Source organism: Chiloscyllium punctatum, chromosome 28 (genome assembly GCF_047496795.1).
Source record: "Chiloscyllium punctatum isolate Juve2018m chromosome 28, sChiPun1.3, whole genome shotgun sequence".
NCBI classification, from domain to species: Eukaryota; Metazoa; Chordata; class Chondrichthyes; order Orectolobiformes; family Hemiscylliidae; genus Chiloscyllium; species Chiloscyllium punctatum.
The window spans coordinates 21,689,330-21,761,418 of record NC_092766.1 but is presented as its reverse complement, the minus strand read 5'-3'; positions in this window follow the sequence as shown (position 1 = coordinate 21,761,418).

Below are 72,089 nucleotides of genomic sequence, written 5' to 3'. Positions count from 1 at the left end.
TGAAAAATCCATTCAGGTTTGTAGCCCAAAATACTATTTCTGTTGTGTTTCAGGTTCCATTCCTGGCGCGACTTCTGGCACTGCACATATTTTTAGTTTCCGCGCTGTTCGAAGCGTGTTTCTGGAATCTTCCAATTGTCAGTACACGGGAGTGTGACTGCAGTCATCTGCGTCATAACTAGTCGTATATTGCTGCTTTTGTGCTTTGCTTTTGATTTGTGCAACACAAATACAGTGAGTTGTTGTTGTAGTGATGAGGAAAGAAGTCACCAGTGGATGTTACAGACAAGCTCACTAACAGGAATCACAATGTGAACGCAAACGTACAAAATAGAATTGAGGAAAACAGATAAAGGATCGTAGTAGTCATAAGTGACCTGAGTTCCACTCCCCAGCTCTCCCAATTCCCACACTTGGCTCCACTGTAAAAAATTGTTTGAGAACTATAAACATAAACACCGACAGGTTTTGGCAACCAATCACCACTGATCATCCGTCCTGCCATCTTCTGCTGCCATTCAACATTACTCCCATTTGATACTATGCTGGCCTCATCTACTCCTACACTCAATTGCTGCATCAGCCTTCAGGCAGTAGAATCCAGCTCTGGCACTGCTTTCGACATTAATAACTCCCTGATGCCCCTGACCATGAGAAGCCGCATCATGGCCAACTGTCTCCCCACTACCGTGATCTCCCCCTTCATGACCATGAACCAATGAGCAAACAACTAACAGAAAGAAAAAGAAAAACAAGAGAAGACAAAACAAAGAAAAAGAAACACAAGCAGTCAGAGTGACTAGCTATGGTGAGGACCCTATTCTGCTGCCATTTTGGATGAAGAATTGCACCCTGTAATGAGGGAAGGACTGCTTGGGTTTGGGTAGGATTGTTTGTTGTCTATTCTCTTTATAACATTTCCAATGGGAAGCACTTGCAGTTCATCGATACCACCCAGATAACTCAGCAAGATCTACCAGAAATCACTTCACTCCCCAGCATCTCAGGGGCATCAGCCTTTCATCATACAAGTTAACACGTTTATCAATTTCGTCTACAGGAAACGATTTCCGAGATCAACGTCATTGGAAAAAAAAACTGCAAGAAGAATAAATCATGTGCGGAACAGCCCAGAAATATGTTTATGTGTACCACATCGAAGAATGAGCGTCTGGAACTTTCTGGTAGCATAATGCAGATTGACCCACTGATTACTGAATTCGAGAGTTATATTATGAGCAGTGCTGGCAGAAAGTAATCTTCAATTCGTTCTGGAACATAAAGAAGTTAATTCGGTGATGTCATCGATGTCAATTGTCTGCAATAATTCGGTCATCCTTCACCAAAGTTGTGCAAAGTTAGTTCTGCTAAATCTCATAATTTTTTAAACTTGCTACTTCCCTTTATTTCTACTCTGGGGGATGAAAAAGAACTTCAGTCCCTCTGGATCTCTGGTTGCTGAATTGTTCAGAACATGCTCACTACAAGATTAAAAGGTTCCAGGTTTCCCCAGAAATGTTTGGACAGCATGTTAACGGAACGGTTAGACCTGGTGCCTCACAGTAACAGTAGCTTTGATATCATTCCAAATTTTTGCAAATGTCTGTATGAAATTTCAATGTTTCCCTGTATATGCGTAGCTTTCATCTGGGTGTTCTTATTTCAGGTCATAATCCAATGATGTGCAAGATAGATCTATTGGAAATACAAATAAAATACCCCACAGTATCCAGGGGAGCTTTGGTTAGCTGGTTATCAATGGTTAAAATCATATGCTGGCATGGGGGGAGGGGAATGAGGGAGCCTATGTGGGTGGCATGTTGTTCAGATGGTCGACGCTTCGTTATGGACTACAGGGTTTCTTTGAGTTTTAACTTACCCATATTGGAGATCGTTGTGCCTAATGCACTTCCTAGCCTTTTACAACTAACATAAATCACTTAGATGAAGGCTGAAGATTGCGAAAGATGGACAGAAAATTCTACGATCTTGAAGAGAAGAGGTTGCAGACACACAGATAGAATTACTGACTCATTGGGCATGGAAACGGATCCTCAGGTCCAACCTGTCCTTGGCAGCAGTAGATTATCCCGTCTGCATGAATTTGGCCTATATCCCTCCTCATTCTTCTTATTCATGTACAAATGCCTATTAAATATTGTAACTGTATTCGCATTCAACACTTCCTTTGGTACTTCACTCTCTGGTCCAAAAAAATGCCCCTCATGTCTATTCATAATTTCTCTCGTCTGATCTTAAAAATTCCCCTTAGTTTACATCCCTCATATCCAGAGAAATGCACGTGTCAATGACCTTTTCGAGACGTCTAATTATTATATGAACATTTGGAAAGATTAATCTTCAAGTTCCTACGCTTCAGTGAAAAGAAGTCTCAGAACATCCCGGTACACTTAGATTACTAATGCTCACTCAATAACATGATGACAAGAATTAGACACAGAACTCCATAAGATGCCTCACCAACTTTCATACAAACTCATCATGACATCCCAACTTCAACACTCAAAGGACTGAGCAGTGAAAGCAATCCTTAGCCATCCAATCCACGTGTGACAGAAACTGCGACGAATTACGTACCTGAGACCCGAGAGCCTACTGTCCAAGAGCTTACTGTAAACTGTACATGTCCTAACTTTTTTCCTCAAAATGCATTCCTTTGGATTTATCTGAATTATACTCCATCTGCCACACCTCAGCCTATTGACGGAGTTGAGGAGTATGTTTTTGTAATCTTCGATAACCTTCAGTGTTCACTGTCCCACCAATATTGATACAATCCGCAAGCTTACAGGTCGGGCCTATTATCATCTCATTGAATCATTTATAAAAATGACAAACACAAGTAAACGAAAGCAATCTCTATGGAATACCGCTGGCAATACGATTCGAATTTGAAAAAAATACAATTATCCACCACCATAAACTGTCTCCTGTGATGAAGTCTGTTTTGTATCCAACTTGCAAACTCATCCTTAATCCCACTTAATCTTTCGTAATTAATTAGCTTTCCATTCGGAAACTAATCGAATGCTTTAATAAGGCCCAAATATCAACTTTTATTGCTCTGCCATCGTCAACCTTCTAGTTTTCTTCCCCAAAAAGCTCAACTACGTTTATCAGTCATGAGTTCCCTTGCACAAAACCATGTTGTATATGCCTAATCATTCGTTGGCTCTCTAAATATGCAAAAATCCAATGTTTCAAAATCACTTACAAAATGTATCTCATCACTATTTCAGAGTCACACGTCTATTGCTCCAGGGTATCGCCTTACATCCTTCCTTTGACAAATACCACACTCTAATCATCTGGCACCTCTAGCGGAATTATTGAAACTACAACTATTTCTGGAAGAGGCCTTACAATTTCCCACCTAACTTCCCACAAATTACTGGGATGCACTGGATCAGATCCAGGAGAATTATTCATCCTGACATTTTCGAAGAACTTCCGCACTTCTTCATCTATTATGTCAATTGTCTTCAAAACATCAATAACTTCTCTAACCTGTACTTCTTCCTCCACTGTGAAAGTTGACACGAAATATTTATCTAATATTTTACCCATCCCCTAAGGTTTAGTATAACGATTACCTCTTTTTGCTTTAAGAGACTAAACTCAATAATTGATCTCTTCCTTCTAATTTACTTTTGGCGTGTCTGTAGATTATCCACAATCTTATTTGCCAAGACGATCTCATAACCTCTCTACTCCCTGATTTCCTTGTTATGAATGTCATTGCACGTTTCATCATGTTCAAAAAATACATTTGAACCAATGCTTTCTATCTCATATGTGAGTCCTTTTTTTTGTGAGGCAAGCCCTGCATCCTTGCAATCAATCGACTAAAACTACATTGGACATGCCCAAAAGCAGCACTCGAGCCTTGGTGGCTCACAGGTTAGCTCTCCTGCGTTACAATAGTAACAGACCCAAATTGGATTCCAACTTCAGGCGACAGTCTGTGTGGATTTTGCATATTCTACCCGTGTCTGCTTGGGCTTACTCAAGCCTCTTCCCACAATGATATACATGGTAGGTGAATTGCTCACGGTAACTTGCACAGTAGTCAGAGTTAAAACGTTCAGATTGGGTTACTTTTCAGAGGGTTTAGATTAGTTACAGAATGGAAACAGGCCCTTCTGCCCAACAACTCCACACTGACCCCCCAGAGTGCAAACCACCCAGAACCATTTCCCTAACACTACTGGCAATTTAGCATGGTCAATTCACCTAACCTGCACATTTTTTGATTGTGGGAGGTAACCCATGCAGACAAGGGAAGAATGCGCAAGTTCCCCACAGTCAGTCCCCTGAAACGGGATTTGAACCCAGATCGCTGTTCCTGTGAGACAGCAGTACGAACCACTGTGCCACCGTGCCGCCCGTTGATGAGGGCTTGTTGGGCCAAATGACCTCTTTCCAGTATTGAGGGTCTCATCTAAATCCTTCCTGTCGATTATGGTACTTAACCCAGGGAAATGTATGGAGGAGTGGCACAGTGGCACTCACAACACCAAGGACCCGGGTTCGGTTCCAGCGTCAGCTGAAAGTTGGCACATTCTTCCCATGTCTGCATGGGTTTCCACCCGGCGATCCGGTTTTTTCCCATGGTCCATATATATGCAGGTCATGTGAATTTGCCATGCTAAATTGCCAATAGTGTTCAGGGATATATTGATTAGATGCATTAGTCAGGGTTGAATATAAAATAATAGTGTAGGGAAATGAATCTGCGTGGATTGCTCTTCAGAGTCTCGGTGTAGGCTGAAGGGGCTGTTTCCATACTGCAGAGAATCTCGACTGATTTCACGAAAATTAAACATTTTAATAGATGCAGAGCCCTAAAGTACTCCTCTTATTCGAAATTTGTGTGCCATTCAGTGGAAAATTACAGAACAACAAAAAGGTTTAATTTGACCTAATAAGATCATAGAAACAGAAGGGGATTTGATTAGATCAGGGATGAGTTCTTACTAGGTGACCACGGGTCAAGAAATTGCGGTTTTGCATTGGCAAAACAAAATGAGATTGATTAGGGCATGATGATTTCTTAGCGGCTAATTTTAGGACAAGAACACTGTTTTTCTATTGCCATAGAAAATGCTTTTGCTGAATAAACTCACACTTCTTTAGAAATTCACTTTGCTATGGACAGAAGATAGAGTTACATCCAAAAGCACAAAAAAAAACAAGGATAGTAGAATATGAGCCGTGATTGCACACACACGAAGCAGGTACCAACGATGCTGTTGCATCTAATTTTTAACATGGAAGCATTTGTCGTATGACATCTATGCAACTGCTTTATACCATTTCTGAGCTGTCACTTTTTTTTAACCGTCCATGTAATTTCTACACTAATGTAATAAAGACTGTAAAAAGCTTGTGTGGAGTTTCTATGCCTGTTTACTCCTAATAATGGGGAAAAAAAACGAGTACCAACAATTCTGGCGTTGGTGGCAGGATTGCAACAGGATAACAGAGCAGGAAACTACTCTAATTGGTGTTTAGAGGTAAGGACTCATCTTTTGTTAGAAGTCCTCGAGTACAATTGACAGTCCGAAAATTTCCACGTGACGTGATCTGAAACTGTTAGCACAGCAAAGCGGGTCTTTGTCTATGAAAAGTAGAGGCTTTATTTCGTCTCAAATCTCGATGGAAAGCCAGACATAATGTCTATGTCGGAACTACCTACCACAGTCAAAATTGGGGAAAGACCACTTACCATATTCGAAGATGCAATCTTGCAGATATTCAGTGAACATATTGAGCAGTAATTCGATCTGTTTTCTCCTTCACAAAAATCCGTGGAAAGTCTGAATTCTCCACGGGATTGCGGTCTCTGGGTCATATAAAATGAGTTTTTAGAAGGAGTAATCGTCTGAAAGGTAACGAATGTTTCCGATTTTCACTGCGTATAATACAACAGCTTAGACAGCGACAGGAAAGAAAAATAATAAAAATCGAATCATGATAGAGAAGTGAACAAGCTAAATGTACAATTTGAAACAGTTTGTACAGAACTGAAAACTACTAAGATGGAATTGAATACAGCCACGAAGGAAGTAGAACATATCAAAAATACCTCACCCATTCCACCACCCGATCCAAATGTCCCATTGGTATTTACTTCTATACTCGAAACAGTCTCTCCAGACATGGGCCTGGTCAGAATATGCGCGTCATGTAGTGCTCAGTTCTGAGTGGTGCTTGAAGGCATCGAACAGATGAAAAGGTCATAAGGATTCCCTTGTTCCCATGAGAACAGCATGTAGAAAGCCAGGAAAACAAACATTCAAGAATAAGTGACCATGGGAGCCAGATCCGAATACACTCATGAAAAATTCATGAGCCCCTGACCTAAATTTAGTTGAGACATGGGCTAAGGAATTGTCCCATCTGAAGAAGGAAGGGATGAGAGCATGCAAAATTTTCGAAGGAAACCTCAACCCCATATGCCTTATGCCACATGGACAGAGTTCACATACTGCCTGCCATAGTGAGTGGCGATGCCAGAGAAATAAAACGCACATTTCAGAGTTAAGTACCGTATCCGACAGGAAGGAATTAGATGAGATCCCCTATTGTGTGGATGATGTTTGTCCTTCAAATATTTGACTGTGAACTCATCCAGAAAGTTCCCAATGATTTCCCTGTCCTGGGAGTATCCAGCATAGATACTGTCGGGACAGGTTGCCATTGCATACAACCCAGTTCTTCACCTCTTCTGCGAGGTTTAGGTGAGGCATTTTGTTCATTTTGAATACGCATGCCCCGAAGTGTTGTTAGATTTGAATACTAGCAATGTACCGTGAATTTTGATGACAGACAAAGTCAGTGTAGAGACCTGGATAAAAGGGAGAGAATGGGTATGACATTGAGAGTCACTCAATGAAATGGACTCCGGAGTCCTTCTCTTTCCTGAATTCCTAGATTTATGAAGTCAATGTCATTCCTGTGCTAACATGAAGGGGCTGCTCTGGAAAAAAAAAAATAAAAGATCTGTTTGTCTGAGATCTGCTCAATTTTTAACCATTCATACATTTCTGAATTGCAATTTTTGCAGTTGTTGGATATCGAGAACTCTGTTATAACGGTTCTGCAAGTTACAATTGATTAAGATGCAAATTCCAGAATCTGCTTTACGTTATGCCCTGGGATAATTTAGCATCCACAGCAGTGTCTGTCTAAATTTCAAAACTTCAAACAGGCAACATGGTAGGAGTGAACAGAAGGTGACATATCACGTCACAGACTGACTTGTAGCTGTGAGGAATTGGCCAGAATTTGTCTCAGAGTTTCAACATGTCATTAGGTTGTTTTTAATAAAAATTGTGGAACTTATAAAATGCTACATTTAACTCGTGCGACACAAGTTTTGTGTGTTTATATAATATATAATGTATCTGCAATTAAGCAAAAGGCGTGGAAGGAATTATTGCATTCCAATTTGTACGTTTGTTTGTATGTGCGAGAGAGAGAGTGTGAGTATGCACAAGGGAGTGTGAGTGCGAGAGTGTTTGTGTCAATACGTGGGGTAAACACTACAGCTCAATTTAACGTAGCAAAACAAAAAATATTTATCCCGTGCAGTAATCTGTGAAAATTAAACATGCCAAGAATGATGTAAATTTTTTAAAAAACTTTATTTCCTGATGCATAACAGACAGCAATTGAATAACAACTATTTACAACCGCTTACTCTAACATATCGTTTCCCTGCCCCTTCCACAATATTCGACGGACAAAATTTCCAAATAAGACTTACAAAATAAAACTCCTTATCTCAAAATCAGGCAGTGTTCTATTGTCTCTAAATTCCTGTCTTTTTTTCCTTCGTCAGATTCTGCTTCACAGGGTACGGATGGTTAAAGATACTCGGAAGAGAGGTATTTTTCAGGCATCCTTTAAATGCTGGTATCTTGGCAGTTCTCCTCTCCACTGTTCAGCTTTCCCGAACCTTTTACCACAGACCATTATATTGTGACAATGACTTTTAAGATTGCCAAGACATTAAATTTAAACTGTGTTGGTGTTTGGTATTTATTGGGATATACTTTAAAATGATTGGGCTAATTGGGTCTGTTTTGTATTTTCCAGGCAGTCAAGCCACTCTCGCCTTCGACTCAGTGTTCGTGTTCCCTTATTGGCAACAATTGGTGCAGCCATGTATTTTTTCGAACGTTTAACTCCCTCAAAGATACAGTGCTGAAGTACACAACTGCTGAAGAAAGTGTGTGTTAAAAAGTGAGTATTTGAGGAAGAATGAGGGGAAGAAAGAGAGAGGGAATATGAAAGAGTGTGTGAGAGTGAGTGAAAGTTAATGTGTGTGTGGTTGCGTGAGAGTGTATGTGTAAGAAACTCTGTTTGAGTATATATGTGTGTGCGAGTGACTGTTAGTGTGTGTGAGACGGTGAGCATTCTGTTCATTGTACTAACCCATGACAGGAGATGAATGTGACTGTATATCATTGGAATATGAAGAGAGTATCATCACAAAGCTTGTCCCTTTTTTAAAAAAAAAGGTTCGTTTTCTCAAGGATACTGTGTCCTTCATTGTTTTCAGAGGTGTAATGAAATAACTCAAACTCTGAATCGATTGAGGTGGCACAAAAATGAAAGAGTTTGCTGAGAGGCCTTTGTTTATACGCAGACAAATGAGTCTTCATGCGAAAGTCTATATGGTTGAGAAGTAACCTGTCTAAAGAAAAGGGCGTGGTCATTCCAAGAAAATGAATTATTGCTGTAGTCAGTTCAGCAGTTTTGTGTGTGAAGAAAAGCTACTGGGGTAAATCAGTGATACTGCAACATCTGTCTCTCTTCAATCCTTCTAATATGGACGTGTAAGCTTTTTTTTAACTCCATGTTAAGCGGTTTGTTTATTGCAACTTTTGCACGCATTTTCGAAGTAGCATTATTGAGCCCAGTTTTGAAAGACTGAGGTCTGTGGATATTCTGTGTTCTTTTCTTTGTGTTTCATTCCGTAACTTTGTGAACACATTTTGCCTGTCTCAAAACTTGGTTGTCAAACGAGCAAATTTAATCCAAGTAATTTTAACTGTGCACTCACCGAAACAAACACAAAATTGCGGTCTGGGCGGCCTGCTTAAAAAAGTTTTCAGTGGTCTGATCTCGTCCATAACTGACTGGATGCTCTTTGTGCGTTTTAAATATCAAGAGGTAGGTGCTAGAGTGTTTACTTTGTATATCGCTTTCATTTCGTTGACAAACCTAGGATTAAAACTGGCACTTTCCATCACCAAGTGTTTCCTCGAGGTGAGCGAGGTGACTTTGTAGGTTTTAGACAAGATGAATAAGACCAAGCTGCAGGAATTATTAATGAAACAGGAGTCGAAGCTACCTTCTGATGTAAGGAAAAGTGAGATAGTTGCAGCAGGAGCTAAGCATTTACATTTGCTGGGGAAGCCATCAGAATCTGTAGATATGGCAATAGTTCAATTGCAATTGACACAGTTTGAATTAGATGCGAGACATTAGGAAATTGCAGAAGAAATGAAACATTTTGAGTTACAGTTAAAAGCAGAGCAGAAATAAATAAGAGCGAATATATTCAGCAGAAGAGAATTAAAATGAATAAAAGCATTCAGCACAAAACAAAGAAAAAGAGAGAGATTTTGAACGGCAAAAACTGACTCTTAGAAATGGAAGTCAGCTTAAAGGTCTGGAAATAAAGGCTGAGTTAAGCTTAGTGCAGAAGTGCAGGGAGATTCTGAGGTTAGTGGCTGATAATTATGGACTGGTCCATAAAACATGGCTTGGCTGGAAGAATCAATTTCAGTCGATGAGGGATAGAAATTGGGGCAAAGAGAAAGCCTCAGGTGGAAAGTGAAAGATTGATATCAGTGAAGAACATCAGGAGAACTTAACACGGCGTAAAATGAAAACACTTGAAGGGGCCAGAGAAGGTTAAAAATCTCAGCTGTTTTCATTTTAATGAATTGGGCAACACTGAGTCGAAGGCAAGATTGGCTTGACTGCCTGGAAAATACAAAACAGACCATATTAGCCCAATCATTTGAAATCACACTGTTGATAGACTAGGAGAAAGCCAGACGGAAGAAAACAGGACAAGCCTAAGAGCTTTGTTGGACTCGTACCAAACATCACAAGGGAAGTTATACAATTGCCTCGGAGTGTACAAGATGACTGGAGGTTGGTGAATGAGGGCGTGCTGATTTGCTTCAAATATATACATGCAAGCATCATGTTGTTTTCACATAGCCCAAACTTAGCAGATAATGAGGCTACAACATTAAGGGAGACAGGATCCGCTCAGTCTCTGATGTTGAAGGATGCTTAGATGTGTACTCCGGAAGGACCGTTGTCAGAAAACGTACTGGTAACGGGAATTCACAGTGAGACAAAAAGTGCTCAATTATGTAAAGTGAGTCTAGCATTTCCAGAAAAGTGTGGTGAATTTGTCGTAGGACAAATTCTCCACCCCAGAAATAGAAGGTGTCCCTGCAAATAATATAGCTGATTCTCCCTTAGGCGTGTTACCTACTCTAGTCGAAAAGCCAAAAGAGACGCAGCAAATGAAGCAATGCAGGATGTTGAACGAGGAATCCTACCAGATTGTGTCTAAACGAGATCGCAGAGCCATAAGGTGAAGCAGGGGAGATCAAAAGGCATAGATTTGAAAGCTGAAACAGCAATATCAGAGACACTTTTTCTAGATAGCTGGGACAATGCAAAAGTCAACTGTCAAAAATGCAAACATCTTTGGAGTTGCTAAACTTCTTGAGTTACAACGGAACGATGAGAAATTAAAAGAATTGTGTCAAAAGGTGGATACACGATGACAGTAGAGGCATCCCGATGTGCTATTACTTTACAAATGATGTCTGAATCAGGAAATGGAGACCTTCATAAATTGAAGGAGATGAGCAATGAGTAGTAGTTCATCAGATTGTTTTTTCACCAAGGAAGAGAAAGGATGCGCGGCAAGTGGCACATGAGCTATCACTTAGAGGTCATGCAGGATTAGGGAAAACTCAGCTTAATATACACAGACAGTTGTACTACACAAAGATGTAGTTGAATTTTTTGAATGGTGTCATCCATGTCACCTAATCGGAAAATTACAGCCAGTAATAAAACAATGCACCTTAGATATCTATTCCAGCATTTCAGGAACCTTTCGCAAGTTTCTTGATTGATTTTGTAAGTTTCTGACCTTAAACTAAAAGGGTGAATCAGTATTAGCTGCAAGAATAGATGTATCAATTTCGCAAGGCATTCTCATTATGCAATTTTACAGCTAAAAAGGAGATTTTTTTTACTACATACGGATTACAAATAGAGATACAGTCAGATCACGTGTCCAACTTCACATTCATACTGTTAAAGGAGATCATGAATAGCGTTGGAATAACACAATTCAAACTTAAAGGATACCATCCAGCATTGCAGGGAGTGCTGATAAAGTGGCATTAAGTATTAAAGAACATTTTGAAGGCATATGGTCAGCACTATCCAGATATTTGGGAGATGCTTGGAATAAGAGATTTCAGTTTGTGTTTTTTGCGATCAGAGATGCACCGAATGAATCAACCGAATTTAGTCCAATTTGGGGCATTAATTAAGAAAAGCATTGAAATTCATTGAGGAGAGATTAATACGCCAGTATTCAGAGACTGACCATTTGGGCCCTGTGTCAAATTTCAGAAAACGAACAAATATAAATGGGGAGTTGTCTAAACAGTATTTGAAAGTATTGCAGTATGCAATTAAAGAGGAAGTGTGGAAGAATTCAAAGATTCACAGTTTTGTCATTGGGAATAAGGTATTACTTCCAACAATAGTTTCACCTCTAAAAGCTAGGTTTGGTAGGCCTTAACAATTTGAGAGGAAATTGAGTGAGGGAACGACTTGATCGGGATTGCAGACATGAAGAAATCTCGCCGATCTTCTCATGCGAATATGCTCAAAAGGTATTATGACTGAGAAGGAAAGCAAGAGAAAAAGGTGTTAATGATTATGACCAACAAGGAAGAACTCAGTTCAGACGAAACTGAATTGGACATGTCTCAAATGAAATTGATCAATGAAGCAGTTATCCAAAATTGGGAAAAATTATTGAGTTAACTTCTGCAAGAAAACTGAAATGACCTGTGATCGTTATTGCGAACACATAGGTTGATAGGCAGAACTAAACTAGGAAGTATTAACATAATTGTGTATGATGCTGCTCCGATTAAGCAAAATCCCGACAGGCAGAACCTTCCAAAGTTGGCACAGTTCAGAAGGAGATAGCGAGAATTCTTTAAAGTGACACAATCGAAGTGAATTACAGTGACTGGAGCTCACCCATTGTCATGGTGCCGAATCCATTTGGTACCCAACGGTTATGTATGGACTATCACAACTTCAATGCTGTTACAAAAACTGATGCACATCTAATTCCACGGTTGGAGTACTGAGTTGGAAAGGTGGAAAAAGCAAATTACATTTCTCAGTTGGAGTCAGTCAGACGTTTCTGGCAGGTACCTTTGTCAGGAAGAGAAAAGTCAGTTTCGGGTTTTTTAACAGTTACATTTGGTACGAAAAACTGTACAGCCATATTTCAGCGTCGAACGAATGAGATCATTCCTGCTTAACCAACCTTGTGTCATATATTGATAGCCGGTGATATTCAGTCACTCTTGGAAGGAATATTTACAGCGTGTATCGGACTTGTTCTGTCAACTTGGGAAGACAGGCTTGGTGGTTAGCCTAGATAAAAGTTAATTTGCCAAAGCCTAAGTCACTGTTTGGGGCATGTTATTGGACACTGAAAAATTGCCCCACGGAATGCGAAAACGAAAGTCATTGAGGAATGTTCCAACACTGTCGACGAAAAGAGCAGTACTACGGTTCGTGGGAGGGAATGGATTTAACGAAATGCTTTTGCCAAATTTTAACAGATTTGCTGCTCTGCTCACTGAACAATTAAAAACGGTCAAGCAGATTCAATGGACAGCAGACTGCTAAAAGTCATTGGACAGCCTAAAAAAATTGTGTTAGACACTGCTGCAGTGTTAGCTACACCTGATTGTGTGAAGCTTTTCACTGTAGCTATCGTTGCTAGCCATGTGAGTGTCCATGCCGTGCTCCTGCAGGAAGAGAACAGGGCAATAGAAAGACCCATCAGGTCCTTTTCCTGAAAGTTCAACGTTCACCAACAGAAATAATCGACAGTAGAGAAAGAGACTTTGAGCTTGATGTTGGCGTTGCAAATTTTAGCGGTTACTTTACCAGCAACGCATCTGAGACGTCCATAAACAATGACCATAGCTCATTGACATCTGTGTAGAAACTTAAGGACAAAAAACCCCAGACTGTTTAGATCGAGCTTGTTGTTGCAGTCACTGAATTTCACAGTTATGCTTGTTGCAGTTCACGAAAACGTGATTGCAAATGCGTTGTCGAGATTCGACTCGGATGTAAAGGTGCTGCTGGCAATTATACCACTGCCAGAAATTGAATGTCGTTGGGAATATTTGCATGTGTATCGTCAACGTAGTGTATAAATGTGTTTTAGCGTACTAACCAGTTTTTAAGGGGTTTTAAACATGAAACCATCTTTGAATATGATGGTTCTTTGTTTTAAGTTCGAAGTGTCACAACACTAGTGCTTGTTTTTTTTCTGAAGGATAGTATGCCTCCATTTTTTAAAGAGGGATCGAAAGCACTTTGGGATGCGAAACGACTTCCTTGATTCTGTGATGTAAGGGTATTGGGAGGTCTTTTTGTTTGTACGTAAACAGATGAAACTTTAGGCCAAAGTTTATTCTTTAAACGTGACATTTGCAATAAGGGGATTGGTCAGCCTGGAAGCTGAAAGGCTGGTTGAGTGAGGTCAGCAGTGGGCCGTGTGGAAACAGGTTGCTAGATTCTTTTCTGTCATTCTCGCTATGACTGGCATACTTTATTACACTGTGTTTAAGGGTGTTCGTTGGTGGTGACTGCTGGGCACATTCGGAACAGCTTAATGAAGTCTCGTTTGGGGTAGTCTGAGTTCTGTGGGTATTTGAAGTTCTATTCTTTCTGCTTCATTCCGTAATGTTTGAATAAATAGTTGTCTGTCGTCAAACTTGGCAGTCAACACAGCTAACTTACTCCGGGTAATTTTCACTGAAGCAATTTGGAAAGTTATGGTCCGGGCAGACCGCTTTAGAATGATTTGATTGAAGTGGCCTTATCCAACACACATCTGAGGACCGGTCTCAGTGACCTCTGCAGTCAATACTTGTCAACCGAAAGATAACCAATTCACTATTACTCCAAAAGTTCTTGAACGCTGTGATATTAAACTGCGAATTCAGGAACGTTTGTTGAAATAACTAAGCCCTTTCTGTTTCTTAGGAATCAATGGAAGCATTCAGATAAAGAGAACTGACCAGGAGAAAAAAAAGAATCATTTCAATAACAGAATCTAGAATAAAGATGACTGAGCTGTCTTTCCATTTGTCCACTCTACCAATAATTTATAAATCCTGTTCGACTGTCCTTGGGTAATTGGTGCTGAACGGAGATTATGATGTTGAGACGCCAGTGTTGGACAGAGCGGTACAAAGTTAAAAATCACACATTAGTTTATAATCCAACAAGTTTATCAAAAGCTATTGAAATTTCTTACTTTAATCTTACTTTAAATCTTGCTTTAATCTTTATACATTTACACGAAAACATTCAACAGACATTTCAGCTGATTCTTTAACTCGGATCTGAATTTATTCTGTGTTCCAACATAAATAAATGGGTTGATACATGAACTCAATAACTGAAGCATAAATCCTGATTCTTGGAGAACAAATGTGACATTATTGAGATCGGAACCGGACGGATAAGTGACTTTTGCAGTTCGAACATAAGCAATTGTTGCAAAACGTAATAAATTTAACAGGATGAAACTACCCGAGATGGTAAAGAGTAAAATGATAGTCTTTTTTCGCTTGTCTATTTCTGGACCATTATTATATTCTCCTTTTACGTGTGTTTTCAATCTCCTGCGGACTTTACTGGCAATAAAAATGTGTCTAACAGTCAGAGCATTAAGTACTAAAATCAAAATAAATGGGAGACAAGGAGATAAAATAGATCGAATCCAGTCGTACGTGATCCATGCCTGTGACTCATAAAAAGTGTCTTTTATGTCACAGAACCAGGGTATTCCTTTAATTGTTTTTCTGGATTCATATATAAAATACATGAAGATATTCTTGATACAGATAAGCATGGAAACGATTCCTATAACCCAGACTGCAGTCCGATGGGTGCAATATTTTATTTTCTGTTTCTGACAACAAATGGCAATAAACCGATCAAAAGTGAAAGCAACTGTCAACCAGGCAGAACTGTCGAGCGCTGCAAAACTTAAGGCATTACGAAAGCTGCAGATTGGTGTCATGGACAAGAAACTGATTCGGAAATACATTCCAGCAATACGGTTTAATAACACGATGGTGAACATAACGATGATGTCTGCCACCGCCATTGATAGTAAATAAAATATCACACATCTCGACAGACCGCATCTACTTCGGGCTAGTATCACAACCACTCCGACGTTAGCTGCAATAGAAGCAGACACAATAGAAGAAGGTGTAAAATATATGTTTCAGATGGAGCGAGGACACCAAAATAAATTCTCTGTTGAAGACTATTCCATGTTAAATACACACACTTGACTCAATGGTTATTCATTACTAAGGGGTAAAACTTCTAAGGTTTAAGATATTGATCTTTCAGATAAGGACCTCAGAAGGTTAGAATCGCTAAATAACCTAATCTGAAATAATGAAGCGCAAGATGAAATCTAACCGATAATGAAACTGAAAATAAAGAAAAAAATTCTCCTGTTTCGGAAAACGGTCATTTTGGTGTCAATCAATGTCCAAGTATTTTGATTTGTAAACAGATTTGATGACTTTTTGAAATGCCGAATCAGGGACACGACACAGTCATATTCAGCGCAACTCTCTCTCAATGTGTTACTTCCTCTCGAATGAAATGTCACTTCAGAATCAAAACATATGTGATTTATGAACTTTAATGTCAAGCAATAACAGTGTGAATTTGATGAGAATGACAGGTAACATTTGTGAAGATTTACTGAATTATGAAGATAATCATGAAAGGAGGAAGAGTCTTGAACATTTCAGGTGGATCAGCAGGAGAGTTAAAACCCACATTTTCAATTATCATTCGGTAAGCAGCAGTAGTGAACATGAAGGTGGAGAGCCGAATGAATTGGTGCCTATTAACAGACCGGTAGTCAAGGAGCAGTGGCAAATTAAAAAAATACGAACATTTCGGTGTTTTAGCCAATAACTTGAATAAATATTTTACAAGTTACTTCAGGAGTCACTCAATGAAGCATTTGTGACAGTTATGTTGACTCTTCCAAAGTCAAAAGTACAACAGACATGCATTCCCAAATTTCTTAAATGATGTTGATTAAACGGGAGACTCAGAAGTTTTAAAACAAAACACACAATAAAAAATAATTCATTTGTGAAAACTGAGAATTCATTAACTGGGTACTTTATACTGGACTAACTGAACTATACTGACTAACTGAAATAAGTTTTAGTTACTTAACTAGCAAAGTTCTATCAGTACAGCATGTTTTCATTGTCTGATTTTTGCAGTGCAAAGACAAAGCATACAATCAAACTGATTATATAGTACCAGACACAGGAAACTAGCATGGATGTGTAAAGGTGAGACAATTCAGACGGAATGTGAAAGACTGGATTGTTGAAACAGTGAAGTAAATACAGTTTGATCCAAATTTGTGGGAGATGTTGGTATCTTGACACAAACATGTGTTAAAACATGTGTTAGGTCATGTTAAAACTAATACCATCACTGCAAAAAATTCACTAAAGAGACATTGTGCTGATAAAATTGTTAAATTCGTTTTGTGAAATAACACAGCAATCAGTTACAAAGGAACTACAGTACCTGGAAGCCCGGTAGCTGCAAGAATGAGATAATAAATCGCGAAAACCAGACCTGTTAGCAATGCATGCATTTCTCCGCTGAAGTCTGACAGAGCAAATCACAGAAAAATGATGATATTTATATCAGAATTTGGACTCTAGGGAGAGAGCTAGTTATTGTACAATCAAAAAAAAATTAATGCAGCTTCAGTTCACCGTTTATATTTTGATGGAATGAATCATTTTTGAAGCATTTTGCAATTTGAAAATAAAGCACTAAATGACGACAGAATAATTGGACTAAATGCTGCCTCTACTTAAACAAAATCTACGTGAGTTCGAGCGAAATGAAGGTTCTTTACTGGCCGCTATTAGAAATGCATTTCTTTTGTCAAAACGAGCATTGCCAAGCTTTCATTCCTGTATATGAGTCAGGACCAACACAAAGTGTACAATCTCTTTCATACGTTGTGTAACCGACGTTCATTTATTTCTAATGCAGTTACTGGAAACAAAACAAAATTATTCCGGAGTCGACATCTGGCCTTTACCTCGGCATGAAAACGGGTAAGGAGAATATTGCTGTGAGACGTATTAGATTCTCTTTAGTCAATGACTGGAAGCTCCTCAATCGAGAGAGTGCCCTGCATTAAAGATAAACGGAACAATAATAAAGTTGTTCGCAATAATCAGTCAAAAGACCCAAGTGGATGGTCTATCGTCGTGTCCTCTCGTAATCCTCAACAGATTTCAATCCTGAGCCAGTTTGTTTCAATCCTAGTGAAATCACGAAAACGTGGTTGACAATAAATACTGCGAAGTCGATCGGTCCCGACATTTTAGCAACAGTCCTGATAATGTTAGCTCCAGAACTTCACACATCCTTCGACAAGTTTTTCCAGTTCACTTTCACCGCTTGCATGCACTCGAAAATGTGAAAACAGAGCACAGGTTTGTCTTTTGCACAAGAATCAGAACAAATCCATCGCGGTGAATAAATTAAAAGTTAGTCTGCACTTGATCATCTGTATTGTGATAGAATGTGCCAAATGCAGCGCAATGACCCATCACTACTTCGATGAAAACCGGTTTACTCACACCAATTCTAGACTCCATCAGGACCACTCAGCTTCAGAAATGATTACAGCCTTGGTTCAAACATTTTTGAAAGAGAGGAATTTCAAAGGGGACATCGAAGCTGCAATTGACAGTGAGTATCACACAAGTGGGACACCCACGCATACCCGGGAAAACTGGAGTCAAAGTAAATCTCGTGGAAAAATCTCTGCTGGTTGTAATCCTAATCGGCGGATAAAAACGTCGTTGTGGTTGCTCGTGTTCGGTCATCTGAGTTCCAAAATTTCGTTTCGTCTATGCCAAATACTCTTCAGCTATTTCATTAATGAACTTCCAATCATCATATAATCACAAGTGGGATACTCGTTGACATAGAACATAGAACAATACAGCACAGAACAGGCCCTTCGGCCCACGATGTTATGCCGAAATTCTATCCTAGATTAAGCACCCATCCATGTACCTATCCAAATGCCGCTTAAAGGTCGCCAATGATTCTGACTCTACCACTCCCACGGGCAGGGTATTCCACGCCCCCACCACTCTCTGGGTAAAGAACCCACCCCTGACATCTCCCCTATACCTTCCACCCTTCACCTTAAATTTATGTCCCCTTGTAACTCTCTGTTGTACCCGGGGAAAAAGTTTCTGACTGTCTACTCTATCTGTTCCTCTGATCATCTTATAAACCTCTATCAAGTCACCCCTCATCCTTCGCCGTTCCAACGAGAAAAGGCCGAGAACTCTCAACCTATCCACGTACGACATATTCTCCATTCCAGGCAACATCCTGGTAAATCTTCTCTGCACCCTCTCCAAAGCTTCCACATCTTTCCTAAAGTGAGGCGACAAGAACTGCACACAGTACTCCAACTGTGGCCGAACCAAAGTCATGTACAGCTGCAACATCACTTCACGACACTTGAATTCAATCCCTCTGCTAATGAACGATAATACACCATAGGCCTTCTTACAAACTCTATCCACCTGAGTGGCAACTTTCAAAGATCTATGTACATAGACCCCAAGATCCCTCTGTTCCTCCACCTGACCAAGAACCCTACCATTAACCCTGTATTCCGCATTCTTATTTGTTCTTCCAAAATGGACAACCTCACACTTGGCAGGGTTGAATTCCATCTGCCACTCCTCAGCGCAGCTCTGCATCATATCTAAGTCCCTTTGCAAACGACAAATGCCCTCCTCACTGTCCACAAATCCAAATATCTTCGTATCATCTGCAAATTTACTGACCCACCCTTCGACTCCCTCATCCAAGTCATTAATCAAAATTACAAACAGCAGAGGACCCAGAACTGATCTCTGCGGAACTCCACTTGTAACTGGACTCCAGGCTGAATATTTACCATCGACCACCACTCTCTGACTTCGACCGGTTAGCCAGTTTTCTATCCAATTGGCCAAATTTCCCTCTATCCCATGCCTCCTGACTTTCCGCATAAGCCTACCATGGGGAACCTTATCAAATGCCTTACTAACATTCATGTACACTACATCCACTGCACTACCCTCAACCACATGCTTGGTCACCTCCTCGAAGAATTCAATAAGACTTGTAAGGCAATACCTACCCTTCACAAATCCGTGCTGGCTGTCCCTAATCAAGCAGTGTCTTTCCAGATACTCATAAATCCTATCCGTCAGTACCCTTTCCATTACTTTGCCTACCACAGAAGTAAGACTAACTGGCCTGTAATTCGCGGGGTATCCCTATTCCCTTTTTTGAACAGGGGCACAACATTCTCTACTCTCCAGTCCACTGGTACCACCCCCGTTGACAGACGATTACACAATGTTCATTACCATTGGTCTAACGCTTCAGAGAAAACAAATGCTCCTTTTCCATGTCCTATAAGACCTTGGTAATAACTAGGCTCGGAAGGAAACATGGAAATTTACATTCGTGGAAAACAATTGCTAAAGCGTGAAGACATCGAACAGGAATCCCCACCACAGAACCTTGAATGAACATGGCATAACGTATGCATGGAAAATAGACAGATTGCAGTGAGTTACAGAACATAATCTAATCTCAACGATTGGGTCATTTACATTTAGAAATAAGATACCCAGCTGTGCAACACAATGCTAATTGAAGGGGTCACAACGGTTTCTGTGCAGAGTCACAGATACGTAGAGTGAGTTCCATCTTATAATCCAAGAGCGGGTTTTGGAGTCTGTTTAAATTTGTCAGACACACTTGAGGTAAATAGAGGTTAATATCTGATGGAAGGATTTGGGGGTGTTACAAATTGGAGGCAAATTTGAGAGACAAAAATAATGTGTTTACAAATAATGTGTATGGGATGCAGAACACGGGGATGACGACACAGCAAGACTTAGGAATCTGAGAATCGGAGCGTGCACGCAAACGGTGGCGGGTTGGTGTAACAAACCATTGTAAAGGGTTGTGCAAAACATTGGGATGGAGAAAATGTCTGAGAGTTTACAATATTATGTCGACTACAAACTTGATGTTAGACAGGGTTGTACTGGAGGTATATCGTTTGTGGAGGAGCTGTGAATATATATGAACGCCATGTAGTGAGGCAGGGCTACTCAAAAATAAATAAAGAGGTCAGAGCAGATGTAAAGGCAAAAGGAGAAGATCAGAGTCAGAATTACAAAAGTGAGAAAAAAACACGGACAGGTAGAGTTGGAGAGAAATGGTGTAGACAGTATTTGAAACCGAGACAGACAGCATGACGTTGAAATAGGCAAAGAGAGATTGAAGGAAGTTAGAAAGGAAAAAAATGACGGGGATAGAGCAACTGGAGTTGAGTGAAGTCATCTAGTGATTTAGGAGGATATTCTCACCATTCCATCGAGTCCCAGGTCTCTTGAAGGTTTCTCTCACTTTCACTGTGCCATGAGGGGCAGTCTATGCTACTGGAGTTTGTTTGAGCCTTGATGGTTCAGCAAAGGTGTGTGGGTGAGGTTATAGGGTCGAAACATGCCTTGAGGCTCCAACAGTACCCACACTCATTCTCACAAGGGAGACAGTCAGAAAGACTCGAATTCTCATCTCCTGCACCCTCCACGTGGCAAAGACACTTTGACCGTCAGGTCTGACATGAAATGCCCCCTCTCCACCCAAACCGCAACTCATCAAATGAGTTTCTGACTGTTTCCACAGGAGCGCACCTCCCCAAGTAAGTGGCACTCCAAAACGCATTGTCGTCAGGTGGATTGGCGGTGAGAGGGAGTATGGAGGAGTTGACAGAGAAAGCAAAAGTTCATTAGGAGAACCTTACTCCAGATTTTGGAATCTGAACAGACACGAACATACACTCGTGATCAAAACGGGACAGGCAGCATCCCTGGAGAAACAGCACACTTTCATTTCCAGTCCAGGTGCTTCTGATGAATTCATCTGGACTCAAAACGTTAATTTTTCTCTCTCGGTGTGGATCTTGTCTGACACATTGTGATCTACAGCATTCATTCTTTTCCGTTCAATAGTTTAGTACAGACCGTCTGTTCCCCTCCTCAGTCACTCCCTCATCTCTCAGACATTGGCCCAGATTGGCACCAGAGACAAAGCTTCAGTTGCAAACAGGCAGAATCCTCACTGTAGTTTCATTTAAACAATGTCTTCTGCAGATAATACAAACCTGCATACTTACCTTCATTGATTGGTGTACAAGAACACACAGATCTCTTTGTATTGCCCCTTTACCTAAATTGATTCCATTTAGGTAGGAATCCGCCTTCCTGTTCTTGCCACCAAAGTGGATAACCATACACTTATTCACATTAAACTGCATCTGCCATGCATCTAACCACTCACCAAACCTGTTCAGGTCACCCTGTAATCTCCTAACATCCTCTTCACATCTCACCCTGCTACCCAGCTTAGTATAATCAGCAAATTTGCCTATGTTATGACTAATACCATCTTCTATATAATTAAGATATATTGTAAAAAGCTGCGATCCCAGCACTGATCCCTGCGGTACCCCACTGGTCACTGCCTGCTATTCCGAAAGAACATTTTAAACCGGAGAGGTATTTGGAGCCGTTTGAAGAGACAGTACAGAAAGTAAGACAGCGCAGCTCGAAGCACGGCGGTTAATGCGGCCCCAATTAAAATATGGTGGATGGCAGTAGAGCAGATGAGCGCAAACAGGGTGGGAGCTCGGCGGTATAGATGATGTGGAAGTATAGCGCATTTGATTACATTCTGTCAGTCTGACGAATTGCAGTCATTCCTGGCACTGCATATACTGAGTAGTGCAGGGTCCATGAACAGACTGGACACTGTCTAATGTTCTGTTCCTGACTCTCCAGCCCCAGCACTATTACTGACCCCTCAATCTTCCGAGGAAATCTAATGTTCCCAATGTTGCTGAATTCCTGGCCTTTATCCTTGGCTGAACTGACAGTTGATGGTCTGAGGAATAGCAACCAAAATGACTCCTGTCCAAGATAATAACAATTAATGTGTATCCTCCCGTAATATGTAAACGTCATTGGTCAAGTCTGTAGGGAAAAGTATTGACGAAATTGAAAACGTTATGAGCCAAAACAAAGCCGCTGCGTTAATGCGATGGTCGAGACAGCCTTTCTCTTAATTTATGAAGTCAAGTTTAAGACATTGCAATTCGATTGGTCAAACTGAAAAGGTTGAATCAAAACAAACTTTGCTTCATGCTTTATTTGGAATTCAAGCAAAAAATGCGTAATTTTGGTTTCCCTGCTATCTGAAGGATGGTCATGAAATTTGAAAGGATTCAGAAAATATTCACAATGATGTTTGCAAACTCAGTACTTCTGATTGTTTTGAGGCTCACGTTTATTTTAACCGTTCATAGATTTGTCACATGAATCCTCCCTCCCCATGGCAACAGAAACTGTTGGAACTATTCAGTTTTTACAACAGCTTCTGTGAATATTTCAGTTTCCCGAAGATAGCAGTGTCACACTTTTCGAATAAATCAAAACCATCAATGTGCAGCAACCAATATTCAATCAGAAATGGGAAGCAGAAGAGTGGAAAGCTTCTGAGATTCCGACTAAAGCTGCTGGGTTACAAACTGCAATTCACAGAAATCGTCACCATGAAAACAAGGAGCAGTCTAATCCAACCGTTTTACTGCAGAAGGAAAGATTCATATTCTGGTTTAACCCCGGTGGCTAACTTTCAAAAGTCGGTTGTGAAATTACAACACTCTGATGGCCGAGAACAGACATGGCTTAACTGTTGGCTCACTTTTATGCCACCACCGACCGGCTCGTAGCTCCCTCCCGATTCCAAAAAACAATTCACAAGCCGTGATCTGACCACCTGGATTTGGGCTGAAATAAAAACAAAAAATTGCTGGTGAAGCTCAGCAGCTCCGACAGCACCCGAATCAGAACGCTTCAGTTCTGAAGATCTATCACTGGATCCGAGAGGTTCACTCTCCACAGATGTTGCATAACCTGCTGAGTTTTCTCAGCAATTCCTATGCTGTCTCTCAGGTCCGCAGCACCTGCAGTTATTTGTTGAATACAAAGCCAATGTTTAAACACTAAAAGAGGAAATTGAGCCATGTGACATTCTACCTCATTTGTAGAGCCAGATGTGCAGGAACAAAGAATCATGGAATCCCTACAGCGTGGAAATCCGGACATTCGACCCATCATGTATTCCACTAAGACACCACCCACTCACCTTCTCTGTGAGAACACCACATTTCCCATGTCTAATCCACGTGACCTACAAATAACCGGGTAGTATGGACAAATTTGCATGGCCAATTCACCTAACCTGCATATCTTTGGAAACCAGAACACCTGGAGGAAATCTATGCAGGCACGGTGAGAATGGAAAAGCTCCACACAGGCAGTCTTCAATCACACCGGGATCTAGCTATTTGCAGTGGTTTAGGAGGGAGTCCAGATGATTAGATTGGTGTTTGAAAGATGGGCAGAAAAACCTGATTTTAGTGCAGTATACACGGTACAGCAACATGGTGCGCACATGCAGCATTCATCACAATTTGCATTTTGTTTTAATCCGTCCGGTTATTGACCATATTCTGAATGAAATGGTTGGATAATGATTGTTTTTATATTCAGTCAGATCTATGCATTAGCAGTTCAGGAGCATCATACATAATAACAATCGGAGAGGGCGGATTGAACTCCTGTCCCTTACAGATCCCTTTGCAACATGCCATTTCCTCATGATTTTCGTTTATTTTAAGACGTTTTATTCTTCATGCCGACACAATACATTGATGCCGTTCTGAGCACGTTATGAATTTGCACAGAGTGATACCACCAGGATTCGGATGGACAGTATACCCTATCACCGCAACAGATGTCATTCACTCTGAAATACGCACAGGCCATGCTGACAAATCGGATATTGTCAGGCAGCACCAACAGAGGGAATGGAATGTCAACTCGTTTGTTATGAAAGTGGGGGGATTCAGCATAACAGAAGGAAGTGAGAAAAGTAACAATTTGTGAACAATTGGAATGGCGGTAACGCTGACGAAAGAATGAGATTTTTTAAAATTGGTTGCACACTGCTGACCTCAATCACAAACGGTTTCATGGAACCATACCCAAAAGAGATTGGGTTTTGGTTCAGGAAACATCTAAGAGTTCAGGACATTTGAAAAGGAGGAGAGTACACAGCCTGTTTAAACTGTTCTGTCTGTTCTGGCAGTCAATCAATCAAGGCTGATTTCAGACTTCAAATCATGTTTCCTATCCACTCTCCATACCCCGTGTCTCCCTGAGACAGTGACAATCTGTCTATTCCAATCTTAAATGTCCTCAGTGAGAAAGCATCCGCAATTCTCAGGTGGAGAGAATGCTAAAGACGTGGAGGCCTTGGAGTGAACAGCAGTCTCCTCATCTCAGTCCCAAATCGTCTGCCCTTTATCCTGAGAGGGTGTCAATATAATCAAAATAATTGCGGATGCTGTAACATTAACACTGATTTGGCCTCTCAGATGCTGCCTGACCTGCAGAGCTTTTCCAGCAATTACAGAAACTGTGTTATTGCGGTTCAGATTCCCAGAACAATAGGATTAATTTCTCAGCATCTACCTTCTCAGTCCACTTTAGAATCTTATATATTCCAATGAAATCGCCTTTCAATTTTCTTGAATATGGACGCAAATAATTCAAAGGCTCAGTATTGGAGCACATCCCTACCAAATAGTAATCTTTATTTTGTGATTCATTAGTGTGTTTGGGTCATCACTGGCTGGATCACTACGTATTGCTCAGCTATAATTGTTCTGGTGAGTATGAATATTAGTTCTCTTCTTGAACTTCCTCGTTCATTTGGTGCATAGAAACCCACAATTATCAAAGGGAGGTAGTTCCAGCATTTTCAACCAACGGCATTTGTCGAAATTAGATGTTTTTGCAAGCCACGTTGGCGAGTGGTTTGATGTGGAGTGCTCCCCTGTATCTGTTGTGCTCAGCGTTCCAGAAGATATTGCCATGTGTCCTCAAGTTGCTGTGTAAGGAATGTTAGTGAATTTCTATGGTGCATCATGTCTATGGTACACACTACTGCGACTGAGTGTTCGTGGTGGAGCCAGGGGATGATTGTGGCAATGGTGCTGAGCAAGCCGCATTCCAAGTTCATTGTTCCTAAGTATGGAGAACACAACTACTCTCCATCACCATCAATCCATCTCACAGACGTGCATCGAATGGTCACACGGATCCAAATAATCATGAGGTTTTAAAATGATTCACCTCTTCCCTGACAATAGACTGAAGGATATCAGATGAATGTTCCACTTTCTAACCAACATTTCATCTGCAAAAGCTGGGAATGAGTTGATGGGAGTCATATTGTGTCACAGCTGGTTAGTTTCAGGGCAGTGTAAATTACTACACACACTTTCTATGTACGTGTGTATTTCTGTGTGTCTCGCTGAATGCGTATTTACATATTCACGTATGTTTCTGATTCTGCCTCTGTGTTTCTGTGTGTGTGTTACCCATCTATCCCTGTCTGGCTCTGTGTGTGTGTTTCAATGTTGATGCATCTCTGTATCTATATCGCTGTGCAATGGGCCATCTGTTGTTTTGGGAACTGGAACCATTGAAGTGATGTTAACATGCCCCACTATCTGTATTTCTGCATATTCTTCTGATGTTTGAAGTGATACAATGCTTTTGGTTATATTGGTGATATCTGTTTGTGTGCCCACCTCTGCCTGTAATTGGACACAGTTTGGAGGGAAGTTTGAATGAATTAATAAATGAATTAAGATATAATGAATCAATGTCCCAGAATCTGTTTCTGTCTGTGTCTTGTACAGGAATTAAGGGAATTGGCCCTTGGTCATTTTTGTGGGTCGTATGTAAACGCTTGCTTTGTTTACAACAAAAAAAAGCTGAAGATGTTGCAGAACTGAAAGAGAGCACAGAAATTGCTGGCGAAACTCAGCAGGTATGGCAGCATCTGTGGGGAGTGAAACTTTCGGGGACATTGATTGTCCTTCAGAACTAAAAGGATCTGATTTTAGTGTTGTCAAGTCTTCAGAGCTTCACCAATAATTTTTTGCTTTTGTTTCAGCCCCAATCCAGTTGGTCACAATTGCGGCCTTGTTATGTGTGTTTGGGAATGGGGAGAGAGTTATTAGTTGCGCGATGGTGGTATAGTGGTGAGAATAGCTGCCTTCCAAGAAGTTGACCGGGTTTGATTCACGTCCATCACAATGTTGCAGTTTTACACTGACTTTCAAAGGAAATCCATCTGATGAACTGACGAAATGAATTAGCGAGTTGAGAAGAATTGGAGCTGAGCTTGTAGATCTGGATGTAAGTTTGTTCACTGAGCTGGTAAGTTAGTTTTCATAGTTTTCGTCACCATATTAATAACCACTGGGATAACTCGTGTTATGCCCAAATTTCAATTAGCATCTTTACGTTCCCTTGGGTTGGTAATTTCATTTCCTGTGGTGGCGTCATTTCCTTTTGGGACGTTTCATTCTGTGATAAATCGGATCTGTAAGGTTGCTCCTTGCTTTTCATCGTGATTGGCTCTGTCAATTGCATGGTGGACCGGGCAACATTGCTCAGCATCTCGGAAGCTTTCCCCTCTGCTGCTTCCCATTTCTTATTAAAATATTGGTTGCAGCACAAGGATGGTTTTGTTTTGCTCAAGACGTGAGAGACTGCTCCAGTCACGAAACTGAAATAACCATTGAATCTGGCGTAAACGCTGAACAGTTCTAACAACATCTGTCGTGATGGGGAAGGAGGATTAATGTGCCAAATCTATACAAGTATAAAATAAACTCGAGCTTAAAATCAATCCCAAGTCCTGAGCTTACAAACCTCCTCGTAAATAATTTCTGAACCCTTTTAAGTTTCACAACATTCTTTCAATCGCAGAGAGACCAGAATTGTGCGCTTTCTGGAATGTTACGACCTTGGAACCGTTTCTGTTTAGTAGTTAAACCATTCTTCATTCAGTTAGGTTTTCTAATAGAATAACGTTATTCCAATGTTTCTTTCTTTTGTTTGTATGTCATCGATAGTGTGGAGTACTTTGTGTTTAAATTCAAGCTTGATAGTTTGACCAATCGAATTGCATGGCCTTACAATTGCCTTTCGAAAATAAGAAAAAGCAGGACAGGGTGTCTTCATGAAACAGAGGATTTGGTCTGGTTCATACCATCGTCAGTTCCGTCAATACATGGTCGCATAGTCCTGACCAATATTGTTTACTTACTGGAGGAGGATACACCGGCATATTGACGATTATTATCTTGATCAGAAGTCATTTGGGAACGATATTCCTCAGACCATCAAGTGTCAGTTTGGGGCGTGATAAACGCCAGGTGTACAGCAAAATTGTGGGGAACGATTCTCCAGAGACTGCGATATCAGTAACACAGCGGGAACTAGTTAGTCAGGAACAGAACAACAGGCACAGTCGACACTGTTTGCTCATGCTTTGCCTATCAGTGAATCCGATTCCAGGAATGGCTGCTATTAGTCAGACTGACAGAATGTTATCCTATGCACACACTGTACTTCCACATCATCAATATCGCCCAGCTCCCACTCTGTCTCAGCTCATCTGCTCCTCTGTCATCTTCAATATTTAAATTGAGGAACCAGTAAGCACCGCGCTTAAAGCTGAACTGCCTTAACTTCAGTATTCCTTCTCTTCCACTACAATTCATGATAGTTTGTCACATCACCAATATCGCCCAGATCCCACTCTGTCACAGCTCATCTGCTTCTCTAACATTTTCAATATTTTAATTGGGAAAAGATTATCCATCGTGCCTAAAGCTTACCTGTCTCAATTTCTGTACTCCTACTCTTCCACTACAATTTAAGATAGTTTGTCACATCTGCGGGACCAAATGAATGTAAAATTCTTTGGAAAAAAAAACGAGTTAACTCTAAACTGTCAACTCCGTGTTATTGAGAGCAGGTCATGTCTGATAAATATAATTGTATTCTTTGAGGATGTGGCACAGGCAGCGGATGAGGGTAGTGCTCTGCACGTAGGACTTGCAGAAAACATTTGATGTCGTGCCTCATGGCGGTCTGGTTAGTAAATTAGCACGGTCTGTGTCAACAGGGATGAGGAGTTGGCTCCAACCAGGAAACAGAAGATAGGTATCGAGGGACATTTCAGAGATTGTAGAGGAGTTAGAAGTGGTGTCCCCCGGGGAAAGATGGGACCCTTGTTTTTACTTATTTATATTAATAATTTTGAAATTAGCATTGAGGGCAAAATCTCTGAATTCTCAGATTACACCAAGCTCTTGAGAAATGTGAGGAAGATGCTCAGGGACTTCACGGTGTAACTGACAAGTTGGCCAAATGGGCAGACAGCCGCCAGGTAAATTTCAATTCAGAGAAATGTGAGAGAATGCAGTTTGAGCGAAGTAACACAGAGAGACAACACAGGCTGAAATGGAACAACTCTAAGTGGAGTAAAGACCATGTACCATAGAACATAAGAGTGCAGTACAGACCATTTTACATTGATGTCCACGTCCCTACTACTCTCTGAGTAAAGAAACTACCTCTGACATTTGTCCTATATACATCACCCCTCAATTAAAAACTAGGGTTCATCGTGCTGCACAACACCGTCTGAGGAAATAGGCATCTCACTGTCCACCCTATCGAATGCTCTGATTATCTTATCAATCTCAATTAATTCATCTCTCAACATTCTCCACTCGAATGAAAAAAGCAAGTCCCTCAGCTGTTCCTCATAATAACTTCCCTTAATTCAAGGTAACATTTGATGTGCAAAGCTGATGTGCAAATCAGGTCTATTATTTTTAATCAGAGGTCAAAATATGAAAATATTTCAAATACACAGAGCGGCACTCGAGAGTAAAGACCTACCTTCAGGGGCTTATTCTGCTCTGATGTACCCCCGCGAGAAATTGGGACGACAGTGCGTTTTCACAGCTGAAGGGATCAAACATTTAAGAAAATGATAAGGATGATATTCACTCTTTCAGAGGGTAGCAAATCTGTGGGGTTCCTAACAACAGAGGGCTGTGAAGGCGAGGTATATTCAAGGCTGTGATAGACAGACATGGAGCATCATGGAGATGAGGCTAAAAACGGTGTTTGAGAATTATCCAAATCAGCCATAATCTCATTGAATTTTGACGCAGACTTGATGGGCTAAATTGCTTCCATCTGCTCTCATATCTTTGCCGTCATTTGGAAGATGCCGGACACCATTTTAAAATAAGAAAAGCACAACTTTAGGAAGAGGTGGTTTCAGTCAAACCAAGTCAAAATTATTTATTGAGAGAAAAATCACACATTACATTTTTCCAGACTTCTTTGCTAATATGACTAGCAGAGTTGATCAAGAAGGTGTTGGTCTGATTGTACTTGGGCATGGAACAAACACAGATGAGTTACATAATCTTTATTTTCTTTATGTCAAAAGTAATGTCTTTCCTGATGGTCAACACAAAGGAGATGGTTTCCAAGAAACACAGAGACTGTCACCTGTAAACTAATCGATGACCAAAGTATGGCTTGCGTTGTTCTCTGGGAAATATATGATTTATTGATTATTGCCATCCAAACTTGTTTTACCTTTGAACCTTGAGTGGGAGATGGGAAACTAAGATCACCTGTAGTTATTGCCATCTTCTATCACACCTGTGTAGTATTTCTTTCTTGTAAGTAGTGGTTACTGCGAGTGCAGTTGTTACCTACACCTACGGATGACTTCTTTCCTCACTGTTCCTCATTTCTGCACAAACACGTTTTACATCCTTATCTCCTGAATCAAAGTAATATGGAATCATTGGATAAATGTCTCTAATACCTTGGCATTTCACACGCCTCCGTTCGTCAGCTTCCAATGTTAATTAATAATTTGCCGTGTTGCAATTGCACACAATAAGAGATAACAAAATTCAGGAAGATGTACCAGATTTGCAAACGCACGTTATTGCAGCTAAAACGCAGGTTTCTGCCCACAATACGATCGTGGAAGCATGCACCGAACCGTCAGGAAGCACCCAATAACTCCAGTTCCAGAGGTCATGACAGGAACAGCCCCAGGAAAACCATCAAAATACTTCTCTCGGCTACTATTTTGGATGTAGTTCTCAATGAGCAATCGAGTTTTACATATGTTCCAACAGTAGTTGTCACACACAAGGCACTAACCAGTGCTGCAGACGGTCCAAGCCCTTGAATCAGAAACAATCAATGCCCTGCATACAACTACAAGAACAGCTGCCCGTGGCGTATACGGGCTTGTTGAAGTTCATGATTGCAGCTCGCTAGTTGTCCGACTGTTTCTCCTAAATAGTGTTTCGTGCAGTCCCTGCGTGGAACCTTGACAACCACATTTGTCCTGCACAAGATGGGCATTGGATATTGTTTTCTGATGAGTTTTCCCTCAGCGAGGCTGTTGATTTATATGCTGTCGTAAATCCGAGTTTTCAGAGGAGCCTGGCTATCAGTTTCCAGAAACTTATTTTAATAAGGGGAAACATGCTGTTTCAATTGCGTTGTGGCATATCCCAGTTGACAATTTAGTGTGCCAGACATCTGGGAATGCAGTTGTGGGATACATATTCTTGGCAATGAATTTGTGTTTCTGTCCCTAATTGACATGACCAGCTGTCCCTCGTCGCTATACGTACAGACAGAAAGCATCACGAATTCCACGAGAGCAGCACAACAGTAATAGGACAGGGCAAACAGAAGGCAGCCGAGAATTTCTCAAAGCAGCTCACCCAGCCATGGATTCTACTAATAAACACATTGATCAGGATCCAATCTGCAACACCAAAAATCGGAACCAGCGGCAATGAAACTAAAACAATTCCAACCGCCACAGGACAGCAGGTTCTGCAACCCTGAGGATGTAACCCAGAACTGTGAGGATCACACTTCCCAGCTCCGCAAAACATTCCAACAACATCTCCATGAAGCACGCGACCTTCGCATCTTTCTGCTCCAAAGCACTCCGATTTTTCACAGCAGAGAATTGGACACTGAACTCCCACGTGCAAGGTGAGGATGCCAAACCCAACACGATCAATACTAGCAGTGAGAGCGAGGGCAACAATTTCCATTGTCATATCGACAGCCAGAAACACTCTCTTTGGAAGGTAACTTTAAACACGAAAGTCTGTGCAGCAGTATCATCGGGGAACCAAGTAGCCTGCGCTGGGTATTCATATTTCAGACAATTTCCTTTGTTCACCGTTTTCTCTGAAAGTGAATGGGGACTACAATTTCATTGCTGATATGAAACCAGATCCTGCATTGTATCTGCTCGCCGTTTTTGTTGTTGCTGTGGTGAAAAGGTTGTCAATCGCGATGTGAAATGTTTTTTTGTATTTCTCTCATTTCCTTCATTACTGTCCTGGTGAGGGGGGCTGGTGATTGGTCCTCTCGATCAGATGGAGGCATCAGCGCATTGTTGACCTAATTTCATCAAGAGTGTTCTTGGTAATCTTCTTTTTTCATGGGTTATTGCTGTTCTGTTTTGTTTTATGTTTGTTGAGCACTTTCTGTGACTTGGCCATGCACTAAATCTCCAGTATGTCTTGAATTGCCTGGCTGCCATTTCTCTGAGCAGTTCATAACATAATCGGCTTCCACTGCATCAAAGGCAGCATGCATGCTCCGTGTGTCTGGCAATGGTCCACCTTTTCTGTTTGCTTCTATTCCACATGAAGAGCTGTCAGTATCTGGATTCGTTGGAGAGCTGAGGGGGTAACATTATCCGTGCGGTATTATGCGACAGGGAAACACTTTGATGGCAACGTTGGGAAGGTTCCAAACGAATGGTCAGCTTCATCGCTGGGTCAGCTCGTCCCATCCACACTCCATAAAAAAAGGCAAACGCGCAGACTGCGTAACAAAATTTTTCTGTAAGTGGTCCATGAAAACTTGTGTCAGCTGCTGGAGCATATCAAAGTTGCCGAGCACGGAAAGAGACCCTACTATCGAACCTGCCCCTGCTGAACAGATAACCGAAATTAATTGAACCATATTTGCCAAAATGTGTTCCGTATCACTCCGAACCCTTTCTGTCTATGTAACCATTCGGGTGCCATTGAATATGCCGTAAATGTGGCAAATCATTCTGCACACACAAAAATGTTTGTGTGAAATCGCTGAGTTTCTGCGGGTTCTTGCTTGGACGACACCATGACCAAACCTTGGGTCAAAGTTGGAAACTGTGACTAGAATAGATGGCTCGCTGATTAGCCGCAATGCACAATGGGCAGAATGGCCTTTTCCCACTTTGTAAATCTTCGAAGACAATTTGAAAATAAGCTGCAACGAAAATGTTCAGAAAGCGTGTTTTATTTACACCAAATACGATAGTATCTATCGCCTTGTCTTGTTATTTCCTTGTGAGGATTCGGTACTCTCAGCACTGTGGCCCGGATCCTATTCCGGCTCTTTGAATGGTTGTATGGTTCAGCAAACATGTCGGTGTCCCAGTACTTCTGCGGATTTTCCGATGCTCGCAGGTCATTGGGTTTGTCCACAACATTATGAAGGTTAACATAAAACAAAGAGCTGCAGTTGCTGGAAATCTGAACCAAAAACGAAAATTGTTTGCGAAACGCCGCAAGCCTGGCAACAGAAACGTCGACTTTCCTGCTCCTCGGATGCTGCTTGACCTCCTGTGCTTTTCCAGCATCACTCTGATCTTAAATCTGGTTTCCAGCATCTGCAGTCCTCACTTTTGCCTAGATCCTTCAGTGTCGCTGCTTCCCAATTCAAGAACTCCATCTCTCGCGGTTTCGTGTCTGTACCTCCATGTTGAGGAGTTGAAGAGTGAAGAAAAGTAACTCACCCCCTCCATCTCTGGGGTAATTAGGGACTGAAAGTGAATTTTATGACATTGAAACATAACTACATGCGACTTAATCTCTGTCTTTTATAGGGAACCATCTCTTTCATTGTAACCATCAGGAAAGACCATTTCGTTCGCCAGAAAAATAAATGAATATGTCACTAACCTTTGTTTGTTTCATGTTCAAGAACACTCAGATCAATAGCTCCCTTGATTAGTTCTGCTGGTCATGTTCGCAAAGAGATTTAGTAATCTAATCTAATCTAATCTAAAATAAAATCTCATCTAATCTAAAAAAATGCCAAGTGCGATTTTCCTTTCAAGAAATAATTTTGACTCAGTTTGGCTGCAAATATCTTTTCCTAACTTTGTGGTTTTCTTTGTTTACATTGGTGTCTCGCACATGACAAAGAACAGCAAGGAAGGAAAGGAGATGGAAGTATTTCGCCCATCAAGTCAGCGACAGCTTTCAATGAGATCACGGCTGATCTGGTCAACGCTCAACGAAGGGTTTTTGTCTGTAGTCATGGCTGGGTGGTTAAGGCGATGGGTTAGAAATCCGTTAGGGTTTCCCCAGGTAGGTTCGAATCCTACTGACTGCGTTATGGAAGCGTTTCTGCTGGAACAATTTTCGCTCAAAGTTCAGCAAACCTTTTTTGAAAACCTGGCCAGTAATTTGATGAGACTTGGGAAACTCGAGTTCTTCATCAGAAATGTTTCATATTTAAAACATTATCTCTGTTTTACTTTCCAGATATACTGCTCGACACATCGGGTTTCTGCAGTTGTTATTGAACGTTCTGAGCCGAAGTCTTTTTCTCGTTACATTCCTTTCATCCCTGTCCTCTGTTCTCTGACTCTGGTCAGGGGCAACACTTCCTCCTGCTCGTCAAAGTGCTCATTCCCCACTGCTCCCTCTCCCATCAGTACAAACAGCCGCAGGAAATCGCCACGTAACCACCTTTGTTCCAAAGTGAAACTCACCAGCCTCGGGAATCTCTCCACCAAACGGGACTTCCCGTCCTTGGACATGATGCAAGCCAGAGGATTGTGAAGAAATACTGTGAAAATATTGTCGTTTGGCAGTTGGAAAAAATGTTTAGGAAGCAAACCATATAATCTAGGCTCCAGCTTTGGAAATCTTGAGAAACTGTTTGGGAAATGGAATCAGAGGAGGATGAAGAAATGTGAACTGTCGGACCGAGTAGAGTACGGGACATTGACTCTGATGTTCTCGGGACAGGATTGATCTGAGACATTGAAAGAATTCTCGCTCCCGTACGTGAGGAATACAAACTTCATCTGGACTCTTGGACACTGAAAAACTCTGGAACACGCAAGACAATATCCAAATATTGACTGGGATCACGACCGTACGAGTACTATAGATGGGTCAGGTTTTGTCCAGTGTGTGCAGGAGGGCTTCCTGACACAGTATGTAGACAAGCCTTCAAGGAACGAGCCACTTTAGATTTAATACTGCGTAACGAGCCTGGCCATGTTTTAGATTTGTAAGTAGGCAAGCACTTTGGAGACAGAGATCACAATTCTCTCAGGTTTACTTTCGTGATGGAAAGGGATAGGTGCACTCCACGGAGCAAGAGTTTCAGCTGCTGGAAGGAAAATTACGATGCAATGAGATAAGATGTAGGAAGCGTAGAATGGGGGAAGGAAACTGCAGGGGGTGAGCACATTAAAAATGTGGAGCTTATTCAAGGAAAAGCTCCTGTGTGTCCTAGATTAGAATGTCCTTGTCAGGCAGGGAGGAAGATATAGAACGCGTGAGCCGTGGTTTACTAAGCAAGTAGAATCCCTGATCAAGAAGAACAAAAGAAGACTTATGTTAGGACAAAATGTGAAAACTCAGTTAGAGCGCTCGAGGGTTACAACAATGTCAAGAAAGACCTAAAAAGAGAGCTGAGAAGAGACAGGAGGAGACATGAGAAGTTGTTGGCAGATAGGATCAGGGCTAACCCTAAGGCTTTCCATCGGTATGTCAGGAATAAAAGAATGACGAGAGTTAAATTTGGAACAATCAAGGATAATAGTGGGAAGTTGTGTGTGGATTCAGTGGAGATAGGGGAAGCACTAAATAAATATTTCTCGACAGTGTTCGCTATAGAAAATGAAAATGTTGGCGAGGAAGATACAGAGATACTTGCGTCCAGACGAGAAGAGATTGAGGTTCACAAGGAAGAGATATTAGAAATACTGCAGAGTGTGAAAATAGACAAGTCAGCTGGGCCAGATGGGATCTAACTGATGTTGTTCAGCAAATGCACTGCAGGAAGTTACATGTTCGCAAAGAGATCTAGTCATCTAATCTAATCTAATCTACAAAATTGCCAAGTGTGATTTTCCTTTCAATAAATAATTTTGACTCAGTTTGGCTGCAAATATCTTTTCCTAACTTTGTGCTTTTCTTCTTTTACATTGCTGTCTCGCAACTTCCAAATGACAGCATGATTGGGAGATATAAACCAGAGGATCACACAGGGGTTTGCCTCACATCAGTTGAAGGGAACCTTTTGGAACACTCCCTGAAGGAGACAGTTATTTGCCACGACTCGAGGAAATGTTTTTTTTAGATTCGATGACTTACAGTGTGGAAACAGGCCCTTCGGCCCAACAAGTCCACACCGCCCCACCCATACCCCTAACCTAACACTACGGACAATTTAGCATGGCTAATTCACCTGACCTGCACATGTTTGGACTGTGGGAGGAAACCCACGCAGACACGGGGAGAATATGCAAACTCCACACAGTTAGTTGTCTGAGGCGGGAATTGAACCCAGGTCTCTGGCGCTGTGAGGCAGCAGTGCTAACCACTGTGCCACCGTTTCATCAGGGAAAGTCATCTCGGTATCGTTAGAGGATGTCATGCCTAATACACCGGATTAAATTCATTTTTTGGCAAGTGATCAGGTGTTTTAACGAGTATAGTGAAGTTGATGTTGTTTGTGTGGATTTCAATAAAGCCTTTAAAAAGATACCACACTGGAGACTGGTAACAGGGTAAAAGTGAGAAGAGTTATAAGGTCCCCTGGAAAGTTGAATCCAAACGTAGTTTGGTGGTGGTAGGAGATAAAGGATGGCGATAGAAGGCTGTTAGTGTGACTGGAAGCTGATATTGAATGGTGTAAATAGAATAAATTAGGGGGAAAAGATAAGCAGAACTGTCGAAGATATGAATATTGGCAAAGTGGTTAACAGGGAGGAAGAAGTTCGTAGGTTCGAGGAGGTTAGAAATGGATTTGTCAAATGTCAAATTCAGATATGGGGTTTTGAAATTAACCATGAACAATATGAGGTGATGCACATTGGAAGTAATACGTCAATGAAGTACTTAATAGAGGAACAGAGTGACTCTGCAAGTTGGGCCACATATCCGTGAAGGCAGCTGAACATAACAGCTAAGAAGACAGCCAAAACTTTATCAGTCAAGGCAAAGAATTTAAAAGCAGATAAATTGGTTCACAACGAGACAAGTAGGTGAAGAAAGTACTTGGCACGCTTTCTGTCATTAGTCAGGAAGTCGATTATCCGAGTTGGAATGCCATGTTGTGGCTGTGGAGCACTGGTGAGATCACATTTAGAATCCTGCTTGCACTTCTCGTCAGCTTCTGCAGGAAGGATGTAGTGAAAATTGAAACTGTGCACAAATGATTTCCAAGGATGTCGCTGGGACCTGAGGGCTTGAGTTATACGTGGAGACTGGGTAGGCAGGGCCTTTTGCGCTGAAATGTTACATACAGTGCGTCACGTTCTCACAGATTATAAAGTCACGAGGTTCATGGAAAGGCCATTGGCATAAATCATTTGCCCAGGATGGTGGATTTCAAAATTTGAGGGCACAGGTTTAAGGTGACAGGCCCTGAGATACTCTAAACAAGGTATGGAGAGTGACAGAATGATCTTTGATTTCCGATAGGCATGAGTTCAGCTCAGTCTTCGGTTTTTTTGAAAAAATCTTCGAGAAACTAGTTTGGTCGATAAATCGTGAATGGAACATTAGGGGTCCTAAAATAGAGTAATGTACAGTTGAGTAAGTGAGTGGGTAAAACATTGTCTGATGCAGTTCTTTGTTCTATGTTCTTTGGGCAAGGGAATCCCATACCTTCGTCCTTTGGCTGATAAATCAGTACACCTCCATGTTAAACAAAACTTCAAGTACGCTCTAAGTGTGGTTAGGGTGCAAATGTATTCTGGATGGGGGATTTCAATGTCCACCACCAAGTGTGGTTCGGCAGCAGCATTACTGATCCAGCTACTCGGGTCCGACTAGCAACTGCTCGTCTAGATCTGCGACAGCTGGTAATGGAACAATAGAGGAAAAAAACATACTTGATCTCATTCTTACTAAACAGCCCGCTGTAGAAACATCTGTCCATGATAGTATAGATAAAACTGATCACTGCATTGTCCTTGTGGATGACTTCACATTGAGAATAACTGCCATTGTATTGTGTGGTACTGCCACTGCGCAAAATGGCACAGACTTTTAACTGACGTAGCTGCTCTAGACTGGGCATGTATGAGGCGCCATGGGCCACCAACAGCAGCAGAACTGTACTCCAGTACATTCTGCAACCTCATGGCCTAGCATACCACCAGTCAACCATTATCATCAAGCCAGGGGATCAACGCTGGTTCAATGGAGAGTGCAGGAGGGTATGCCAGGAGCAGCATCAGGTACACCAAAAAATGAGGTCTCAACCTGATGGAGCTACCAAACAGGACTACTTGCATGCCAAGTGGCAGAAACAACAGATAATAGACAGCTCAGCGATTCCATATCCAAAGGATCAGATCTAAGTTATTCACTCCTTCCATATAGAACTATGAATGCTGGTGTATAATTAAACTACGCACTGGAGGAGGAGGCTTCACAAATATCCCCATCCTCAATGATGGAGGATCCAAGCACATCAGTGCAAAAGATACTCTGTTGATTCTGCAAAAATCTTCGGTCAGAAATATCGAGTGACTCAGCCATCTCGGCCTCCTCCAGTGCTCCCCAACATCACAGACACCAGTCCACAGCCAAATCAATTCACTCAAAGTGATATCAGGAACCAGCAGAAGGCACTGGACCCTGCAAAGGCAATGCACCCAAAAAAACAGTCTGGCAATAGCGCTAACGACGTGTGCTCCAGAATGTGCGGTTCGCCTGCCGAATCTCTTCCAGGATAGTTGAAACACTGTCATTTCCCCGATAATGAGGAAATTTGCACATATATGTCCTGTAGAGTCATGGAGATGTACAGCATGGAAACCGACCCTTCGCTCCAACCCGACAAATTCATCCCAGCAAATTTCTGCCCAATCGGTCTACTCTCTATCATCAGGAAAGTGAGGGAAAGGGGTCATCAACAGTGCTATCAATCAACACTTGCTCAGCACCAGCCAGCTCAGTGAAACCCAGTGTGGGTTTCAGCAGGCTCACTCAACTCCTGACCTCATTACAGCGTTGGTTCAAACATGGACCAAAATAAATGAATTCCATAGGTGACGTGATTTCCTTAGCCCTCGATTTCACGACGGTTTCTGACCGTCTATGTCATCGAGGAACCATGGCAAACCGAGAATCAATGTGCATCGGGGTAATCACTCTACTGGCTAGATTTATACCTGACAGAAAGGAAGATTGTGGAGGGTCAGTCATCTCATTTCCAGGATATCTCTGCAAGAGTCCCTCAGGGTAGTGCCCTCAGCTGCTTCATCAATTAACTTCCCTCCACCATAGGGTCAGAGGTGGGGATGTCAACCGATGATTGCACAGTTTTCAGTACCATTCGTGACTCCTCAAATACTGAAACAGTCCGTGCGCAAATGCAATAAGTTCCAGACAATGACCATCAATAATACAGACTCTGGCAACTGCCCCTGCGCATACAAAGGTATCGCCATCACCAAATACTCCACTGTTAACACCCTTGGAGTTAGAATTATCTAGAAATACAACTGGGCTCATCAGATAAACACAGTGGCTGCAAGAGCAGTTCAGAAACTGTGTCAAATAGCCCACCTCCTTACACCCCAAAGTCTATCGACCACCTACAAAGCAAAAGGCAGGCGTGTGATGGAATATTCCCCACTTTCCCGAATGGGTGCAGCGTCAACAGCACTCAAGAAACATGATACATTCAGGAAAAGGAGGAGGAGATGAGGACTACGGATGTTAGAGATTATAAGTTCTTATGCTTGAAACATCGCTTTTTCTGCTCCTCGGATGCTGCCAAGCCAGCTGTCCTCTCTAGAATCACATCCACCATCCAGGACAAATCAACCGGATTGAATGTCATCAAATCTACAAATATTCCATCCCTACATTATCGGCACTCAGTAGCAGCAGTGTGTACTATCTCCAAGATGCTCTGCAGAAATTTCCTAATGATCCTAAGACACCACCATAAACCGACGACCACTTCAACCTAGAAGCACAAGGGCAGCAGATACATGGGAACACAAATGCATGCAAGTTCCCCCCTAAACCACACAAAGTCCTTACTTGGAAATATGCTGCCATTCCTTCAGAGTGGTTCGATCAAACTCCTGGAATTCCCTCCTTACTGGTATTGTGGGAAAACTCACAGTAATTGGACTGCACCGATTTAATAAGCCAGTTCACCACCACCTTCTCAAGATTAAATAGGGATGTGTTATCAATACTGGCCAGCCAGAGACGCCCAAGTCCCACAAATGAATAAAAAGTACTTAAGCTAGCATCTCAAAGTTAACATCTTAACTGCAAGAAACACGAAAAATAATTGTTGTTTTAACCAATGCCAACCATATTTCATGAATGATAAATAAAACTACTTTTCAAACTGATTAAATTGCTTCGCTTGCAGAATCTCTTCTCCGACAAAAATGTTGCTATATATCAGATTTTTTTTTCCCTGCCATGTACTATTGATTGAACATTTTTTTAGATAGAAAAGCAAGGTCGACTCTTGAGACAGTTGAGAACATCTGTTTGTTTCGTGACTGTTGTTAATATCAGTCTCTATGGGTTATAAATACTTAACTGAAACGTTTCTGACTGGAATAAATAAGAAAATATGCAAACTCAAATTTTCAGTGAAAACTTGACTGATCTCACCTACTGTTGTCAGCGAGTCCACAGGGTAGTGTTAAATACTTTTTATGAAATAGTAAAAGGAAGTTTTCAACAATGAACACGGTTATTCCATTTGTTGGCGAGGATGTTTCATTCTCGTTTATCCAATTTATCTTTGTATTTTCTGATTCATTACTTTCTGGTTCAGTTTAAAATACAATTGTGGATATACAAATGATTTATTATCCAGTCCTTGCCGCCATTGCTCTCATTGGTAAGTCTCGCTATCAGTTTTTAATTCAGTTATCTGTTAATGCTGTATTCATTCAGTTCCTTGAAAATAATAATATTTTAATGTATTTTAAATTGCTAACAGAACTGAGAAAGCAGCTGTTTTTAATCCAAGAGTTTGAGTAGTTTTATTGCATCTTTTACACCAGTAACCTGTGAAGGGATATTTGTTCCCGTGGTGGTTGAAGCATAGTGCAGGCAGGCTGGGGCTGAATGATGCGTACCGATGGAGTATTCGATTGCATCCATAACTGAGTGGACTGGGGACACGATAGAAGTCCTCAGCCCTCCAGATCTCAGGAACTCACTGCCTTCTGCAGCATTAGCTAAATTAAGCCTGAATAAAGACATTTTTGTTTTACTCCATCAGTTGCAGTAATTTGTGATTTTAAACTGTGATCCAGTACACTGTGCCTCTTGAAAATCAATAGACGCATCAAAAATAAGGAAAACTGAGAAGCAATGTTTTACACAACACAGTAATCATCTCGGATACCCTTGCGAACTTGAACTGAAATTGAATTCCTTTCCCAACCTTTGTATTCCACAATATTACATATTTTATTCTTGGCTCATTAACCGTGAACTTGACACTTGCACAGTTTATAAAGTTTTTATTAGTAGGTTTATGTCTGGTTCTGGGTTGTTTACTTAAAGTTACAGTCTCATTACTGGAGGTAAATTATATCTCTTTTTATTTTTTACAATTTTATATCATTTGTATGAACACAAACAGTAGGGGCTCCAATACTTAAACTTCACCACTTCGCACACAGCCTTCAATTTTCAAATACATTCCTCAACGTTCTCCCTCTGCGTTCTGCCACTCAGCCAAGTGTTGATCAAATTTCCCAAGTTTTCTTGGATCCAATATGCTTTTATATTTGTCAATTTTCTACCATGTGGGAGCTTATCAAAACCTTTGTAGAACCGCAAACAGACTGTGTCAAAAACATTGCCATCATCTGCACACATGGTCACCTCTTCAGAGATTTCAGTCAAGATCATCAAACATGGCCGCCTCTTAACAAAGCCATGCTGAATGTTCTTGACGAACCCCTGCCACTCCAAGCTCACGTTAAATCTGTTCGTCAGGATTGCTACTCACAGTTTCCCTCTTATTGAGCTTATACCGTTGTATAATTTCCTGATTTATGCCTTGGTGCCTTCAGCATATAATTATACAGATTGGCTGTCTTCCAGGAGTCTGGCACCTCTTTTGTTGCCAGAGAGGAATTCAAATGTTTTGTGAATGCCCTTGTTATTTCCTTATTTTCTGATCGCAATGGCCTGGAGGAGGGGGTACACATCCTTTCCGGTCTTGGACATTTACCTCTTGTCAGAGATTTTTGCAAACTTATCTCTATCTATGCTGATTTATTTAATTGATTCGTAGACTACAACCCTTATCACGAGATGCAAATCGTCTTTCTCACTCTTGTGAACCGAAGCAAACAAAAAATTAAGTATCATAACTGCAGTCTATGGCTCAATGCACAATGTAGCACTGTGCTACTTAAAATAGGTCCTACAATTTCGATTGTCTTCTTATAACCTCCCTTAATATAACTGAAAAAAAAAACAAGTTTGGCTTTTGTTTCAACATACCTATTAGTATCTCTTCCTACTTTTTTAGTTCTCCTGATATCCTTTGTAAGGTCCCCTTTGCACATTCGATATTCTTCTTGGTACTTTAGTGTTTTGAGTTCTCGGAGCACTTATAATCTACTATTTTCCTTTTAATCCATTGATGTATAGTCTTCAGATTTGCTGATCTCGTCGTTTGTTTCTATTTGAACACGTTTGCCCTCTATTCCTGATATTTGCTTCTTGAATACATTCCACTCTTCCGAGAGTGATTTATCTGAAAGTATCTGCTTAAAACTACATCCAGGGACACCTCGTGTATTGTAAGCCTTTATGCCTATTGGATTGAAGGGCTCTCTTGGACGCCTTTTAAAAATTCCCTGTCTCTGAATATTTCACAATGTGACTCCTTCTGATCATGTTCGGGAAAGTGAAATCTCCTATCACTAGCCGATGAATTGAACATTTCTCAGAAATTTTCGATATATCTCTTCTTCTATTTCTCCTGTACTTTTATGGAAGCGAAGGTAAACTGCTCCTTTTTTGTTTTTAAGATCTACCTACGTGGTTTCCTTTTAGGAGCCTTTTAAGATGTCAACCATCCTTCCTGGTGTAATAGATTACCTGATTAATATTGTGACACGCCCTCCTCTTTTAGCTCCTTCCCTGTCTTGCCTGAAGTCCTGATATCCTGGAATACTGAGCTGCCAATCTTGCCCCGCTGACAATCATTTCTCAGTAACAACAATGACATCGGGCACTCAGTTTTCCTTTATGTCCTTTATTCATCTGCCTTGTTCATCAAACTATTTGCATGAAAAATACCTTGTCAATCTACCTTTTGCCTTAACTGGCCTCGGACATCTGTACCTTCCTGACTCACGTGCTGCGCCATCTAATTTGAACTGTTCATGTTTCCGTGCTGAACATTCTCTTTGGATTTCACTGTCTCCTACCAAAACGCTATTGGACAGCAGAAACAAGCATGTCTGCAAGGATACTGGCTCTCTTCTGCTTCAAGAGTAACATGTCCAAAACGTACAGTCCACCCAGCCCAGAAGCAGGCCCAAGGCCCTCGAATTACAAAGCCCTCCATCCTGTGCCATCCTGCCAGCCATGTATTCATCTGAATTAATCCTCTACTCCTACATACACTCACATGGTACAGTAATAATCCATAGCTGACCACCTTCTCAATCGTGTACTTTCATCTGTTTTCTCAGAGATTAAAAACTACAGATGCTCTAATGGATTCTTGATTGCCACTAAATACAGAAGAAGCCTATCACAAGTGCCAGCTCGGCTGTGAATAACCTCTTTTAAGTCCACTAAGTTAATTTCTTTCCTAAAAGCATATAATAGTTATGCCTCTGCAGGAATACTGTTAATTTACTTCGCTTTCATAAAGTGTGCTTTCCCTACCCGACATTGGTTATCTACATTCATTGTGATATTCGTCCTGACTTCCAATTGTTCCTGTTTCTTCTCAGTTAATCCCTTACAAAGGAGATATTTACTTTTTTTTAAAAAAATGCTTCTTGAAATTGCTGTACTAATTGAGATTTTATTTGAAAAATGTGACCAAATATAATAATGATTGTAGCACGGTTGATAAGGTTTGCATAAACTTCAGTAAGGCTTTAGACAATGTCACAAATGGTGGACTCATCCAAAATGTAAAAGCGGATGAGATTCAAGACAGGCTGGCAAACTGGATTCCAAGCTAATTTGCAAATACGAGGTAAAGCATGACAGAGCTGAAAATGTGTTGCTGGAAAAGCGCAGCAGGTCAGGCAGCATTCAAGGAGCAGGAGAATCGACGTTTTGGGTATAAGCCCTTCTTCAGTAAAGAAGTCTGTGCAAGCAGACTGAATGGACGTTTGTATCCCTATGTGTAGTCTCAATGGCCGCAGAAGCATTTATGGTAAATAGGTGGTGGTAAATGATCTTCTCATCCTTCTGTTTAAAAAGCTGGACAAGAGGAATGGAATTCTACAATTCTTGAAAACAGGATCCAAGGAAAATATTTGTCATTCTGGAAATGTTTTGACAAATTCAAAAATGTTGATTAGTTTCCTCATTCTCCATGTCGCATTCCCTATCGATATTAGTGATAGTATCATGTTCCTGCTTATTAAGCTTAAGAGTGTTGGTGATCTCCTGTAAAGTACAAACCCAGAATAATCAACGCAATTCACCAAGTGTAGGTATTCCCAAAGTACAGTTTAAAGGAAGTTCCAGAATTTGATCAAAGGACAGTGAATAAATTGGCAAATCAATTCCAAATTAGAAAATTTTGCAGTTTCAGGGAAATTTGCAGATTGTGCTTCTCTCGTGCAGCTGTTGCCTGTGCCATAGCTGGGAGACATCATGAGTTTGAAATGTGCTGTCTAATGAGCAAGTGAGTGGCAGCCCTGCGTTTGTATTGGAGGGGGTGATCGCAGAAGTTAGAGGATTGAGTACTGAGCAAGTGTGTTGCTTTCTCCTGAATGGTGTCAAATTCTAGAATGCTTTGAGTGCTACAAACCCCTTCCTTGTGGATAGCCTTTGTAAAGTAACGAAGTGAGTTACTTACATATGAATGCTTCTCACCAGTGGCTGTAGTTGAAATATTTATCCAGGTGTCCAGTTCCAAGCAGTGGTGAACCCCAAGATGCTTTCAGGGATTTATAACGGTAAAGTAATTGAATGTCCAGGTCAATGGTTCCTACATCACATTCTGAAGAAAGATTGACTGGCATTCATGTGGAATGCATTTTTTGCTCAAGCGTCACTCCAGACAGAAAGTTTCCCACTTTACTGTTTTCCTGGACAAAAATGGTTTTAAATATATTTTGGAATTGTGTCATCTTTAGAATTATAAAACCTCTACACAGATTGAAAGAATTAACAAATATTCATAGTTACACATGAAAAGAATTATCAATAACTTGTTACAACACAGGGTGAAACCCTCTGCTAATTTAAACCAACAGGATTTTGAACAGATGGGCCAATGGGCTAAGAAGTGGCAAAATGGACTTTAATTCAGATAAATATGAAGTACTGCATTTTGGGAAAGCAAATCATAGCAGAACTTATACACTTAACGATATGGTCCTCAGAGTGTTGCTGAACAAAGAGACCTTGGAGTGTAGGTTCATATCTCCTTGAACGTAGAGTCGCAGGTAGACAGGAAAGTGAAGAAGGCATTTGGTATGCTTTCCTTTATTGGTCAAAGTATTGCATACAGTAGCTGGGCGGTCATGTTTTGGCTGCATAGGTCATTGTTTAGGTCACTAATGAAGCATTGCGTGAAATTCTGGTCTCCTTCCTATCGGGTAGATGTTGTGAATATGGAAAGGCTTCAGAAAAGATTTACATGGATGTTGCCAGGATTGGAGGATTTGATCTATAGGGAGAGGATATATCGGCTAGGGCTATTTTCCCTGGAGTGTCAGAGGCTGAGGTATGACCTTATAGAGGTTTACAAAATTATGAGGTCCACAGATAGGATAAATAGACAAAGACTTTTCCCTGTGGTGGGGGAGTGCAGAAGTATAGGGCATAGGTTTAGGTTGAGAGGGGATAGATATAAAAATGACCTGAGGGGCAACTATTTCTCGCAGAGGGTGGTACGTGCATGAAATGAGCTTCTAGAGGAAGTAGTGAAGGCTGATATAATTGCAACATTGAAAAGGCGTCTGGATGGGTTTGATGGGGAGGGGGTTTGAGGGATAGGGCCAGGTGCTGTCAGTTGGGACTAATTTGGGTTCCAATATCTGGTCGGCATGGACGAGTTGGACTGAATGGTCTGTTTTTGTGTTGGGCATCTCTATTTCTCTGTGACTCTAAAACCAACAACTATTTACAATTCTTTTCTCTTCAACCTATCTTTTACTTCTCATCCGCAATACTAGTACTATTTAAAAAAACATTAAGATTTCCAAAAAAATATCACGTTTCAAAACGAGTCGGACTTGTCAATGCTCCTTTATAGATTTGCAACGGTAGGTTGTCTCCACGTCGATCTCGATATTATGTTGCACAAACCCCCCACAGACAGGTCCCTTTCAGGGAGCTCTTTAGCTAGCCGTCTACATTTATTGGGCTTTTTGCAGTTATCTCCCTAACTGTTCAAAATGTTCAGTTTTATACACCAAAACTTTGGATCCTTTAATTGGTTTTAAGTTTCTCAAAATATTTAATTCAAATTTAATTGGATTTTTGGTGTAGTGCAGTAGAATTAAAGCTGACTGGCTGAATTTGCATTTGTTTTTGTTTACTGGCAACTCAACTGATGCAATTTGTTTGGACCAAGTGTTACATTCTTACCTTGTTCAGGATTCTCCGTGCGATATCAATCCTTGCTAGTTTGTAAACTCTCTTAAAGGTACAGCAGACATCGACACCTTCACAACAAAATCCTTCTGGAATACTTTGTTATGAGACCAGGACGAACTCAATCAGTGATTCTTTTGAGAAGGAGGAATGAAACCAACATGAATAAAACTATTTCACATATGCCTGATCATTGGTTGGTTTATGTCTCAATGATCAATGATTACCTTATAGTATAATTTAAAGCGTTAATCAGATGAAGGCTGTGTCCTTCAACAGGCAGGCATGCCAAATGGAACAAGGAACACGTAAACAATTTCTGATGAGAAGGCAAGCAACGGACTTGCAATAATATGAATGAAAGAATCAAAGGAATCATCAATACTAAGACGTCATAGAGTTGGCGTACAAAAATCTGCTTAAGCATCCAACATCAGAATGATTGAGCGGGATAACTTTTAAGGACACGTCCGCACAAGAATCGATTCCTCGATATTTCCAGTGCCAGATATGGGAGGTTGAAATCATTGCAAATTTCCACCAGTATTTATGTAATACCCAAGCTGGCTAGTGAGTCTTAACTTGGTCAGTTGAGGGGTCTTATTTTGGTTGCTACATGCAATAAAGTTTAAATGCTTGCTTCTGTACTTGACTGCGTGTGAGATTTCTCAATAGGAAACTGAAATAAAGATAGCTTGTGGTGACTTACCCACAACTGAAGGTGGTGCAAAACAGAGGAAAAGAGCCAAGCAGGGGCTGGGGATTTGTTTTCGGGGATGGAAATGTGGTTGAAGGCACAGCATCTCTTCGGTTCCACAGCACACAGTTTCATCAGTGCCCAGCTCTGGTCATAACTTTCCAGCTCAAAGGTTGTGTATGACACTTTAAAATTTCCTCTTTTTTTGTCGGATTTTGGTGAAAGATAATGTCCTGCTGGGTTTCCGGCATTAAAGGAATAGCTGAACTATAAAATGCAGATTACACAGGCTGTGAAGAGAATCCATTCCACCCACTTCCAATCTCATTCTTTCCCTCTTGTTATCTCTCCAGTTTCCCTCACTCTGGGTCTTTCACCTTTCACAATCTATCGAAAACCCTCGAGTTTTTTGAAATTGCAAATGCCACACTGAGCGACATCCTTTTTTAAACTGCACGACCAACAACAGTTCAGAGATGGTGCAAATCAGATATCATGTAAAAAGAGAAAGATGAAAAGAGAGAAGGAATTGAAAGGCAAAGCTGGGTTAGTTATGGGAAGAGGTGAGAGGAAGTAAGTGTGCGGGACAGAGGAGATGTGTTTGTGAAGTGCCAGGTTATCACTTCTAAGCTGTATACTTCTGGAAGCAATGAACGTGACAGATACAGAGAGGTTCCGTTCATTCGTGTTTTTGGTTTTACAATTGAACAGAAATAATGACAGAGATGAGAGGATGCATGAGAGAGAAATGGCACAGGGTGTCGTTCACTCTCTAATGAAAGAGAGAGAAAGACATGAAAGAACAATGGAATTGAATGGACATCACATGACTGAAAGTTGGATGTTGCTGTACAATGAGCTCGCCACGTTTTCCCTTCACAAGAAAGAAAAATCTTTAAATATCAATTCATCGATTCTTGGACTCTCCTGGAGGGATTAAATACGCTAAGGGCATTACCTGAATGCAATATGACAGAGTTTTGCTCTTGCTGGGCACACAAAACAGTCCCACACACAGCAATGTGACTCGTAGTTATTTGAAGTGCCGGAGATATTTCAAAAATATTTTGCAACAAAAGGTGATTGTTTTTGAGACAATGGCATAAAAATAAAACACGATGCCGACAAAGTATGTGTGGGAAGGTGGGAGCGATAGAGGAATAAGATGTGTCTTTGTAGCTGGTGCTGTGAAAGGGAGACAGGACCTGGGGTCGGTTCGAGAGAGTGCAGCTCTCCAATATCCAATCCCCGCCCAGCTCTGAATCACTTCCTTCTGGAAAGTACCATCCGCAAAATTAAAATTTGCGCGAGGGGTTGCTTTTGAGACTACACTCCCAAAGAAATCCATCGCTTCCTGTTGATTTAAAGTGGGATTTCGACACATTCTGGAGCACTGAGGGACTACCTTGTGGGTTCGAACTGTGCATCAATGGCCCACCCGGTGGGTGTCAGAATATGACATTCCAGCCAGGGAGGAGGAGACAGAGAAAACCACATCAGAAACTAAATATTTAAACTGCTGGCCAAATTGGGATGATGCTGTGTGAAAATTATAAGGTGGGAACATTTTGCTTGTGGGTTGAGGAGTCGTTCCGGCAGGGGGAAAAGAGCAGCAATACCCCAGCTGTCTCAACAGTCTGTCTGTGGTATCTTTCTGCGCATTCCACAGGCTGGGGGTGGCCCTTCCACATCACAGGGGAATGTATAAAGGGCCCGGGCACCATTTACTTATGGCGTGATAGTGAATCGGGTGTATCATCAGTCCTTTATCCAGTACAGACTCCCCCAACTCTCCACCACAACGCCACAATGTGATAGTGATCGGGCTAATGTCGGCAGGATAGGACGCTGAGATGAAACACATTTTAAATGGGAGGGGAGAAGAGGGGAAGGCATATCAATCAGAACGCAGGGCAGATGGTGGGCGGCACGGTGGCACAGTGGTTAGCACTGCTGCCTCACAGCGCCGGAGATCCGGGTTCAATTCCCGCCTCAGGCGACTGACTGTGTGGAGTTTGCACGTTCTCCCCGTGTCTGCGTGGGTTTCCTCCGGGTGCTCCGGTTTCCTCCCACGGTCCAAAAAATGTGCAGGTCAGGTGAATTGGCCATGCTAAAATTGCCCGTAGTGTTAGGTAAGGGGTAGATGTAGATGTAGGGGTATGGGTGGGTTACGCTTTGGCGGGGCGGTGTGGACTTGTTGGGCCGAAGGGCCTGTTTCCACACTGTAAGTAATCTAATCTAATCTAAAAAAAAGAAAAGGAAAGATAGCAATCCTTTTTCCAGAGCAGGAGAAAGCTAAGTGGAGAGATGGAGATGGGAATTGGGTCAGGGAGAGGAAGGGGAAGAGAGGTAATAAGATTGAAGAGAGAAATAAGAGTGAAGTAGTGGGGGAAGATGGAGGGACAGAGGAATGAGGGAAAGGCAGGGTGGAGAGCAAGAAAGGGAGAAGGAGGAGTCCAAGGAAATTTAGGGTCATTGTACATTTCATGTAGAAATAGACCTCGTCCCCTCCAGAGGCGAGAATGAGGACAGAAGATGGTGGATATCAGAGTCGAAGAGTGTGATGCTGTACAAGCAAACTAGTCAGGTTGCATCCAAGGAGCAGCAGAATTTAATTTTCAGTAAAAGGCTGATGGAGTGTTTTTGACGCAACCATCAATTCTCCAGCTCCTCAGATGCTGCCTGAACTGCTGTACTTTTGCAATCCCTGACAGACCAGGCAAGGGCATGTGGGCAGTGAAGGGGAGTGGGACAGAAGGACCATTGGTTCTGTCTCTTATGTTATTTTGCCCCTAGTGTGTCACAAAGCCAGCAGACGGGGGCTGGTTAAAACAGAGGGTGGGAGGGAGGTAAAAGAGACGGGATTTGGGTGCAAATTCCGACCATTGAGTGACTGACCAGTCCTTCTCTCGGAAAGTAGTCCATTGCGGTGGCAGTCAGAAAACATTTGCACCTTGGTCAACGTGAAATCTCTCCCATCCCGTACGTTTAAAGGCGGTGGAAGTGCAGCTCAAATTGAAAGATTTGTGAAGTCAGTCAGTGATGGGATTTCGTTTGTTTCTCTTTATTTTGTTTCAAAAGGTCTTGGCTTTAATTTAATCTATTTAATCAACTTCAATCTCTCTCTCTCTCTCTCTCTCAAACATACACACACACACACACACACACACATACACACACACACACACAAACGCTCACTCTCTATCTGTCTCGCTTTCTCTTTCTGGGAAGATTTCTGAGAGAGTGAAGCTTGGACACACACAGAAGGATACACCCAATGTCTGGGAGTGAAAATGAAGAGGTGGAGACACTGGAGTAAATACCTCACACCCTCATCTCAAACAGAAACACGGGGCAGTCTTGAGGCAGTTTGAAACCATTCTACTCCTGTTCTTTGGGTTTATTATCGGGGCTGTATTGGGAAAGTGTGAGATTCTGCAAAGTAGATACAAATTGGATCTTGCTGTGCTTTTGGTGTCATCGTTTATTTTATTTTATAGCCGTTTTATTTCTCTGTAACTCTCTCCTCCTCCCTTCCCCATTGCGAGCTGAAACTCGGAAAACGCTGAGACAGAGAGAATCCAATTGTTGTGCCATGACTAATCATCAGACAATAACTGGAGCCGGAGGGATAAAATAATTAGAAAACGTCCCATCTCCTTGTGGTTCTGTGCAGTTCAGTGACACAGATACACACACACACACACACACACACACACACACACACACACACACACACACACACACACACACACACACACACACACACACACGAACACGTACATATTGGCCACCTCTGGAATTCTTAAGACAATAGGCGAGATCTGGGCTGTGGATATGGGGAGATGGCGGGGGGTGGGGTGGGGAGACCAAGCCCTATCACGATCTCTCTCTCTCTCAACCATCACTCCCAAACCCCAAGCATCTATGTTTCAATCCCCATCTCTTCCCATCCTCTCCATTCCCATCCTGTTTACATTCCACTACAGATTGCCTTGATACAATTCCCTGCCTCTTAACTCTTTCTTTTCCGGAATTGTTTAATCGTTCAGCCTTTCCCAAACTCTAAAGCCCCTGTGCACCTGTCTCCAGACCATTCTCTCTCAGCTGTGTGGGATATTGTTGTTCCTGGTTGAGGAATATTCTATCTGCCTTGCACCATCTCTCACTCTCCCCACAACTGTGGGTTCGGGGGAGACAGATAAACCAGATTTTTTAATGACGTGGAGGGCAGGTGGCAATGGGATCTTGTTATGCATGAAGACATATGCAGTCGATCAATCTCTGATCATGCTTCCCATGCCCCCAACCCGTCCTGCCCACTGGCTGGGACATACCAAGGGAGGGGAGTGTTCCTTTTTCCGGGTGAGCAATTGAACATGACGAAGACACCGAAAAGACTTTCCTATATTGAGGGGAGGCAAGATTACAAGGGGCAGTTTAGTTCGGGTGTAAACGAAATTGCACGGTATAGGAGCAATTTGATCTGGGGTAGTGTGATGGAGAGAAATTGTGTGGGGCAAGGAAAATCCGGGGGAGGAGTGGATGATTGTGGGTGGTCAAGAAATGGCAGGGGAGCATGTTCCAATAGTATGGGACAACTAACATAGTGCGAGCAGAGGATTGGGGAATGGCCAATGTATGGCGGTTGGAAATCCAGGGTTGGGGGGGGGTTATGGGTGGGGGAAGACATTGAAGATAGGGTGGATTGGGAACTGTGGGTAGCAACATAATGGGGACGGTATAATTTCACGGGCTGTATAGGTGGGTGTATGAAAGCTTGATTGGGGAGGTTTGCATAACGCCACTGGCTCGGGAGGTGGGTAAGAGAGGAAGTGCCTGGGATCTTTCTGTGCAGTGTGGCAGTCCTTTATGTGGTCAGCGAGTCTCTGTAGGCACTCCCTGTCTCCCTACCCCCATTCAGGGATTGGGTGGGATAGGGGTAAAACGAAGGAAAGCTGTGTGTGCCAGTTTCGATAAAGCTGCACTGGGGAGGGGGGAATGAGTGGGAGGGGAAGGGGTAATATCCGCAGGGCAACGTATATGGGTGTAAGAGCACAATTTGGGGAACGGGGCAAAAGAGACAAGGGGTCAAGAATCGGGGAATATAATATCCTGGAGTGGGGGCTGAAACTTGTGGATTGGGGAGACATATGATTGAGGTAGGTGAGACATTGGGTTGACAGAAAGTGGGATGTCACAAGACGAGGGCAGTTATGTTCCCACACACCCACTTTTGAAGTAACCGCAAAATTGAAATCGAAACAAGATCAGGAGGGACTGTGTCACGATCAGCCTGACTCCATCACGCTTTTTGTGTCAGTATCAGACTGACGCCTCACATTTACCATGTCACTAAAACAGTGCCCCATCATACTGACTGCGTCACTATCAGCCTGACCCCTCAGTCGTACTGCGTCCCGATCACCCTGACCCACTCACACAGTCTACGCCACTGCCACCCTGACACCCTTATTTTTACTGTGTTACTATCAGCCTAACCGCTCAGGCTTACTGTGTCACGACCAGCCTGACTCCATTAAAATTTTTTTATCAGTTTCATCAGACGCCTCGCACTTACCGTGTAACTAAAATTCTACCCCCTCACACTGACTGTGACACGATCAGCCTGACTCCTTCACACGAACTGCGTAAATATCATTCTGACCCCTCAGACTTACTGCGTCACTCTCACCCTGATCCTCTCTCCTTTTCTGCGTCACTCTCACCCTGACCCCCTCTCATTTAATGCGTCACTATCACCCTGACCTACGCACACAATCTGTTCCATTTTCACCTTGAGAGCCTTATTTTTACTGCGTCACTATCAGCCTGACTGCCACACACTTATTGCGTCAGTATAAGTCACGCCCTCGCACTTCCTATGTTACCGCCACCCTGAGTTCTTACACTTATTGTGTCACCATCAGTCTGACCCCTCACACTTACTGTGTCACTATCAGCCTGACTCCATCACATTTATTGTGTCTGTATCAGACTGACGCCTCACACTTACAGTGTCACTAAAACACTGCCTTGTCACATTGACTGTGTCACTATCAGCCTGATGCCGTCACACTTACTGCTTCAATATCGCAATGTCCGTCTCTCACTTACGATGTCATTTACACCCTGACACCCCACACTTTCTGCAGCACAATCACACTGAGGGCCTTACACTTACAGTGTCATTGTCACCATGACCCCTTACACTTACAGCGTCACTATCACACTGACATCTCCTACTCACTGTGTCACGATCAGCCTGAGCCGTTCACAACTGACCCCAACACACGAACTGCATCAATATCAGCCTGACTATCTCACACATACTGCGACAATACCTGGCTGACTCTCTCACATATACTGCGTCACTATCAGACTCACCCACTCATGTTTACTGCGTCACTATCTCACTGACTCCACACACTTACTGCGTCAAGATCATTGTGCCCCCACACACTTACAGCATAACTATCATCCTGACAACGTCACACTTACTGCGTCAAGATCAGCCTGATGCCCTCAAACTTAATGTGTCACTATCAGCTTCAACACTCATATTTACTGTGTCACTTCTAGCACTACCCCTGCACACTTACTGCATCCCTATCAGCCTCACCCCCCGCATTTACTTCATCACTATCAACCAGAGACACTCACACTTACAGTTTCACGACAACCTGGCCCCATGAGTGCATCTGCATCACTGTCACCCTGACCCCTTGCCCTTACTGCGTCACTAGAAGCCTGACCCCTCATATGTTCTGCGTCACTATCACACTGACATCTCACACTCACTGCCTCAAAATCACCCTGACCCCTCACAATTACTGCATCACTACAAACTGACCCCCTGAAAGCAGCTGCTTCACTCTCACTGTCACCCTGACCCCATCACACTTGCCATGTCACCATCACAATGACACATTCGCACAGTCTGCATCACTATCACCCTGACACTTAACACTTACTGGCCTGTATTAGCCTGACGCCCTCAACTTACTGCATCAATATCAGCCTGAATGCTCCCGCTTACTCCGTCACCATCACGCTGACCCCCTCACACTCACTGCGTCAAAATTACCCTGTCCCATCCCACTTCCTACGTCAGGATCACTCTGACTCACTGACACTTACTGCATCACTATCAGTCTGACCCCTCACACGTACTGAGTCACTATCAGCCTGACCCCACCAGACTTGCTGCATCGCTTTCAGACTGACCCCTCACACACTGCAACACTATCAGCCTGACGCCTCATACTTACTGCGTCACTTCACGTTTACTGGCCAAAACCAGCCTGCCGCTCTCAACTTACTGCGTCACTACCAGCCTGAACGCGCACACTTACTCCCTCACTCTCACCCTGTCCCCTTCCACCTCATGCGTCAGGATCAGCCTGACACAGTAACACTTACTGCATCACTATCAGCCTGATCTCCTTCCTATTACTGCGTAACTATCAGCCTGACCACTTACTCTTACTGCGTCACTGTCACACACTGACCCCCTCACACTAACTGCTTCACTATCACCCTGACCAACTCACACTTAATGCGTCACTATCGACCTGATCCCTCAGACTTACTGCGTTACTATCACTCTGTCCCCCTCTCATTGCGTCACTATCACGCTGATTCACTCACACAGTCTGCGTCACTATCAGTCTGACACCTCACCCTCATAATGTCACTATCATCCGCACTCCATCACACTTATTGTGTCACTGTCAGCCTGAACCCCTGTAATGGAAAATTAACAGTTATTGTCAAATCTGTGAAAGCATGTTTGAAACAAAGAAGTAAGAACATAACTTTGCAATAAGTCAGAAAAAATAAACCTCAACGTATTTTACAGCTGACTCTCAAGGCCAATAATTTATTATATCAGCAGTCAATGAATTAGAAAAAAAAACTCCATGTGTGGAAAGGAACTCGACTGATCGAGGTTCCTGGTTTGAGGTGTGATAAGGCAAGGCGATATATAGTATAAAGGGAATATGTGAAAGCCATCAGGCGCCCCTTACAGGAGGCGTCTTGCAAATGTGTCGGGTCCACTCTGCAGAGTCCAAAATTACACTTTTCCTTTGCTCTTGTTCGCATTTGCGTCGAGTCGATTGAAATCCCATGCCAGTAAACTTGGGGGATCGCCCGGGACCCTGCGACTGGGTGAAACTCTGAAGAGTCCCAGGAGGTGTACGCGGCAGTGCCTTGAAGGTCTCTCACTTCATCTCGAGCGCTGAATTTGCCCCTTTGAGTGAGAGGTCAGGGAATATGTGGATCGCCCCAGCGTTGCGGTCCAAATTGAATAGGTTCGGGGGAAGAGTTGTGGCTAAAGTAATCTGACACAGAGGCTCGTTCGAAGAGAATAAATTAACCAGGATGAGGGACCAGTGAACTCTCGCGCGATATTCGTGTTTAACTCAAGGGAAAGGATTGCTGTCTCTAGAGATTTTAAGAGACAGCAAGATTAAGGGTGGTTTAAGATTTGGAGCCACCATGGGCTGCGTTGGAGTCGCCAAAGATGTACCGGTTACGTTGGTTCTTGGTGTTTGAAAACCAAGGCAATGAGTCGGTTGCGCCCATGAGAGGGGACCTCCGGAGGGAAAAACAAGTCATATTGGCAAAGAGAAGATGACGGTATCGCGTGTGTGTGTGTGTGAGAGAGAGACAGATAGACAGACAGAGAGATGAATACTTTTCCAATAACCATGAAAATCGGCTCCAGGAAGAGCGAACAAAAAGAGGTTCCACTGAGAACTCGGCATGGTCAAGAAAAAATAAAATATATGCTAAATAATTATGGCCCAGTATCTGTAAAGTAGTTAGAAATGTAAATCAAGGAATGTGGTTTTCCAGAGGGAGGGAGTTTGAGTAACATGCAATTGCAAATGCTGAGGTCACGGTTGGAGGAGCGAGAGAGAAGGAGAAACGGAAGGGAAAAATAGAACCTGTGAATTGGAGTGATTATAACATGTTGAAGGCTGAGCCTGATTTCAAGGAAAGAAAATCTCAAATAAAAGATAGATCAAATACACATACCCTTATCACATGCACACACACACGGAAAACAACCTAATGACGCTGTACAGTGTCTGAAGACTGATCAGATCCTGACCTTGATGGGTACACTCTAGGAGCAACAGTCCCCCTACGAGATCCACTTCACAAAGATTCCAAGTCAACGGTCGCCGCATCAGGGTCTGCTGAACCACCGATAAGATATTGTACCCACAACCAATTGAAGCAAGAATCCCAAAAGCAGTTGAGAGAGTGTCTCAGTACCTTAAACGGCTCACGAAGGTCAATAACGCCTATTGTGGACTGATACCACCCAAGGACATTACGACGGCAGAGATCACACTGTATGAGGCACACCGGAGGTGCAGCTTCATCAATGGAATGAAGTATGAAACAACAAAAAGTGTAAAAAGATACATTTATTACCTGGGACACAGGAAAGCTGAATTGATAGAACAACACGCGATACATGCTGAAAAGTTGCTGTCCCAAGAGACTGATAACCGGAAATTAAAGATGCAACATCAATCACATAAACCTCAGCTTATTATGATGCAAATGGTCGTTCAGCCGTTGGAGGGAAGAACTGCGGGAAAAGAGAGATGCACAGCTGGAGGTCGCAAAAGAGGTAGAGGAAGGGATCGCGGAAGTGCGCTGGCAGAGATCGATCTGGCTGGTGCTTTGTTGGCGGAGCAATGGACCACCAGACGAGACAATGCCCGCACTAACAGCCTCAATTGGTCCTGGAGAATGGATAGCATGGTGACTGACAGGGGACGACTGAGGTGGAGGTGGGCAGCCCACAAGGTACAGGTAAACCTCTTTCCTTTATACTTGGCAACGAAGAATCCCTTATGCTAATCTCTTCTTCTAACCTGACGGGCGCTGAGATGTGTCATAACTCTGTATTCAACATTAAGATTGCGAAGTGTGAACAATATGTTCAATATAACAATGATGCGTATGTGTCGATGCCTACCTCTATGTTATTTGTGGAAGGTACAGCAGTTACCTTTTTGGTAGATACGTGGCCAGCACATTCACTCCTCAAATCAAGCCTGTTCAGAGAGTTGACGCTAATAAAGATGTGTAGGAGGTTCCTGCACTCAATGGATGCATCAGGAGTCGTGATATGAGAGAGTTTTAACGCACCCATATTGTGTGAAATCAGTAATGTGTATACATTCTAATTCTCAATTCTGTTAGCCGAATTCTGCACTTTACATTTGATGACTCGGGATCTCATAGTGAGACTGGGATTGTATTTGCTCAGTACTCCGACTGGCTTTCACGTAATTCAAAGGGAAGATTCACAAGTGTAAACTGTAAAATACAACCCACCACCCCTGATGTATGTCGATGAGTGGCGATTAAGCCAGAGAGCAATGAGTTCAGTGAGCGATTGACTCGCCCTGGAAGCAAGTATCCATGTTAATCCTATTAACACCGATTTGTTTTTGCGGGAATATACTGCACTGCACGGCACCCATACAACACGATGGCCCTGAGGAACCGTAACAGAAGTATTGACACAGGGGATTGGTTAAACCAGGTCAGTTGTTATTGTGAGAATTTTATTGAAGGGATGACCGGTGTGCAGTCAGTGTGAACTTACGTAATGTACCTGTGACGGCAAGTGGACTCGATATTTTTGATGTGAAAGGCTCCGCTCCTCGCGTGTGACTGGCGAAAGTGTCCAGTGACAGGTGGCAGGATTTGGGACCATAGGTACTAAAGGCATAAAGAACGAAAGGTTGGGTGTTCTAGGACGATGTAGGCATGTGGTTCAATACAGATGTGTAGACATATAGGAAGATATTAAATTGTCTCACACAGGCAGATTGGACATTCGAGGTAAGCCCCGCTCGCCCTGAAGAACCTAAAAGGGTGGCCTGGCGTTTCCCTAAGATAAACATCTCAGACCCAAGATTAATAATGGTCCCTACTGAATTTGGGGCAAAAGGCAAACATGATGTGGGGCTTATACGACGTTGTGAACCAATACGAATAAGCACGAATTCGGAGTATGGTCCTTGCAGGGCACAATACCCGTTAAAACCCGAGGCCATGGAAGTAGTTTTCCAGTCTTTCAATCCTTCCTAAAGACTAGAGTGATAATCCCCTGTGTAAATTCACTTGTGAGAACTCCCATTTTTCTGATCAAAAAGGCAAAAATTCCAAGTGAACCGGCGGAATGGAGGTTTGTTCAAGACCTGCAGGCAGTCAATAACAGTGTTGTCCCGTGCGCATCAAATGTTCCCAACCCCTATACTGTTTTAGCTCAATTTCCACCGGATAGTAAATGGTTCCCTGATGTGAATTTAGCAAGCACATTATTTAGTGAAACAGTGCATACAGATATTCAATTCTGGTTCGCTTTTTCATTCAAAGGGAAATCTTATGAGTTCACACGACTTTATCAAGGTTACTGTGAGTCACCCACCATAGATAATGAGGCTCTCCGCAGGAGTCTGGAGACTCTTGTTTTAATCCCGGGGTTAGCGCTTCTGCAGTCTCTAGACGATTATTTAATAACAGCACGACAGACGAACAATGTGAGAAGGATTCCCTTGCGTTGCACGTGGGAAGGGCACAAAGCCAGTCTCACAAAGCTTAAATTTATGCATCAAGAGATGAAGTTCTTCGGTCACTTAATATCTGAACAAGGGAAGCCCATTGGTCAAGACTGACCTCAAGTAATTCAGCAAATTCCAAAGCCTCACATAAAGAATCATTTGCTATCCTTTTTGGGCATATGTTCCAACTGAAGAATATTTATCCCACATTACACAAATCTTGAAGCGCCCCGATGTGACATGGCTCATGGAAACCTGTAGCAGAACCAGAGTCCTTTGCAATGGACCCTAGCGGCCTTTTTGAATTGAAAACGGCGTTTCAAAGTACACCTACATTGGGGATTCCGAATCCAAACAAGTCTGTCAAACGGGAGATGAGAAACGTGGCTGCATGACCTCTGTGTTGTTTCAGGATCATGAAGAAAAATTCAGGCTGGTAGCTTATTTTTCAGCTAAGCTAGACCTCGTAGCGGCAGGATTGCGGAAATGCCTGCGAGTTGTGGTTGCAGCTGAAACGGGTGTTGCAGCGTCCAGGGACACAAACGGCTCTGGCGACTTAAGCCTACTGATGGCACATGCAGTATCCTTACTGCTTTCCGAGCAAACTACAGCACATACGTCGGCAGCAGGTTGGCTCAGATACAATACTGTGTTACTGGAGAAGTCTAACATTGCAATAAAACGATGTCACCTCCTTAATGCTGCTAGTCCTCTCACTGGAGAAGGAGACGGCGACCCACATGATTGTATCGTTGTAATTAAAGAAGTTTGCTGCCCCAGTCAAGACTCTTGCAGAATTCACCACTTCAGAATCCAAATATGGAGTTTATTTTGTGGATGGGTCAGCATTCAGGAGCAAGGAAATAGGCCAGAATTGTATTGGTTATGCTATAGTAACTACCCATGAGGTATTCAAAGCGGATCACTCCCTTCTCAACTGTCAGCACAACCAGCGGAGCTGGTTGCATTGACTGAGTCATGTAACTTGGCTAAGGGAAAGACAGCGAATATTTAACAGAGAGCAGATACACATTCGGAGTTGCACATGATGTTGGAACTCTGTGGAAACACAGGGGCTTATTGACCTTCACCGGAAAGCCCATCACACACCGTGATCAGATTTTTGATATCTTGAAGCAGTCCTATTGCCTAAATCATTAAAAGTGTGTAAACATGAAGCCCACATGAAAAATAATGATTCTGTTTCTCAAGGAAATGCAAGGGCAGACTCATCGGCAAGGACAGCAGATCAGCAGCCGGTAAATAATCAGTTTGACATATGTATGACAAAATCTTTACCCCAACAGCAGACGTACGGGAGTCACAGTCGACGTCCAGGCTGGAAGAGATGTTTGAGTGGGAAAAAGCAGAGTGCAGTGTGAGGTACTCTGGTGTGGCCTCAATGGTAAACCTTTTCTACCACGATCATTATTTCCATTCTATGCCAAACTGACATACGGTAAGTACCATGTGTCAAAAGAGGGGTGGTATGACAGCATTTCCACAACGTGGTACACTAAGGGATTTACTCATTACTTCCAGAAATATTGTGAACGACGTGTTATATGTGCCACAATAATGTGGAGAGGGGAGTACAGACGAGTCATATAGCACTCCCGAAACCCCAAAAACAATTTGAACATTTACAAATGGATTTTACCGAGCTAACACCCTGCGAACGAAAAAGGTATTGTCTGGTAATAGGTGATATGTTTCCCAAATGGGCACAAGCGTTCCCCATGGCAAAACTAAATGCCAGTGCCGTAACCAAAGCTTTCCTTACTGAAATAATTCCGAGATGGAGCATCCCTGAGAGGCTTAGGAGTTCCAAGGTGTTGGTAGATGGTATCTAGATATATGTGTTTGTTTATGGCGTTGTTGTTGGAGTGCGAGGCCTCTAGGAATTCTCTGGCGTGTCGGTGTACACAGAAAACCGACAAATACTAACCAAATACTTAACTACGCCAGCAACCATCCCAACACGCATAAACGAAGCTGCATCAGAATACTATTCCAACGACCCACCACAGATTGCAGCACAGATGAACTTCGGAAAACAGAGGAGAACCACCTATACATCGTATTCAAGAAGAACGGACACTCAAAAAATACAGTCAGCAGATTCCTCAGGAACAAACCACGACAAGTAGACCGAACACAGCCAGAAACCCTGTCGACCTTTCCATACATCAAAGAAGGCTCAGAAATGGCAGCCAGACTACTAAGACCCCACGGAATCCCACCAACACTCTCACACAGAAACTAACAAACTTAGAAGTCCCAGTACGACCCATGGACAAAACCAACGTCATTGACAAAATACCATGAAAGGACTGCCACAAATACTACGTAGGACAAACAGGAAGAAAGTTAGCCACCAGGATACACGAACACCATCTAGCTACAAAAAGGCACGACCATCTCTCCCTCATAGCGCTTCACTCGGATGAAACAAAAACACCATTTCGACTGGGACAACAAATCTATCCTGGGACAGACGAAGCAAAGACATGCCAGAGAATTCTTTGAGGGCTAGCACTCCAACCGTAACGCCATTAAAAAAAAACACATAGGTCTTGATATCATCTATCAACCTCACAGAAAACGAACAGGAAATGACACCACTACAAACCTAGGAACACCATCCAGGACAAACATATAAACTGAAAGCAGGATACAACAGCTTCGCTTGACTTGGAGTTCGCCACTGAAGATGTTACCAAGCCAGGTAATGAAACATCTTTACATCAAAAATACAGCTGAGTGAGCAAACCTACACTCTCGGCTTAGCAGTGACAGTGGGGCACCATTTGTCAATAATACCCGACAGCAGATCAGTGATTATTTGGGAATAAACATGAAATAACACTGTGCCTACCACCAACGAGCGGTAGGGAAGCGGAAATAGAAAATTCTACCTTATAAACTAAATTGACAAAATGTTGTGAGGAAATAGGGATGACATGGGCAAAAGCACTTCCCATTGTGCTAATGTGTATCAGCTCTCGGAGGAGAGGGAGAGTTAATCTGAGCCCGTTTGAGATTTTGTTTGGTCGGCCGCCAAACACAGGAATTGAACCAAGACTTAAAGGAAGACAGATAACAGACCACTGTGAGGATGAGATGTTGTGTTACTGCATGAAACTCTCTCCACTTTTGTCCCAAACACAGAATCAAGTGAAGGCAGCACAACCCCAATGAGCAGAAGGGAAGATACGCGATCAAAAACCTGGAGCCTGAATAGTGGTGAAAGACTTCAGGAGGGAAAACAGGAAGGCGAAGAGGTGGCTGGGTCCGTTTCAAGTACCGCTTACAACACAGATAGCCGTTAAGATCGCCGGAAGAGCCACGTGGACACACGCTAGGCATTAAAAACGTGTCGCTGGTGCTGAGGAGACATCGCACAACAGCAAAACCAATTTAGTCCAAGTAACTATTAGAAGCCTTAAGCAAATATGGGGCTTCCACAGCTCATACTGTTGGCAAACGCCGTGGCAGAACTGTTCATAAGGGCAGGGGTGTGTGGGATGCAGCACCAGACGGTAATCTTAGCTGTGATGACGAAGGGGACCTTTACATGTGACCCATAGCCGTTCAGTAACAAGGACGACTATAAATTCGATAATTAATATTTATGCAGGGATAAATGCTGCGCCAGTGACTGACACTTACTGGTCGCCACCACGGCAAAAGGGGCACCTGACACGGGAAATAGATATTCCATGATCAATGTAAGACTCAGAAGAGCGATGAGGGAGTCGCGTGGTGTTGAATAGATAGATCATTCTCCAACATCTGTAGATAGTTAAATATAGTGGTGCAGACACCCCCCGATCCCCGAGATGCAGTGCAGAAGGTACTACAGAAGATAGTAGCACTGGGGCATGGCAACCAACCAAACAGATCATGGACCTAACCCCAAGCCGGGCAAAGGGCATTAATGACACCCCCGAACCCGAAGGGAAACGTCCGTGGCTAGAGAACGTGTCTAAAGCTGGAGGAGAAATTGCCTGCTAGAGATAAATGGCGTAAATGCGACGCCAGTGGGTTGGGAGCTGCGAAGGGCCATTGCTAGATGTGAAGGGAACAGAGCATGTGCTTTGGTCCGAAGAGAAAACTAGAGATTAGATGTTGGCTCCACTTGTTGGATATGTTTGCACACAGCCCAAGGATAGACTGCCCAGGAAATTACTGAGAGCCTGGTGAGAAATGTCAGCTGTCTGCTTCCGTTTGAGGCGACTATCCTGACACTGATAGGGGGAACAATTAGGGCAAATCTCGTGTCGCCACCCGAACTCCAGGCTAACTACCGTCCCAAGCTTGACACGCTCCTGACCACAGCCTTCCACGTCGTGGATGGCAGGGGAGAAACGTGTATTTGCACCAATCGGAGGAGACTCCTTTTGGGTATCTCCCTGTGTACCTTGATGCTGTACTTGATAAATGACTCTTGTACAGCAACATACGCAAATGATACGATCAAAAACATTGCTTGTTCCTTTATCACTGGTCAGCCCATGAGTGGCATGGTGGCACAGTGGCACAGTGCCTAGCACTGCCGCCTCAAAGCGCCACAGACCCGGGTTCAATTCCCACCTCAGACGACTGACAGTGTGTAGTTTCCTCCCACAGTCACAAAGATGCGCAGGTCAGGTGAATTGGCCATGCTTAATTGCCCGTAGTGTTAGGTGAATGTATGGGTTTGTTGCGCTTCAGCCAGTGTGCGTGGACTTGTTGGGCCGAAAAGCCTGTTTCTACACTGTAAGTAACCTAATCTAATCATGATGGCAGGTATAATATGGGAAGGTGTAGAGAAAGGGTGCTGTTACTAACACAACAGTGTTCACCCTGAAGGGCAGCAATTGCCGAACTCGAAGGGGCATCCCACTCGCAGAATATCCTCGCATATGGTGTATTAGGAAATGAGACAGAGGAAGGCCTAGCACTCATTAACACTGAGTTAATGGCGCTTAGGAAGCAGTGACACAAAATCGATTAGTACTAGACACCCTGACGGCCGAGAGAGGTGGCATCTGCAAAACGTTCGGTACCTCATGCTGTATTAATATTCCTAAAGAGTCCCAAAATATTACTAGTGTAATAAATTATATGAAGGCAGCTATACGACCGCCTCCACTAGCAGATGACTCCTGCTCCCGATGGCTCACCTCCCTTATGAAGGATCGGGGTATTGGACCCAACACATTCTACGAGTTGTTGGACTGATCTTTCTCATACTGCTTTGAGTAAGAATCTATTTGTGTACCTGCCTCCACCACTTCCTTATGAATGAAGTAGGATACCAAAGGGTAAAACTATCAATGGCCCCAGAGAAGGAAGATCCAATTGCTTTCCCACCCTACAGCGACGTTGACGAATGTGATGTGTGAAGATGGGCTGTGTATCGGGCAAACCAGGGAAGTGGCAAAATCACCACAAAGCTTTGTTAAAGTTAGGTGGTGTCTGAGGAAAGGCCTCGTGTTCACAAATTATTTTTGATGTACAGCTATCTTGCTTTTTTTTGTTCTTGTCCTTGTTGTAAAATGACAAAAATTGGGAAAATGTAATAGAAAATTAACAAAATTTACATTTACTGTGAAATCTGACAGAGAATGATTTGCAAAATTTAATACTTCGCTGAAATATGCAAACACTTTGCTGAATTCTGTGTTGAGGAGTCAGCTTGTCTTTGTGGAACTTTGCAAACATTTAACCTGGCCTTGCAAGCAGGCGAGTTCAGGAAAAAGCTTCGAAAAACATAAAGACAATTATGTCCACGGTATGGGAATGAGAAAATATGATTTCAAATGTTTCCCAACACTTGTCCTTGAGCATATGAGAAGATTAATACAAAAAGTAAATGTGAATTTTGTTCACAGTCCTTACACAAGGCACTTTTGCCAAGTGTATTGGCCGCCCTGCATGCAGAGGTTAAAAAGTAAAGCCTTTTCAAAGTTTGTGAGATTTGTAGCTCGGGTGCTAGTTGTTGTGGTTCTGATCGCCGAGCTGGGAATTTGTCTTGCAAACGTTTCGTCCCCTGTCTAGGTGACATCCTCAGTTCTTGGGACCCTCCTGTGAAGCGCTTCTGTGATGTTTCCTCCGGCAGTTATAGTGGCCTTTCTCTGCCGCTTCCAGTTGTCAGTTCGAGCTGTCCGCTGTAGTGGCCGGTATATTGGGTACAGGTCGATGTGTTTGTTGATAGAATCGGTGGATGAGTGCCATGCCTCTAGGAGTTCCCTGGTTGTTCTCTGTTTGGCTTGCCCTATAATGGTACAATACTAGCATTATGAAATATGAGGAAATGGCTACGAAAAATTTAAATATAGAGTTAAGAAGGGTAACGAGAGGACACGAGCATTCTTTTGCGAATCGAATAAAGGAGAACCCTAACGCTTTCTATAGGTATGAGAATGATAATAGGATGACGAGGTTAGTAAGGACAAAAGTGGCAAGTTTTGTGTGGACGCTGTGGAGATTGTAGATGTGCTGCACAAACAGCTCTCATCGGTTTTCCACTCTGGAAAAGGAGAATATTGAAGAGGAGAAGAATGAGGTATGAGATATTAGACTAGAAGGGATCAAGGTTAGTTATGAACTGGTGTTATCAGACTTGAAGGAGTGAAAGGACACAAGTCCCCTGGCCCGGATACGATTTATTCGAGGATTCTCTGTGAAGGTCGGGCAGAGATAGCAAAGCCTTCGGCTTTGATACTTGAGTCGTCATTGTCTACAGGTTTAGTGCCAGAGGACTGGAGGATTGCAAATGCTGTGATCTTGTTCAGGAAAGGCATTAGAGATTATCCAGCTAACTATAGACCAGTTAGCCTTACATTTATTCAAGGAAAGGTTTTGGAAAGGATTATAAGACTTAAGATTTATACTCATCCGGTAAGCAACAATTTAATTTTGATAGTCAACATGATTTCGTCGATGGTAGGTCGTGTGTCACTAATCTCTTTGAGTTTTTTGAGAAGGTGACCAAGCATGAGGATGGTAGTAGGGCTGTTGACGTGGTATACCTGGCCTTAAGTAAAGCCTTTGGTAAGATTCCACTTGGTAGGCTGTTGGCTAATATGAAGAAGCATGGAATTGAGTGTGAAATAGCAGTTTGGATTAGAAACTGACTTTCTGAAAGAAGGCAGCGAGTGGTGGTTTATGGAGTTCAATGCAACTAAATGTGTGGTGATGCGCTTTGGGAAGAATAACAGGAAGGCAGGTACTGTGGAAATAGAAAGATTCTTGGTAGTGTGGATGTACAGAAGTATCTTGGAGTCCATGTACATAGATTCCTGAAAATGCCACTCAGATTGATAGTGCTGGTAATAAGCCATATGGTGTGTTAGGTCTCATTCGTAGAGGGATTGAGTTCTGGAGCCACAATATCATGCTGCAACTATTCAAAACGCTAGTGCGGCCACAATTGGAATATTGTGCACAGTTGTTGTCGCCATTTTTCGGGAAGAATGCGGACGCATTGGAAAAGGTGCAGAGGACATTTACCAGGGTGTTTCCCGGTCTAGAGGGAAGGTCTTATGAGGAAAAGTTGAGAGATTTGCATCTTGTCTCTTTGGAAAGAAGATGGCTAATGGGGCAATTGATAGAGACATACAAGGTGATCAGAGGATTATATAGGGTAGACAGTGAACAATGTTTTTCCTAGGATGATTATGTCAGCGTATACAAAGGGGCATAACTACAAATTGATGAGAGATAGATTTGAGACAGATGTCAGAGGCAGGTTCTTAATTCAGAGACTGGTAATGGCGTGGAATGCCCTACCTGCCAATGTAGTCAACTCAGCCAAATTAGGGAAATTTAAACCATCCTTGGTTAAGCACAGGGATGATGATGGGATAGTGTAGGGGAACGATCTGAGAATACATTATTGGTCGGCGCAACATCAAGGACCGAAGGGCCTGTTCTGCGCTGTCTTGCTCCATGTGCTATGTACTATGAATGCTCTGTTCACATCAATCTAGAAGGCTATCGCCTGTAAGAATGGAACAAGGCTGTTTCTGCCAAGTTTTGAATCAGTGATGTTTTGTATGATGTGAACGTAGGCTGAGACAAATTTATCTGGGGTACCGGGACTCAGTGAAGTTCGTAATGTTAGTCTTAAACAGGATGGTCACAGTATGGCAGACATCGGCATATATTCAGGACCAATTTGGCTGAGAAATGTGAAAAGTAATTCACGCAGCAGTTATTTGGAAATGTACTCTTTCTCACCACTAGAGTAGTGATTGGCGAGTAATTTCAAATCGAGGTTTGCTGAAGACATTGCAATAAAGCCCCATCGACCACATTTCAGAAGCGTGTTGCCCGTAAAGACGGAACAACAATGTTTCTGCTCAGCTCTGAAGTGGGCCACTTTTTCACTAACTGATACTTCTTCTCAACAGAAAGTATCAGGGTCGGCTGACTGCACTCTTAAAACTTATTAACATCTGTGGTGGAAACTTCCACTCTTATTCAGAACAAGGAAGAAAACATCAAAATAAGTCGTACACAGCAATTAATTCGATTTATATTCCCTTACAGCAGGAATAGGCATAAGGTTTACTGACAAGGTCAGCAAGCAATAAGGTGTATTTTGGATACCCGCAAAGGCTCACAAGATCATTTTCTGTGTGAACTGGGAAACGGACACGGAGTTTTCTCCAAGGTTTCCATCAAAACCTTTTGATTCAGTTAATTTTGGTTCAGCACCATTTGACATTCAGCCGTCACGGACAGTACCTCCAGCAACTGGTATTTTTTGTGAGACGACTCTGAACATTTTGATTGGTGCAGAACGCACATCTTTGAAAGTGACATCACCTATCGCATATTCGCCCACACTGATATACACGTCTCTGCCACTTCCAGTAAAATGAAGACAATTTACCCTCAGAAATTGACATGTGAACGAAAGCAAGATGAAAGAGTAACATTGGCAATGGAATGGAGAGTTGTGACATAGTTAGAAAGTGAAACCGATCAGCGCGGAGATCGAAACCAAGACAAGAATCTCATGCTCTACTAACTAATGTCGCTGGCTAGCCGATTAGTTTCTCATTTCATACAGAGATTGATTCATCTGCAACCTCAATTTGCAAGGAGACAGTTCATTTCTCCGAATCACAAATAACATCATTTAAATCTTCTAATTTGAAGCTGTTATTCCTTCAGTACATTGCAATCTAATTTCGCATATTTTCCAGGATTTCAAAATCGAAAATAACTACTTTGATATTTTTATCTTATCTATTACGCGGCCAATGTGATTCCCAGTCACTCTGACAGACAGTGAATCAATCGGGCAATTACTTCACTAAACCCAGTCTTTTCGGTTACAGACTGTAGGGAATCCAATCTGTCTGACGAGATACAGCCGACACTATCAACATATTGCTTGTTCTGCCTGCTTAAAACTTTTACCAGTCCTCATTTTCGAGATAGCAGCTATGTTGAAAAAACGTTCCAAGCACAAGATTAAACCTCTGCAGCCGTTACCAGCTTTGTCCTTTTTAGACCGTCAGAGCCGTTCCTGAGCATGGCGTTTCTGTAACTTGTGCCACTGGGCTGGGAGCCATTGTTTGAAGCTGCAAATGACGTATTCTACACGTATTGAAGAGTGGGACTGCATACTGCCTGTCTCCCTGTGTGCGGATTCGGGGTGAATCATGGATAGGTCTTCGTGGGTACAGTGTCGTTACATGGTCGGTGTCAATGCATGATCTGACATATTTCAGTCTGTGTGTCTGTTTGGGGTAGGACTACCAATATTGCAGACAGACGCACTGACCAACTGAGACACAAAAGCGAGAACCAGCATTGAACATGTCAATTGATCTAAAGCAGGGTTGGTTGATCAGGTAGTTGCATGTGGCGGAAAATCTCTGCTGGATGTGAAGTGTGTGTACTTCAACGCGAGGAGCATCCGAAATAACGTGGGTGAACTTGCAGCGTGGGTTGGTACCTGGGACTTCGATTTTGTGGCCATGACGGAGACATGGATAGAGCAGGGACAGGAATGGCTGTTGCAGGTTCCAGAATTCAGATGTTTCATTAAGATTAGAGAAGATAGTCAAAGACGGGGAGGTATGGCATTGTTGATCAAAGACAATATTACAGTTGTAGAAAGGATGCTTGGGGACTCATTAACTGAAGTAGTATGGGCTGAGGTCAAAAACAGAAACGGAGAAGTCACCATGCTGGGAATTTTCAATAGGCTGTCGAATAGCCCCAGAAGAAAGGATAGCAAAGATGATTCTCGTCAGGAGTGAGAGAGAATGGGTGTTTGTCATGGGGGACTTCAACTATCCAAATATTGACTGGGATCACAACAGTACGAGTCCTGTAGATGGTTCAGTTTTTGTCCAGTGCGTGTAGGAGGGCTTCCTGACACAGTATGTAGACAGGCCTACAAGGGGCGAAGCCACTTTAGATTTAGTACTGGGCAACGAGCCGGCCAGGTGTTAGATTTGGAAATATGTGAGCACTTTGGAGACAGCGATCACAAATGTCAGGTTTACTTTAGTGTTGGAAAGGGATAGGTGTACTCCACCTGGGGGGAAGGGAAATTATGGTGCAATTAGGAAAGATTTAGGAAGCGTAGGTAGGTGAAAGAAACTGCAGGGGGTGTGCACATTAAACATGTGGAACTTATTCAAGGAAAAGCTCCTTTGCGTCCTCGGTAAGGATGTTCCTGTCAGGCAGGGCGGAAGATATAAAGAACGCATGAGCAGTGGTTTACTGAGCAAGTGGAATCCATGGTCATGAACAAGAAGAAGGCTTATGTTAGGACAAAACGTGCAAACTCAGTTAGGGCGCTTGAGAGTTACAAGGAAGTCAGGAAAGACCTAAAAAGTGAACTCAGAAGAGCCAGGAGGAGACGTGAGAATTTGTTGGCAGAGAGGATCAGGGTTAGCGCTAAGGCTTTTCATAAGTATGTCAGGAATAATAGAAGGACGAGAGTTAAATTAGGGCCAACCAAGGAGAATAGTGGGAAGTTGTGTGCTGAGTCAGAGGATATAGGGGAATCACGAAGTAAATATTTTTCTACAGTGTTCACTTCAGAAAATGAAAATGTTGGCGAGGAAGATACAGAGATACTTGTATCTAGACTTGAAGAGATTGAGGTTCACAAGGAATAGGTATTAGAAATACTGCAGAATGTGAAAATATGCAAGTCCCCTGGGCCCGTATGGGATTTATCCTAGGATCCTCTGGGAAGCAAGGGAAGAACGTGCCGAGCCTTTGGCATTGGTCTTCAAATCATCATTGTCTGCAGGAATAGTGCCTGAGGACTGGACGGTAGCAAATGTGGTTCCCTTGTTCAAAAGGTGTAGTAGAGACATCTCTGGTGATTACAGACCGGTGACCAAACAGACAGATGAGAGTATACCGGTTGATGTGGTGTATATGGATTTCAGCAAGGCGTTCAATAAGGTTCCCCACATTAGGCTATTATACAAAATGCGGAGGAATGGGATTGTGGGAGACATAGCAGTTTGGATCAGTAATTGGCTTGCTGAAAGAAAACAGAGGATTGTAGTTGATGGGACATGTTCACCTTGGTGTTACTAGCGGCGTACCGCACGGATCGGTGTTGGGTCCACTGCTGTTCGTCATTTTTATAAATGACCTGGATGAGTGCTTAGAAATGTGTGTTAGTAAAGTTGCGAACGACACTAAGGTCAGTGGAGGTGTGGATTGTGGCGAAGGATGTAGTAGGTTGCAGAGAGACATAGATAGGATGAAGAGCTGGGCTGAGATGTGGCAAATGGAGTTTAATGTGACCAAGTGTGAGGTGATACACTAAGGACGGAGTAATCGGAATGCAAAATTCTGGGCTAATGGTAAGAATATTGGGAGTGCAGATGAACAGAGAGATGTCGGTGTTCATGTACACAGATCCCTGAAAGTTGCCACCAAGACTGACAGGTTTGTTAAGAAGGCATACAGTGTTTTGACCTTTATTAATAGAGTGATTGAGTTCCAGAACCAGGAAGTTATGCTGCAGCTGTACAAAGCTCTGGAACGGCCACACTTGGAGTATTGTGTACAGTTCTGTGCACCGCATTATAAGAAGAATGTGTAAGCTTTAGAAAGGGTGCAGAGGAGATTTACTAGCATATAACCTGGTATGCTAGGAATGTCCGACGAGGAATGGCTGAGGGCTTTGAGGCTGTTCTCTTTCGAGAGAAGAAGGTAAGAGGTGACTTAATAGAGACTTACAAGATAATCAGAGGGTGAGATATGGTGGACAGGGAGATCCTTTTCCAAGTATGGAAACGGCCAACACGAGGGGACACAGCATTAAAATGAGGGGAGATAGGTATTAGACAGAAGTCAGAGGTAGTTTCTTTACTCAGAAATTAGTACGGGTAAGGAATGCTTTGCCTGCAACGGTAGTAGATTCGCCAAGTTTAAGTGCATTTAAGTGATCATTGGACAGGCAAATGTCGGTACATGGAATAGTGTAGGTGGGATGGGCTTCAGATTAGTATGATAGGGCGGCGCAACATCGAGGGCCGAAGGGCCTGTACTGTGCTGTAATGTTCTATGATCCTTTAGGGCGGTAGAGAGAGGTCAAGCAGTTGATGTTAGGGTGAAGGTTTTTCACCTCTTGTGCAGGCAAGGGAAGACTAGGTTTCAGCCTTCTATTCTCCAAGGAGAACTGCCCCAACTTTTCGATCTACGTTCACAGCTGAGAGTGTACATACTCTACTCCATTTACATTATTCTGCTCAGCGCTGTCTGAAATCACTTAATTTCCCCAATTCCTGAAGTTTCACGAGCAGAATTGAGCAATAATGCCGCTGATGGTTTCATTAGGAGTCGGAGTAACGAGGTGATCCGACTGAAATACGCTTTCACTTTTAAAACGTGCTTCGCGTTTTCGTGTTTGCTGCAACATTGGCTCTTCCCATTCCGACTTCAAGCCGTCCGACCTCATTTACAGGAACGAGTTTTTGATAAAATCCATTCATCATTTTTGCATAAGTGGAGAAAGGACATATGGGTCCGTCCTGGATTTGAAACACATATCGAAATCACTGAAAGCTCAAGAGGAAAACAAAATTATATTCAAGGAGCAGTGCGATGCAGACTGGCCGTGTCTTTTCAAAATCTCCTCCAATGTAAGACACATAAAACCAGTCTGTCCAAT